This window comes from Echiichthys vipera (genome assembly GCF_963691815.1).
Source record: "Echiichthys vipera genome assembly, chromosome: 19".
Taxonomy (NCBI): domain Eukaryota; kingdom Metazoa; phylum Chordata; class Actinopteri; order Perciformes; family Trachinidae; genus Echiichthys; species Echiichthys vipera.
This window is the reverse complement of record NC_139844.1, coordinates 20,034,320-20,105,958: the sequence shown is the minus strand read 5'-3', so window position 1 is coordinate 20,105,958 and position 71,639 is coordinate 20,034,320. Positions and strand designations below refer to the sequence as shown.

General features: G+C 42.0%; 6 protein-coding genes across 6 annotated transcripts; 5 read left to right on the top strand and 1 right to left on the bottom strand.

The window, feature by feature from the left end:
• Positions 1-1,525: 1,525 nt before the first annotated feature.
• On the top strand, positions 1,526-18,366 carry rnf217 (ring finger protein 217). The gene is made up of 7 exons (XM_083934227.1): positions 1,526-2,563; positions 8,207-8,428; positions 8,719-8,883; positions 9,854-9,951; positions 10,338-10,441; positions 11,818-11,889; positions 13,351-18,366. Exons 1-7 carry the CDS (start codon positions 1,580-1,582, stop codon positions 13,428-13,430), a joined length of 1,725 nt encoding a protein of 574 aa, XP_083790353.1. The 5' UTR covers positions 1,526-1,579; the 3' UTR covers positions 13,431-18,366.
• Positions 18,367-23,851: 5,485 nt separating this feature from the next.
• tpd52l1 (tpd52 like 1) lies at positions 23,852-41,603 on the top strand. Its single transcript, XM_083934191.1, has 6 exons — positions 23,852-23,964; positions 30,594-30,712; positions 30,832-30,980; positions 32,856-32,957; positions 35,873-35,933; positions 38,377-41,603. Exons 1-6 carry the CDS (start codon positions 23,946-23,948, stop codon positions 38,497-38,499), a joined length of 573 nt encoding a protein of 190 aa, XP_083790317.1. The 5' UTR covers positions 23,852-23,945; the 3' UTR covers positions 38,500-41,603.
• A 98-nt stretch (positions 41,604-41,701) lies between these two features.
• Positions 41,702-46,424, bottom strand: hddc2 (HD domain containing 2; the record flags this gene model as incomplete). Its single annotated transcript, XM_083934194.1, has 6 exons — positions 41,702-42,374; positions 43,417-43,555; positions 44,018-44,086; positions 44,253-44,355; positions 44,629-44,750; positions 46,350-46,424. The coding sequence occupies 6 exons, from the start codon at positions 46,422-46,424 to the stop codon at positions 42,268-42,270; spliced, it is 615 nt and encodes a 204-aa protein (XP_083790320.1). The 3' UTR covers positions 41,702-42,267.
• Positions 46,425-47,291: 867 nt separating this feature from the next.
• cenpw (centromere protein W) lies at positions 47,292-49,186 on the top strand. Its single transcript, XM_083934192.1, has 3 exons — positions 47,292-47,430; positions 48,430-48,543; positions 49,104-49,186. Exons 1-3 carry the CDS (start codon positions 47,344-47,346, stop codon positions 49,128-49,130), a joined length of 228 nt encoding a protein of 75 aa, XP_083790318.1. The 5' UTR covers positions 47,292-47,343; the 3' UTR covers positions 49,131-49,186.
• A 4,843-nt stretch (positions 49,187-54,029) lies between these two features.
• Positions 54,030-55,855, top strand: LOC310961715 (R-spondin-3-like; the record flags this gene model as incomplete). The annotated part of the gene is made up of 5 exons (XM_083933926.1): positions 54,030-54,120; positions 54,503-54,694; positions 55,196-55,336; positions 55,426-55,572; positions 55,656-55,855. 5 exons carry the CDS (start codon positions 54,030-54,032, stop codon positions 55,853-55,855), a joined length of 771 nt encoding a protein of 256 aa, XP_083790052.1.
• Positions 55,856-58,783: 2,928 nt separating this feature from the next.
• On the top strand, positions 58,784-62,796 carry LOC310962244 (E3 ubiquitin-protein ligase rnf146-like). The gene is made up of 2 exons (XM_083934635.1): positions 58,784-58,919; positions 59,549-62,796. Exon 2 carries the CDS (start codon positions 59,550-59,552, stop codon positions 60,624-60,626), a length of 1,077 nt encoding a protein of 358 aa, XP_083790761.1. The 5' UTR covers positions 58,784-58,919; position 59,549; the 3' UTR covers positions 60,627-62,796.
• The last annotated feature ends 8,843 nt before the right edge of the window (positions 62,797-71,639 follow it).

The window sequence follows — 71,639 nt, the reverse complement described above, 5'->3', positions numbered from 1 at the left end:
GGGAATTGTTGGGTCTATGTAAATCATAAATAAGTCAGAGAGTGTGGTCTTTACCTACTCCATATGTAAAGTGTCCTGAGATAACTTTTGTTATACAAAAACAGAGAAATAAGCTCAATCGGATCATGTCATTGTGTAATCTGTGTAATCTTGTAATCCCATTTTCTCTTTTCTAATCGTACTTTATTTGTGTTTTGTGTGTAACCGTGCTGCTTTTGTGCTGCCGTCTTGGCCAGGTCACTCTTGGAAGAGGTTTTTTATCTGTATTAGTGTTTTTCTTACCTGGTTAAATAAAGAATATTGATCGATTGATTGTTATGAATTGGCACTGTAATTAAATTGAATTGAAATTGAATTAAGAGTTTGAAGCTCAACACTCTAATTACTGTGGAGATGATAGTGGACTTTAGGAAACACCCCCAGCACTGACCCCCCTCACAATAACAAACAGCCTGGTGTCCAGACTGGACTCAAAGCGGGCTGGGAAAGGCCTCACTCACCCTGGCCACAACCTCTTTGAACTCCTCCCCTCTGGCAGACGTTACAGATCTGCACGACATCAAAACCAGACACAAAAACAGCTTCTTTCCTCTTCTGAACATCTGATCTGTTGTACTGCCTCTTAAATCTACCTCCTGCATTTAGCATTTAGTATGTTCATCCTTTAGATTTGTTTTATATATATGTATGATTGTATATAAGACCCTACTTCATATTGCATTCATGTACAGTATGTTGGATATATCCATAACTTATGTGCCTGTCTATTTTTGACATCTGGACTATATATCTATCAAAGTCAAAGTCAAAGTCAGCTTTATTGTCAATTCTTCACATTCATTTCTCACTATCCCATGCGTAGACTAGACAAGACACAATTAGTAAAGTGGCAAGACACAATGTTAAGTGACACAACATAAATGACTAGCTGCTTTGTTGTCCCATTCATTCATTCATTCATCTTCAACCGCTTGTCCCTGTCGGGGTCGTGGGGGGCTGGAGCCTATGCCAGCTGACATCAGGCGTGAGGCGGGGTCCACCCTGGACAGGGCGCCAGTCTATCACATGGCACATAGAGACGAACAGAGACAGACAATCATTCACACTCACATTCACACCTACGGGCAATTTTAGAGTCTCCAATTATTATTTTATTTTATGTGTACTTAGTGTCTTTATTGTGCATGTATACCTGTCTGAGGGAGTGAACACCTATCAAAGTCAAATCCCATGTATGTTTGCATACTTAAAGCCATTAAAGCTGGTTCTGATTATGTGGCTGTTGTGGTAAAACAGTTATAGTTTCGACTGTAATAGGGAGCTGAAAATATGTATGAATTATAGGAAGATATATTGTATTTGTGTTTTGGTATTTTATTTGTTTTTATTTGCCTTACTTGTGCCATTCTGCCAGGGCTGCAACACCGGGCTTCCCATCAGCCAATCACTGTTCTCCTACGTGCTGATGACGTAACCCGGAAGCGTTGAGCTGCCTGCTTTTGTTTTGTTTTGGTAGTGGGAGTCGGGCAAGAGGTAGACCGGCAGAGAGGGGTCCGTCCGGGAGGTAACCGCTCACTAAATGGGGAGAGCCACGTCGGGGATGGAAGATGACGGACCGATAGCTGCTGACGCCCGTAAAATGCCGAGTTTTATCAGCAGTGTCGAGGAGGGGAGGGTGAAATTGTCCCGCAACCTGTCGACGGAAACTTCCTTCGCGGACGGTAAAGTTGAGCGGTCGCTCCGAGATTTGAGCCGTCGACGCGTCACCAGATCGAACTCGCGGTTCTCCCTGGACGGAGGTGAGCAGGGCGAGGAGGAGGAGGAGGGGGAGGCGGAGGAGAAGAAGGGCAACAACAACAACAACTGCAACGGCGGAGGAGAGAGGAGGAGGAGGGCGAGTGCTGTCGAGATTTTGAGGAGGAACTTCGGGGTTTCTAAGTCTCCCTCTCTGTGTCTGAACGCCAACAGTCGGATGCAGCGCGGCGTCGAACATGAACACCGCGAAGGGAACGTTAATAACGACGTCACTAACGGCCGTGGAGTCGAACGCCGCGAATCTAAAAAGTCGGAGCGGGAAACGGGCGGAGCGGGGACTAAAAACGAGCACACCTCCGGGGACTTGACGGCTCCGGCTCTACAGGGGGTTGACTTTGTAACCGTTACGGGTCAGCGACGTCATAAACGTGACAGTGACGTCACCGGGGTCACTTTAGAAGGGTCTTCCGACACCAAAGAGCACGTGTACTGCACTGTTTACTGCATCGCCAACGACAGCCATCGAGAAGACGTTGAAATCACGGACGATGACGCATCTGACGTGTCAGACATGGACTTGGAGACAGGACGGGACGCGGGTTCGAGTCCCGAACCTGCTCCTTACACACTGGACGACCTGGTGGACCCTTTCGGTGACATGGCTCACTGGCTGTCCGTGGACCAGCTCGGTGCAGAGACTACGAAGCGGAGTTGCCGGGTGTGCCTGGAAGATAAAACCATCGCACCCCTGCCCTGCTGCAGGAAGGCCGTGTGCGATGAGTGTCTGAAACTCTACGTCAGCTCCCAGGTTGGTTGGTTGGTAGGAGGGGAGGTGGGGGGTTTGTTGAGTGCAGCAGGGTGTCACAATCTGGTCAAAATGCTGACCAAGAACCAGGCATTTGCTGGGTCAGTCAGCAGCTGGTTGTGTGTTGTTGAGCAGCAGTAACACACACACACACACACACACACCTTTTAAGTGTTATTTGTGGTTTCTTATCTGCTCCAATGAAATGCCTAGTGGGCATAAACATTCTGGCCCCACATGTTTGTATTAAAGGTCCCATATTATGCATATTTTCAGGTTCATGCTTGTAAATATGGCTTTCTACTTGAACATTTTACATGCTTTAATGTTAAAAAAACCACACTTTTTTTTCTCACACTGTCTGTCTGAATATACCCAAATTCCCCCTCTGTCTGAAACGCTCCGTTTTAGCATCCGTCTCTTTATCCTGCCCTCCCGAAAAAGCCCCGCCTGCTCTGATTGGTCAGCGTTTCCAGGTCTTCCGCTCTCTCAGCGTCTCTGCAGTGCGTTTACATGCAGTTTTAAAACCCGATTATATTCGGTTTAAGGGCATACCCCGGTTTCTCAAACACCACGTAAACAACTCCGCCAGATGGACTGATTCTGCTCTGCATATCCATCTGGGAACGCTTGATTGGAGATCTTTTGGGAAAAGGCGAGAGTACTGGTTGCTTGTTGGATAAACAACATTTCAGTAAAGGATATTTGCTGTTTGTGTAAAGTGAATTTACGGATAAAAGGCACAATTTCAATTTCAAGTGTCTATAAACACTGTGCCCCCGGTAAAATCGGAGTTCTCACACCCCGGTTGACAGACCTAGATAACTCCTTTAGAAACCGGAGTTCTCTGGCATTTTAACACTTTACCAGGATTATTATCGGGTGTCTCGTCTGCGCATGCGGCAGGTTTAGAACTCCCCTCTCCCCACTCTGCGGCAGTGGCTTTTGACCGGGAAATGGAATAAACCAGGAAGCCACGGGACCGAAAACAATGTGAAAAAAAACCAACAGAGCGTTACCTTTAAACCGAGGGAGGACTTCGCCATGGCAAGTGACATCACTACAATGATCAAAAGTCGGCTTCTTGTGTTTTTGACAAAAGTGAACTAGAAGCCGCATTCTGACCAGCTGTATGTTGGCAGGGCGCCACCTACTGTACCGATGGAAAGAGTTACTACGTTGATTCCCATTCAACCCCCTCTCATGTATACGATAATCTGATAGTTCCCTTCACCGGGGCAGGCTCACTTTCGGGTTACTGATGTGCATGTACACGGACCGACTAGGATTACATGACTGTAACAGTACTGTAGGGACACTTTCCAACTATATACAGTATAGTTGTGACATCACAACCGTACTGAAGTCCTGACGGCTCGTTTAGGCACAGTTTCTAAATACGGGTTGTGTGGTTTTCTCTGTGGATTGAGTGTTTTTGTATTTTCGCAATATTTACATAGCACCTCAACCAAAAAATACATGAAATCAAGGACAAAGTTTCAAGGAATAGTAACTTAAATGCCACCAAAGGTTTTCTCATTTTGGGATGGATTTGACAAGAACTTCTATTGTGTGCTATTGTTGGGCTTATTCAGCAGATCTTCCTTCTCTCAGACTCTCCTATTGAAGGAAGATTTCACCATCAGATACACTTCTTATATTCTGTAGGGCATTATTAGTCCAGCTAAAATCCAACACAGCGCAAGTGTGTCTTCTACATTGTTTTCCTTCACTTCCCAAAATATCTTTTGTTGATGCCGTTAAATATGCCTGAGCAGCACCGTAGCATCCTTTAACTTGGCCGTAAATAGGTCACAATAGGGACACAACATATCCTTTAATTCATTCTGTCACAATATATGTTTAGTAAGAGCTCCTGTTAACTCATTCTGGTGACGATTTACACTTAATCAAGCAACTGATAATAGGTGAATCATACATTTATTACTTAAATTCAGTGTAGCTGGCATGGAAATGTGGATTCAGGGTGGATTTGTCTTCATGTGCCATGTTCATGAACCAGTGCCGTCCTCTGATCACAATCACAGTTTGTTGAAACTGTGTTCCTGTTACTAATTGTACGAGCTGGGGAGAAGTTACAATGGTAGGTCCTTGCTACTGTACGCATAATCTGCTTTTAATCTCTTTAGATAAAACTGTTTTTGTAAGTCGAGTAGACCGCTTTTTATCTGCAGTCGTCTAGCTATGATAACAAGGCAATAATCCCACAAACACAGAGACAAGTAGACTCTCTGACAACCACGGTGAGAATGAGATAAGTGTTATGTTAACCGTGTAGGCAGATTTTTTTTACAGTTAATGCACTGCAAACCCTTTTAGCACCCTCAGTGAGTACAGTAAGCAGAATGTCAGAGAGATTCAAGTATGTGCTCGTAGAAAAAACCCTTGGTGGGGTCACAACCTCGCTCCTGGACACTTACACTGGAGATAAAGATTAGAGAACAAATTATAAATACTTGATTTATTCTGAAATGCTTTTATTATTGTTCAGAATTTGGTAGAATATCCGCTGTGGCTATACCACTGCTGTACTAGCATGGTTTTTAAATAACCAAGTAAGATACCTCCCAGTAATTGGTGTTAATCAAGCACCTGGTGATAATTTACTTAATTGGACACCCCCTATTTATCTGGCAGCTCTCCTAGTTACTTGGCAAGATAGCGAGCTGCTCTAAGGTGACTGAAACCCTGCAACCATACAAAAGTGAAGCCAAATTATCCGGGATACCGGCGCCACCATGTTGTTATTTTGCAACCAGTCTGCGCAGTATCGAAGTCCCATCCGTACACCCGCACAACTGATTTTATAGCATCAAATAACTAATTTTTAATAAAACGTGTCAGAAAAATGAACACTGTGACATACATCGACATGATCAGAGCTACCTAAATGTTTAGATCCGCAAACATGAAGGGGATGGGTTCATGACTGCGGTCAGCCACCAGGGAGCGATCGAGTTTCCCAATCTTTCCCAATTTCCCATCTTTATATACAGTCTATGTTACAATTGACTCAGATTGATGGACATTTTACTGGTTATGCAGTAAAAATCTGCATCACATCCGTTTATAATCCTATTTGGCTGCATGTTTTTGTCCCTATCACAAACGTAAGATAAGATAGCCTTTAGAGCACCATGCACCACAAGAGTCCCATGTAAAGAGGCTGAAGGTCCTCGAGGCAGCGGCCGTGGGTTTGACTCCGACCTGCTGCTCTTTGCTGCAAGTCTCCCCTTCTCTCTCACCCCATTTCCTGTCTGTCCAACACAATAAAGGCTTGAAAACTGCCAAAAATATTTAAAAAACTAAATAAAAGTATATACAACAGAAAATAACTTACATATATGGATATATATTTTGAAATCTTGTTAGATACTAGTTATGAATCACAGCTCTAACTTTCAAACAGACTAAATTGTTGTGTACTGTACCGTTAGCGTAATCGTTTTACTGCTTCTATCACGTACATGACTCTATGTTGGCTTATATTTCAGCCCCTTATTTTAAAACACACATTGACACGTGTGTGAGAGAGACGGATAGAGTGGCAGCAGTCATAACCTGTCCAACCAGTCTGGCAGTGGTCATCAAAGTGTTGTGGCAACAATACTAACACATCAGCTGCTGTAGGGGATATTGGGTGTAACTCTGTCAGTGGCTGCTGCTATTTCACTCACACTCCCACAGACACACACACACACACTGACAAAAAGCAATGTGTCTCTCACTGGCTGTGATGCATTGAACGTATGTGGGCAGAAATAAAATATGAAATGAGGAAGCTGAGATGAGGAGAGAAGGAACCAGAGCAGAAGACAAAAAACACTTTTTTGTCCCCTTGCCAAATGGCTATTGGCAAAGAGGTGAATGCTCAATTTACCAGCCACTCAATACACTATCATTGTTTGTTTTGTTTTGCTGGTGAGTGAAGCAAATCTATCAACCACTTGCATATTTTAACAGCATTTGACTGGTAAAATATGCAAAATATGCTGGCTGGGAGGAAACAAAGTCAAAAAAAGAGAAGCATGATACATCTGTTTCCAAGCTCAGATTACATGAGATCTGAACACACCTTTGTTTAGCTTTGGTTTTTTATTAGGGGTGTGACGAGACCCTCAGCTAACGAGACAAGACGATACACCTCATTGAGTTCGAGAACGAGATGAGACAAGGTTTTAACACTATTTTTAACTTTCAAAATGTTCTTGATTTTGATTTCAGCAGAGCGGAGGACCTCACCGTCCAATGCTGTGGCCCTGTCACCATACAAGCTGACTGACAGACATTTAGGGACAGATATTTGTTTGCTCTGCACAGCGTGTTCAGAAGCGTTGTGACAGCCGTCACTCACTCGTCTCACAGAACACATACATTTCCATGTTGTTATCGACCCACGCGTGTTTTCTCCCGCCATAGGCCTATGTGTGTTTTAAACATGTCCGTCTGATAAGTCGTAACGTAGGGCCATTTCAAAATATGATTTCCAAGCCGCATATTTTTATAACGCTGCAGTGCCGTGTTCCCAGTTGTTTGAACAGATCTGAGTTTTTAAAAAACAACAACGTAATTGTCATTTTACCTCTTTCTTATGGATGAAAAAGGGTGTCTAACTGACGAAAGAGGTGGTTGTAATTGTTCACATGTTCGGTCATTCTGTCTGTTTTGTTTCAACGGAGTGTTTGGACCCGGAAATCTTATTTTGAAAGGGTGTTACGTCAGACTTAACAGCCGAATTAACCCTATCTATATGACTGATCAGCTCAGTCTGTGTGTGCGACCTGCAGCTGACCTCACTCGCTGCGCGGAGAAATAATCAGTCAATGAATCAGTTAAACACTTACAACGCTTACATATTGTTTGTGTCTTATCTGTCGCTTTGTTGTCGTCTCCACTTACATACTGATGTCTCAACTTTTCACCTTGACAATAAATATAGTCACATTTTAATATCGCGGGATCTCGTCACACATGTAGATTTTATTGAACCCAGGTGTGAATATAATGATGAAAAATGTCTGTCTTTTGTAACAGAGTATAGTAAGATTATGAGATCCCAAAGTGAGAGCATCAATTCAATCCTCTGTGCACGTGATAAAATGTTTTTGTGTCAAACTGTTTTTTTGACTGCTTTAGAAACATTTCGGACAGATAGGTTTTGCTACATTTGATATTTATTTTTAATGTCTCTCCTGCGGCTCTGTAAATGTCTGCGGTGTTAAGGTTAGGTAGTGTTTGCATCAGTGACCAGGCTGTATAACTCATTTGTGGATAACATCTGCTGAGCACTTGATCTGGACTAACTCATGTATGTTCTTTGATACACATTAACCTCCACCCTCTCCACTGCCTCCTTCAGCCTTCCATTTATCTAACTTTAACTACCTCTATTCTTGGGTCAATTATTAACCGTTTCCCATCGGTGGTGTAAATATCTTCCACGTGTAGATTTAATACTGACAGTCCACTACCATAACAAAGGAACCCATCATAGACAGATCCAAAGTGTCAAGCAGGAGATGTTTAAGATATGTGCAGTATTAACATGTTAATGTTACTTTCACATATATGTTTTGTGTTATTGTGAACCTTAATCTGAAGTCCGAGCTTTGTGCTGTTCCCCAGGTGCGAGTAGCCAAATCTTACATCAGCTGTCCAATCCCAGAGTGCAGTGGCTACCTGGAGGAGGGCGTGGTGATTTCCCATTTAGCCAATGAAGATGTGGCAAAGTACCGTTACTTTCTAGAGCTGAGTCAGTTGGACTCGAGCACCAAACCCTGCCCCCAATGCAGCGAGTTCACCTCTCTGAAGGGCAACAACCCAAACCGCTCCGAGCATAAGTACAAGGTAAGATGACTGTTCCAATACACCAACAAAACATAAGGAAATACCGTGAAATATGGGCCGAGAGTTTTTTTTGTACCAGGCTGTAAACTTGTTTATTTCTGCTGTAAACTTGAAGGCTCTGTGGGATTGACTCACTTTTGGAGCCAACGAGGAACTGTAGTTTCTGGCACTCGGCCATTAGCATCATTTTTCAGCCCCAGAGCTTGCCGCCTGGGAAATAAATGAATTTTCGATCTATACATTTAGAAGTAACATAAACATGGGTCTGCTGTCTTCTGTCCCTTCTTTAGATCCAGTGTAGCAATTGCCAGTTTTTGTGGTGCTTTAAATGCCACGCGCCATGGCACAGTGGGGTCAAATGTCGCGAATACAGGAAAGGAGACAAGCTGCTTCGAAGCTGGGCCAGTGTCATAGAGCACGGACAAAGGAACGCCCAGAAATGTCCAAAGTGCAGGGTAAGGATACAAGTTATTATACTTTTTTTTTTTCGCTGTTGAACAACCTGGCACATGAATGCTGAATGCAGCCACCATGTGAAATGGGTATGGACAGAGGTTTGACTGATAGAGGGTGGAATCGGTGTAGATGAATAAATCAGTGAAGGCTAAGAAGCATGAGAGCAAGAGCAGATGATGGATGGGGAGCTGCAGAGAAGGAGATGGAAGCTCAAATTTAAAGTGCATGTGGAACAGCAGGACAGAGACGCATAGACAGTGAACATGTTGGAAAAAATAATGATGTCTCTGCTGCACAAAACCAAAACTGGGAGACACAGTGGCATCTCTCTTACTGCCACAAAGCAAGCCTGGTCTCGTTACGACCAAGTTATTCAACACAATATCTAATTTGACTGTCAGAGGATGACTAAAGATGGACAGATTAAGCTAATTACCGGGATGTGGGAACTGTTTGCTCGCAGCAGCAAACAATTTCCATCTGTGTTCTTCCAACTGATGTTTCTGAATTTCTGCTGCTGAAGCAGGGAGAGATGATCCTGTTTGACTGTAACGCCAACAAACTGGTGTCATGCTGTGTCGAGCTGTAAGAGAGGCTGAGAGAGGCTGAACTCAATGCCCAGTTTATAGTAAGACTGCTCACTGCTTAGGCAGCCAAATAGCAAAGATACATTCAGTGTACTGCGGCATGCACATTGCAGTGCCGTTCAATAGATGCTGAATGAAATGGTTATAGTTTTCATTTTGAAAATAAGAACTGCTAGTGATGCATCTTTGTGTTGCTAAGACTGGGAAATTGTACCCTTTTAACAATAAACCGAGCTGATCTTGAGTCTCAAGAGAACTTAATGACATATTCAAATTGTGTCCCAAGCTAAAAGAGTAAAAACTTCAGCTAACACATGCAGCTCTTATCAATATAATGTATAGTAACTATCTTCTTCTTCTTTTGCTCCATATGGTTCTACAGATCCATATTCAGCGTACAGAGGGATGTGACCATATGACATGTACGCAGTGTAATACTAACTTCTGTTACCGCTGTGGAGAGCGATACCGACACCTCAGGTTAGACTCTTTTACTTTTTTTCCTCCACCTTTTTCTATGTGATAGGGACGTGACGGTACACAGAAGCCATGGTTTGGTGCAAGCTCCGTACAGCGGGAACCCACAGGCGAGTCTTCCAGCTCCGCCTTTTTCCTTTGCGCTCCCGATATTGTTAATGACTCACATGCCAATCAGCTTGTTGTGCTAACCTCAGCGAATGTCGCCAACGACGTACAGCATCTTTGGTTCCGCGTTACGTGCATCGATCTGCATATCGCGTGTTTCTGCCTGCGGCTGCGTGCGCCAAACCGTGACCCTCGTACCGCGGCGGTTCGGTACGAACGCGCTCACTATGACAGCCCTACTATGTGATGACCTCATTTGATTTTTGACTTCCTGTCGTCAGGTTTTTCGGGGACCATACATCCAACCTCAGCGTGTTTGGCTGCAAGTATCGCTATCTCCCTGATAAACCTCATCTGAGACGACTAATTAGAGGGTCCGTCTGTGGTAAGTTGCTGTGCATTTGGGAGAAAGACAATCCTGAATATGTACCTTCTTTCAAAGGTGATGAACCTTTTTAATCTGGCTCTAGGGATGGCACTGTTTTTTCAGTTGGTCCACCGTTGTGGTCCAGAGGGAAATATCTCTCAACTATAGCGTGTGTTGCCGTGACATTTTACACAGAAGTTCATGGTTCCCAGAGGATGAATCCTGCAGAGTTTAATAATCCTGTGACCTTTCCTCTAGCTCTGTTATCAGGGTAAACTTTTAATTTGTCTCATACTACCGTTTATTATCAAATTCCTGCAAAACGAATGACATTTCCATCAGCTGTACTTTGTGTTTATTGCTAATTAGCAATAAAAATGCTAAACTTAGATGGTGAGCATTGTAAACATTATACCTACTAAACATCAGCATGTTGGCAATGTCGTGTTAGCATGCTGACATTAGCATTTAGCTCTAAGCACTTAGCTATTTCATTGGTATAGCTGCATATTCACATTTTGAAGCTACCCAGTTTGACAGCTCCTGTGTCTTATTGTTAGTAGGCACTCATTTTTCAGTAATAAGCGTGATAGATTCAATGAGTTATTGAGCACAATACTATTTGTTAAACTATGGTTAACCCACATTCCCTTAACCTGCGTTAGTTTCTGTAATCCTACTTTAGTAAGTGACTTCCTGCGTTTCCCAGAATGCCTAAAATAAATCAGCATTACCACGTTGTACTCAGCCATGGATTATAATTGTAGATTAGAGAAAAGAGAGGTAATGGAAAGGGCAGTGTTATGGGTTTTTTTTTTTTACTTGTCACGCATTGAATTAAAACCTTAAATCAAAACGTGTTGTTGCCGCTTTGCCCGGTGACCAACCAGCCACGTCCACATCTGTGACGGACATTGATTAACCCCTCAATAGCAACAGCAATGAACGCTTCCATATTTAACCATGTACATGTATGCGAGAGCCCGGAGGAAAGCTTTATAATGAAGTGTGAACGCACTGCATGTCAGATCATGTTGGTTATAATTATCCATTCACAGTTAACACATTTATGCACCGGCAAGCCTCCAGGAAGCTGAACCCTGATAGATTTGTTTGACTCTGCTCTCCATGACAGCTACAGCTAGTTATACCAGCAGGGTGTCTGTCGGAACAGGGAGCTAATTTGTCCCTTAACAAGAAGCACTTAGCCATTACAGCTCTCGTTGCCCTCTTCATGCCATGGACTGTTAGCCGCGTGGATTTTGCATGTAATAATAAGGGACATCTGAATGTGGATGGAGAATTTCCCCTAAAAATGTGCTCAGCCTTCAGCCTCCTCCACGTCCAAACTGAGTGATTATTGTTCTGCTCCTCTCTCTGTTTCCCCCCTGCAGGCACTAAGGTGCTGATAGCTCCAGTGGTCATTTTGCTGGTCGTGGTGCTCGGAGCTCTCGCACTGGTGATAGGTAACACAATTATACACATGAAAACACACACACACACACTCACACACATGCATCAAACAGGGCGAGGCTCCAGAGAGAGCAGTAAACAGATAACAGCTTAATGGTTTGGCTATATTCCAGATATTTTCTTCCACACGGCAAAGCAGGCTGGCTGTCCATGCAAAAAAAAAACATAAACATGCCAAAAATGTTATAGTAACACGCATGACATTTTCAGCTATATGTCCTCATGTAGAAGAGAAGCAAACTGCCAACCCTGTAGAGCCAGACCATCGCTCTCTGTGCGACTGACTTTTACTGCCTGAAAACACATTTGCTAGTAATATCATCCAGATGCACTCAGTGAGCACTCTGTCAGACAGTATTGTGAACTATCGATGCCTCAGCTGAACTGTAATTAGTGTTAATCTCTTCCTCGTGTCTGTGCGTATGACAGACGATCCGCTGCGGGCTAACATGACTTGATGGCAGATTCACATTTATTTTCATTGTTATTCGAATCAGTGTTGTGCTGCTGCTGCTGCTGCTCTCTTTTTCAGCTCAATTAATTTCACATATGCCAGATCTGTAGGCAGTGTGCTATAAGATGGAATAATCAAATCCATGTTGAAAAGTCATCAGAGCGTAACATGGACAGATAATTCAAGATTTACAGCGTATATTAGAAGTCCCTTATTATGCTCTTTTGGGGGGTCTTCTCGAACATGTTTACATATTTTAATATTTAAAAAACACAATATTGTTCTCATACTGTATATACTGAATATACCTGTATTCCACCTCCGTCTGAAATACTCTGTTTTAGCGTCTTTAAAGGGATACTCTGCCCATTTTAATCCAGGTCTGTGTCATGGCTATGTGGGTATTGACGTGTTTTGTGTCATTCAGTTTATTAAGACCCCCTCCCAAAGAAAGCCTAGTCTGCTCTGATTGGTCAGTATTTCCAGGTTTTCCACATCAACACTCTTGATACGTATCTCTGCACCGTCATTGCAGCCGGGGGAATGGATAGAAATATGTAGGTATAGACCTTCCATTGCTAGGCAACGGCCTGGTCCTTGGTAACTTCCTGTCAGCTGATGTCATGGAACAGAAAATAAATTAGGACTGTTTTGGAATGTTTATGTTTACATCTTTGAAAAGTATATATATACATATATTTTATGTGTGAATACATATATTTTATATATAGTATAGTTGTGACATCACAAAAGTACAGAAGTGCTGACGACTCGTTTAAAGGCACAGTTTCTAAATACTGGCTGTGTGCATTTCTCAATTAAATGAGCTTTTTGATGCATTTTAAAAGTATTTATAAAGCACCATGACCTGGTTTTAATTATATAATTATATTGCAGGCTCACTTTTTATATATTTTTTAATATGGGACCTTTAACAAGAAGTTATTTACCTTTAACACTTTTCTCTTTTCATCTCTACAACCACCTTCTTTGTGTGCAGGTTTGGTAGTTTTCCCGGTCTACTATGTGTGTAAGAGGAGGAAGAAGCAGCGCACACAGGGCTCCGGACGGTGGATATGACTGAAACCTGCCCTTTTTGTGCTTCATCTAGACCACACACACACACACACGCACACACACACAGCTTGAAAGACGTCACCCACATCTCCTCAGGGATGAACACGCCAGCCTGAGTCATCACAAACATCTGAGAGGAACATCACCAAATTAACAAAGGCAATCGGTTGAGACTTTTTAGTTGTAAGGAAGTAGTTAGGCCTGGATAAGAGCACGCCGTCACATCGAGTATGATACTCAGTGGACCATTGCTGCAAAACGCTAATTTAAATGGACTCCTCTTCACACGATGGCTGACAAGTGTTAGAATCCCCTTGAATCTCACAGCAGAGAAGTTTCTCACTGGCCCCCTTTTGTCTCGGACACAATACAGGAAGTCTCAGCAGCGTACATTTGCAAAGTTCATTATTCTGTCACACATTTAACAGCAGCCTATCTATCAGGAGAACAAATCTAAACACACACACAATAGACATGCTGTTTTGTTTACACCTGTACTTGTGGAAGGAGCGAGCTCGGAGCCCGTTGGTTGGCCTGATATTGTGACAAACTATTGTGGATGGAAGGTTTGACAGTGTTGGATACCAGAAATTATGAAAACTTACTGCTGGAAAAGGGGTAGCAGGAGCTCACGGATGAATAGCAGAGAGTTGTGAGGAAATAATATCTACCTCACTGAACTTCTGCAAAAGCTTCTTCAGTCATTTGATGCAAGATGGAAAACTGAGTTCAGGGCCGAAGCACGACTGAACACTCTCGCAATCTCACTCAATTTTCATTGGAGACTGAAAATTCCCATTTGCGATTCGGATCTTTTAGCAGCACGCACGATTAGAAATAATACGAAAGGACTTCATTTGGAGGAATGGAGTGACGATACTTAAAGGAGCTGTACTTGAAAGAATGAAAACAAAGTGGGCTGGGTTTGTCTGCACACGACTCTCACAGACCTTCCGTCTCGTCAAATACGCCCTCTGCACCCTCTGCTCAGGGCGCCATTACTCCACTATACCTTTACCCTTATGAATGCTCTGAATGTTGAGTCCAGCTCCTTTAACTATTCCGTAACCCGATCTCGAGTTTTTGCTAGAAGTTTGGAAGGTCGGGTCCTGTGTCCCCACCCTAAGATTGACACCTAGTTTGAAAGGCCACACCCAGCTTTACAAAGAGATTCTCGTTTGCGAACACATTCAACCCACTGACCCCTAAAGCCTCCTTTGTTTTCTTCTGTGGTTCTCCATAAAGTCCTCCTATCTGTCCCCCGTCTCCCTCACTTTCTTTTGGTCTCTGTCCTGGCTGAACGCTGGCTCAAACACCCTCCCTGCCTAGCAGGTCGTCTCTGCCGTGCCCACATACTGTATGCCAGTATCTGCATCATCAAAAAAAAAAAAAAAAGCTGCTGCGCGGCAAAACAAAACGCTGAATGTGGCAACACAGGCAATTGACCCTGTCCCTTTGTTAGGTTTCTTTGTTATTGTCGTTTAAGCGGTGGCTTGTTGCAGAGGTTTTGGGTGGATGCTGTCAGTGTGTAGTGGAGTCTGCATAAAGAAATAGACTCAGAGGCTCTGTAAGATTGTAGGTATATGCATTAGATAGTTGAAAGCTGCTTAGAAATTAAAATGACTGAACATACTAATGCAAATGGTACCTGTAGATAAACAGAAGACAGTCTTTAAGATTTGAGTTTCTATGTAATCTGGGTGATAGTTTGCTTAAGAGCTGTTAGTTTCATTTCTATCCTCATCAGGCTGCTGTGCACTGAATGTGTAGATGACATTTGGATGTTGATTATTAGGTGATCCGGTTTTAAAGGATGCAGAGTTTGGTTTTGCGTCCGACTTTTTGCAGTGAGAGGACACTTTGGAAAGTGACGTAGTGGCTTTTAACATGCACATACTCAACTCATTCACAATGACACATACTGCAAGAAAGCACACACGCCCAGAGCTGCCAGGAAACAGGAGATTTTCGGGAGCTTTAAAGGTCGTCACCTGGCAGCAGCCAGCTCGCTGTCCTGCACTTATCCCTCTATCCTTTCCTCCCTTCTGTCAGTCCTTAATTTCGAAAATGAGTGCACATCCACTGGAGCTGTTGCTGCCGTTCAGCCACAAAACTGGATACTTTTGAGCCTCTAATGTGTGAGACTAACACAGAGCTACCTGCGGTGCACACTGCGGTCAAGTACAAGTGGTGTCCTCGTCACTGACAGATTTTTGATGTGTTTATCCCACCACTTCATGGAGCGATCTTTTTTTTAATTTAATTTTTTCTAATCGCTGCATAATGAAACGTTTCTGACAACGTTTTAAGGAAAACACACAAAAAGACGGGCTATCTGCAAATCTACAAATGTATCTGCAGAGACGCTGCAGCAAGAGAAAGATGTGGAATGACTAAATGGTAAAACACTGAGGAGAAATGCCTCCACTGGAAACGAACGCACAGTGAAGATCAATGCATTTCAACGTCTGTAGTGGTTACAAGCGGAGTCTATCCTCCCGAGTGTTACAGCACATTTCATCACTGGGTCTTCTCTGAACACAGGATTGAAGACATGAAGGAAAAGCAGGGTTGATGTTCATGCACGTTGGACATCATTAGCTTCTTTTTTTATTTATTTTGATTTTCTACATCTGGGAGTTAACGAATAACGGTCAAATCCAGTGAAACTCTACATACAAGGTTCCTAGTAGACAGCGGCATTATATTGTCACACACTGCGTTTAGTAGATCTTGACTCTGGGTTTGAATTCACTCTCAGGGAGTTTGTTTTCTGTTCACTGTACCCCGGAGCCCTCCATCCACACGAGCTGTGCCAGAGAAGTCGTTGAACAGCGCCATCGAGTATAAAATTCATAATAATATGCTTCGCGACCATATTATAACCAGGAAGAATATACACCGTAGTGTCAAGAGTGTGTAGTGACGAAAGTGCCGTCTGTGCTTCCCAGCGTGACTCGCCTGTTTAACGCTGCCTGGGGGTCAAAAAAAAGGAAATATGTTGTAGTGACAAAGCACTGGGACATCAAATGCGCCAAACAAAACCATTGGAACTATCTATTTAATAATTGTCCACTTGCCCAGCTAGCACTACACTGACATGCTGAATTGCTGCAATTTTGATTTTGTCTGTTTGAATGAAATACGACTGACTGTGTGCAGGAGACTTGTACTTAAAAGTGTCTTCAGCACAGAGAAATTGTTCTAATTTACTGTGGGTACATACATTTTTTTTATTTTTAATATTTCCACCGCATTTTCCAGAAACGTTACCCTGCATTTTACAGTGTACCACCGCTGCCACATTAGTCTATTGATTGGCTCATTACCTTAAAATGAGCAAATTGAATATTTGGTAATGAGTTAATCAGTTACATCATTTAGCAGGTAACAAAACGTAACATTGTTAAAAAAAAAGCATTGGATTATGGGTTTACAGTGAGATTTATCACTGTCAGTTTTGCTGTGATGAATTAGTTCTACCTGGTCAGTTACAGGACTAATGTACAGTACGGGACAATGTGGTTATTATTGGGAGTAAGAATCCTGATGGGTGTTATTATGGATTTGAACCACAAATGGATTTAATTGTCAATAATGACCTGCTCGCTCCACATTGCCCTGCTTATTACACACCTACTTACTGAATAAATCAGGAAAATAATCAGAATATTTTTTTAATAACTTTAAAATGGTCCTCCAGAGTCAATGATCCGAGCTGCATTCATAGCAGCGGTCTGTTATTCCGCAATAAAGAACCGTAGAATATCGTAATTGACCAATCACAGTGGAGTATTCAACAGAGCCGTGTAACAGGGTGGTATTTGTCCCGGTCAGCCCCTGGTATCTGATTTATGTAGTTTTTATACAAGTGTGTTCATTCTGCTTGTGTTCTGATGCCATGTCTGTATGCCATCGTTTCTTGGTTTTGTTGCATTCTTACATAAAACTGACTTCACATGTCTGTAAACACTACGCAAGTGTTCGGGTAAAGCTGAACATGTGAAAAAATGTTGCTCCATATCAATTCATTCAGTGACAGAGTTATTTTGGCCAATGATTTTTTTCTCTCTCGCTGGGGTGTATCGGCTGGCTGATACTCCTGGCCTTTATGTGTTTGTTACAGTCCCAGTGATATCGACGTAAATATATGCAATAGTGCCTTCATAGCCATTATAGATCAGGGATGGCCAACCTGTGGTTCAGGGACTCCAAAGATTACAAATGAGGGTCAAATCTATCACAACCTCACCAAGTTATGCAGTAGGTGTTAGGACAGCTAAAGCAAAGTGTAATCGATCATAATACAGGACCTCTAACGTATAAGAAACGCGTTTGGAGCCGCTCAAACGTAAATCTGTGGATCTGTTGCCCCAACACACAGGGCAATATGCAATACGATCAGGCCCTCGATTAAGAATGTGCTTTAAATGGCTAAAGTTTAAACCAAGCCTCTAAAGGTGTACAAGTCACCGCGATACAGGGTGTCAGCTACATCCCAAATAATCCTAGTTTTGCACAAGTTAAACTGTCACTTTATTTGAGCTCATACAAATCTCACCTCTCTGAGGAGGAAGCAGTAGCACAGTGAGCCCTGTTTAAAACGTCGGACGGCTGATGTGGAAAAGAAGCGATTATTTAAAAAAACAAGAAGATTCATTTTCAACCAATTAAATGTGTAGTTGTGGGCAATATGTCATGGGTTCATTTCAACTCAGGAGGCCTGTGGATATTCATTTTGCTGCAAATGGTGTATCAGTAACATCAGGATGGGTTTCACCATCAGGACACGCAGACGTTTATGTCTCTACGCCACTTTGTGTTCAAGGTTATTTCTATTCAAAGAAACGTCTCGATCACTGCGCTCCTTGTTTGCACTAAGATCCTTCTACCTGCTGCCACCATTTAACATGTCTGCTGATGTTATTGTCGCTCACTTAGCCCGACACGAACGTTGTTTTCATCTGAATATCTGATGAGGAATAAACTAAACTGGGTCAAAAGTCAAAATGTTGTCGGTTTGACTGTTTTCTTAGATATTGGCATTATTACAGTTCATGTTTACAGGTTTGGGGATGTTTTTACATTGATTTATTTAATGTTTGTGAGTCAGCAGCAGTCTACTTAAACAACTGTATAAATGCCTGATCCTGTTACGTCGGCCTCGTTTTGTTTGTGACCACAGTTGTGACTACAGTTTTATGTCAGCAGGGGTCAGAAGTGCACCGCAGGAGGAAAGTCCTTATAACTGATTGTTGGTTGTTGTAGAAGCAATGCAAAATTACATGAATAGTCAGAGTAAGAAAGAATATTACATTATTAATGACAATAACTTGGACGATTACTATTGTTTTTTTGTTTGTTTTTAAAGGAATTGATAAATACATCTTGGTTCCTAGCCTCACCTATGGTCATGAAAGCTGGGTAATGACCGAAAGAACGAGGGCGCAGGTACAAGCGGCCGAAATGGGTTTTCTCTGGAGGGGGGCTGGAGTCTCCCTTAGAGAGAGGGGGAGAAGTTCAGCCATCCGTGAGGAACTCGGAGTAGAGCCGCTGCTCCTTTGCGTTGAAAGGAGCCAGTTGAGGTGGTTCAGGATCATCTAGTAAGGATGCCCCCTGGGCGCCTTCCTAGGGAGGTGTTCCAGGCACGTCCAGCTGGGAGGAGGCCTCGGAAGACCCAGGACCAGGTGGAGAGATTATATCTCCACACTGGCCTGGGAACGCCTCAAGATCCCCCAGTTAGAGCTGGTTAATGTGGCCCGGGAAAGGGAAGTTTGGGGTCCCCTGCTAGAGCTGCTGCCCCCGTACCCGACCCCGGATAAGAGGCTGAAGATGAGATAAATACATAAAGGAAGTAAATATATATAATACAAGTTCCTTTCCGTTAGTGAGTAACTTCACTTGTGCTGCCTGCATACAGCTTTGAGGTACTTGAGTATTTCTACAGTATATTAGGTTAGTTTAGGTTCTTTATTGTCCCCAGGAGGATAATCCATTAAAAAAGACACAACACGTGGACATCATATACACACAGCACTGATAACACTTCATCTCCCTACAAATAACAAATACACCCTCTTCCCACATGTCCCCAGAACAACATATAGACATAAAAACAGCACATGCATGAGCTGCATATTCTTGTTCAGCGTTGTGATCGCTGAGGGAACAAAACTTCTTTTAAAATGGGCTTTCCTCCAGTCTCACACCTTGTATCTGCGGCCAGATGGGAGGACAGTGAAGTGTGGGTTCGTTTGTTCCTGTGAGGCTGAGGGTGGGAGGATTATCTTGGCTGCTGGGTGTGAGATCTGGAGGAGTTTGTTTCTGATGGTGACAGTGAGCAGGAGGAACAGTGTGTTAGGACGGGTTGGATGATGCTTTTTTGTGCTACTTTATAAGCTACACCACTGCATTTAAGAGGGAACTTACTCTTCTGCACATAGATTAAACTTTCACTTTTGGTTTTTTTATGTATGGATGTATGTACAGTGGGTACGGAAAGTATTCAGACCCCCTTAAATTTTTTACTCTTTGTTAAATTGCAGCCATGTGCTAAAATCATTTAAGTTCATTTTTTTTCCTTTTAATGTACACACAGCACCCCATATTGACAGAAAAACACAGAATTGTAGACATTTTTACAGATTTATTAAAAAAGAAAAACTGAAATATCACATGGACATAAGTATTCAGACCCTTTGCTGTGACACTTGTATATTTACCTCAGGTACTGTCCATTTCTTCTGATCATCCATGAGATGGTTCTACACCTTCATTGGAGTCCAGCTGTGTTTAATTCTAATGATTGGACTTGATTAAGGAAGCCACACACCTGTCTATATAAGACCTTACAGCTCACAGTGCATGTCAGAGCAGATGAGAATCATGAGGTCGAAGGAACTGCCTGAAGAGCTCAGAGACAGAATTGTGGCAAGGCACAGATCTGGCCATGGATACAAAAAAATTTCTGCTGCACTTAAAGTTCCCAAGAGCACAGTGGCCTCCATAATCCTTAAATGGAAGACGTATGGGATGACAAGAACTCTTCCAAGAGCTGGCCGTCCAACCAAACTGAGCAATCGGGGGAGAAGAGCCTTGGTGAGAGAGGTAAAGAAGAACCCAAAGATCACAGTGGCTGAACTCCAGAGATGCAGTGAGGAGATGGGAGAAAGTTCAAGAAAGTCAACCATCACTGCAGCCCTCCACCAGTCAGGGCTTTATGGCAGAGTGGCCCGACGGAAGCCTCTCCTCAGAGTAAGACACATGAAAGCCCGCATAGAATTTGCCAAAAAACACATGAAGGACTCCCAGACTATGATAAATAAGATTCTCTGGTCTGATGAGACAAAGATAGAACTTTTTGGCCTTAATTCTAAGCGATATGTGTGGAGAAAACCAGGCACCGCTCATCACCTGCCCAACACCATCCCTACAGTCAAGTGTGGTGGTGGGAGCATCATGCTGTGGGGGTGTTTTGCAGCTGCAGGGACAGGACGACTGGTTGCAATTGAAGGAAAGATGAATGCGGCCAAGTACAGAGATATCCTGGACGAAAACCTTTTCCAGAGTGCTATGGACCTCAGACTGGGCCGACGGTTCACCTTCCAACAAGACAGTGACCCTAAGCACACAGCTAAAATGACGAAGGAGTGGCTTCGGAACAACTCTGACTGTTCTTGAATGGCCCAGCCAGAGCCCTGACTTGAACCCAATTGAGCATCTCTGGAGAGACCTCAAAATGGCTGTCCACCAACGTTCACCATCCAACCTGACAGAACTGGAGAGGATCTGCAAGGAGGAATGGCAGAGGATCCCCAAATCCAGGTGTGAAAAACTAGTTGCATCATTCCCAAGAAGACTCACGGCTGTATTAGCTCAAAAGGGTGCTTCCACTCAATACTGAGCAAAGGGTCTGAATACTTATGTCCATGTGATATTTCAGTTTTTCTTTTTTAATAAATCTGTAAAAATGTCTACAATTCTGTGTTTTTCTGTCAATATGGGGTGCTGTGTGTACATTAATGAGGAAAAAAATGAACTTAAATGATTTTAGCACATGGCTGCAATTTAACAAAGAGTAAAAAATTTAAGGGGGTCTGAATACTTTCCGTACCCACTGTATGTTTTATTTTAATAAGCTTTTGAATCCAGGGACATTTTTGGTGTTAGCGGTGTAAAAACCTCCAAAACATGTCGTGTTTTTTTGTCTATGAAAAACTAAAACAGGGACGCTGCCCTCACCATTAACTAATCCGTTTATTGCACACTATTTCTCCTAAATTGCAAAGGAATTGATTAACAATGAGTTTTTCCCTCTAATCAAAGAAGCTGAGATCAAGAACATCTGTAAAATCAGCTGTGATAAACAGGTGTCAGAAGGTAAGGCCTCCTCCTCCTCCCCCTCCTTACACCATATGAGTTTCAGAAGATGTGGGGAAGAGTTTGAAAGGAAAATGACACCGTCCATGTTGAATGACAACCCGGGGTAAATGGTGTTAGAAGAAAATATGCTTTTAAGGTCGTCATCATCTGCTTTCAAGTTGTCCTGTCTTCCCCAGAGCCTCTACACCGGATATTATATGAAGTCTAAACCTTTTAAAGGAGACTTTTTAACCTTTTGGCACATCCTGCTGCTGTTGGAATATTATTCTAAAGACTGTCTTAAGCATTTAAACCACGCTACCACTGGAGGTAGACGTCTTGTCAGAGCATTCAATTTCTTCCTTAATACCAGGGGTGCCAAACTGAGGCCCGTGGGCCAAATCTGACCCGCGATGTGATTATATTTGGCCCCAAGATCGTATCAAGGTTCTGTGAGTATAAAGCACATACACGTCTACTTTTCTGTTGACAAACAGGAGCATCCATGCTACCAGCCTCTTTAGACAAACTGAATCCACCCCTCCCCAAAAACAACCCAAAGAAAGATGGAGCTTTCAACACAAGTGGGAGGCAGATTATCTGTATGTGAAGGTAAAGAGCTGTTTGTCTCGTCTGCAGAGCCACCGTGGCTGTAACCAAAGAATCAAACAGAAGAAACACCACGACAAGAACAAGGACCTGCACTGGAAAGGTTCAACATTACACATCTGGAGAGAAGGGAAACATGCACATTTGCAGTCTTTTTTCTTTCTTTTTTTTTTTAAAAGTAAATATTGAGTTTGTCCCGCAACTTTGTCCCAGTTTTTAAATTTGTCCCACTGTGAATTGGAGTTTGACACCTCTGCTTTAGACCATTTCGGATCAGTCACAGTGAAAACAGGGGACATTTCTGGGCACTGTCCCCTGAAACCGGGGGACATTTCTAGGCACTGTCCCTTGAAACCGGGGACATTTCTGGGCACTGTCACTTGAACCGGGGGACATTTCTAGGCACTGTCCCCTGAACCCGGGGACATTTCTTGGCACTGTCCCCTGAACCCGGGGACATTTCTGGGCACTGTCCCTTGAACCGGGGGACATTTCTGGGCACTGTCCCTTGAAACCGGGGACATTTCTGGGCACTGTCCCTTAAAACCGGGGACATTTCTGGGCACTGTCCCTTGAAACCGGGGACATTTCTGGGCACTGTCCCCTGAAACCGGGGACATTTCTGGGCACTGTCCCTTGACACCGGGGACATTTCTGGGCACTGTCCCATGAAATCGGGGACATTTCTTGGCACTGTCCCCTGAACCCGGGGACATTTCTGGGCACTGTCCCCAGAACCCGGGGACATTTCTGGGCACTGTTCCCCTGACACCGGGGACATTTCTGGGCACTGTCCCCTGACACCGGGGACATTTCTGGGCACTGTCCCCTGACACCGGGGACATTTCTGGGCACTGTCCCCTGAAACTGGGGACATTTCTGGGCACTGTCCCCTGAAACCGGGGACATTTCTGGGCACTGTCCCTTGACACCGGGGACATTTCTGGGCACTGTCCCATGAAATCGGGGACATTTCTTGGCACTGTCCCCTGAACCCGGGGACATTTCTGGGCACTGTCCCCAGAACCCGGGGACATTTCTGGGCACTGTCCCCTGAACCCGGGGACATTTCTGGGCACTGTCCCCAGAACCCGGGGACATTTCTGGGCACTGTCCCCTGAACCCGGGGACATTTCTGGGCACTGTCCCCTGAACCCGGGGACATTCATGGGCACTGTCCCTTGAAACCGGGGACATTTCTGGGCACTGTCCCTTGAACCCGGGGACACCTGGTCGTCCTAACGCGGTAATTAGACAAACATTATTTATTATTTACCACGCACCGTCTTTGTGTCCATTGACGCTCCTTCCTGTAGGAAAACATGTCCGGTGAGTGAATTAAGCAAATTACAGAAGGACCAGCCCATTGGCTCGCGCCCTTAAGCTCTGCCCAGCCCAGCGCAGCGCGTGACAGCCAAAGGAAACTCCAGTAAACACACACACACACACACACACACACACTGACCTAACGGGCCGGTGCTGCGCGTGCTGCCGTGACTTCGCGTCGTCTCGGGAGGGTTCACCGGGAAGTTCACCTGGCCGTCGCCGATGGAGACCAGACAACAAGGTGAGTCGGCGCCGCTTTTCACGCTCCGTTGTTCCCATAAAAAGTCTAAAAACGGCCGCTGCGCCTCTTGGTGTCGTTCGCGGTTGATCTGATAACGAGGCTGCACCGACTGCACGCGCCAGGGGCTTGACTTTGAGAGCAAAGACAACCGAAATAAATGAAAATACTAGAGTAAAGTCAAAAGGTGGTGGCAATTTTACTGCAAAACGTGGCGTTTTTAATCTGCTGTGTTTAAAAGAAGACATTTGATGCCTCCTGCCTTATCAAAGGGAGCCAGCACTCAGCCTCAGACATGCACAGACAGTTGTGCTGAAGGTTTCTGTTACTGTTTACTCAACACATCATGGAAACTCCAGTCCACATTAAGGCTCAAGCCAGATACTGTTTCAATTCAATTCTATTCAATTTTATTTATAGTGCCAAATCATAACAAAAGTGATCCAAGGACACTTTACAGAGCAGGTAAAGACCACACTCTCTGACTTATTTATGATAAACACAGACCCAACAATTCCCCCGTGGAGTACGGTGGCAACCAAAGCCTTCCCTATAACAGGCAGGAAGGTTTCCTGTCTCAGAGGCTCCCTGCTGCAGTCATTCAGCTATTTTCTGATGTTTGTAGAAGATAAGCACAAGTGACAGTTTCCTATTGATCATCCCTTAAATAGATGTATGTAGTCATCCTGTTATCCACACCTGCATCGCCACTTGTACCATGCAAACACAAAGCCATGAGAACAGTGAGCCAAATGTTCATTTATGTGGCTTTGGAGGGCGTGTAACCCCCCTTCAGGTCGCTGGGTTGTGTGCGGTTTTAGGGCTGACAGTCACAGGCGTGAACTGGGATGCATCTATTTTGATTTTCCCAATTCTTTACATGCATGGTCGACTTCACATGTATTGGTTTGGTACAGGTGGTAATTTAACTCTTTTTTTGATGTATATTGTTTGATTCTGCCGATAGATTACAGAAAATGGGAATTCAAATGTGAAAAATGAGACATGAACTAATTGCGGTGTGCAATGGCCGTAACGTTAGTTCATGCAGGTAGACAACTGCATTCCTTTAGACCTGAGTGCATTTTTAAAAACCTGATAAACAAGATGGTTTGTATTTAAAATGGGAAATATGGGCTCTCAAAAACACCCCAAATGTTCATAATCCATCTATTAAGGAGTATATACAGTGTTGTCGCTGTTTGGCTGTACTGCAGCCAACTTGGCCTCCGGTTAAGCTTCGATTGATTTTGCAGCCATATGACCACCCCCAGGCCTCTGCTTTAGCGTAGCCACATGACCAGTGGGCCAAATGGGAGTCTTGTGACCAAATATATCCCTCCCAGACAAAAGCAAAGGGAGAGAGAAGCCGAGAAGAGAGAGTAAAGAAGGGGAGTGTTAAAATGTATCCAGTATTTTTCACTGACTTCATAGTAAAGCCAGACACCATGAATAGATCCGTTGGTCTAATGAGTGCCGCGTTATCGGAGTGATCCTCACCTGCTTTTATCTGCTCAGTGTTTCTAATGGTGGTACACTGAAATAAGCCTGCAGTGACGGAAAGTTCTTTGGAAACACAGCGGCCTGAAAGATGGTATTTCTTTGAATAAATGTAATGTAAACTTGACACTTGATTGATATTTTGTGGCGCCTCTCATGTTCCTGTTTAGTACTGACATTTTCTCCGTTGAAAGAGTAGTTTACCACACTAAATGCAGAAGTTGAACCAGAAAAAAAGTCATTGTTAGTGAAACAACACTGGCCTTATGCCGGTCTGCTTCCCCCTGTAGTGCTGGATATGGTGTAATAAGAACTCATCAGCATCTTTAATGTGAACTTGAATTGCTCAATAATCTTGGAAATTCTTCCTTAGTTGCAAAAAATCTTGTTGTTATCGCCGTATGGCACCGATTTTCTCCTCACAATGCTTTTTAAATAGCATTAAATCCATTATATCATGTTTAAACGGCTCCAAAAAGTACAGAGCTGTGCCACCAAGAGTCAAAAGTCTCACTTCCTGTTCCTGTGAAAATGCAGACTGAGATAAGCTGCCTGCAATGAAACAGACCTCACTGTTATCGAGTTACTGACAGGACGGGGATGGACACTGGAGAAACACCAAATCCCTCAAGAGGGGTGACGTGTGTGTGTGTGTGTGTGTGTGTGTGTTTGTGCATGTGTATATAACCAGTTTTCTTGTCTCCTCTCGCCCTGCTGCCTTGCTCGGCTGCAGAGTTGTACTCTGATGTTCTGAGTGAAGCAGTGGTGGACTGGGGCAGCGTTGGTCCTGGAGAGGAATGGGTTAACTCAGCCACACATGAGGGAGAGCAGGGTAAGACTCAACTCTCCCACAATAAAAAAACTATCTACCCTAAGGCTGTTTTAGTACCCTAAAACTGAAACGAAAATGAAAATAAGCCTAGAAAAAATATCTTTAGTGAACTGAAACTAACTTAAACTAAACTTAAACATTTGGTAGTTGCCTGGTTTGCCTGGATCAGAAGGGTTGGTATTACGCATGATTGTCACAATCCAGACACAGTGTGTATACCAACAAATGTAAAGAGATAGACATCGAAATAAGATGCAACAACATGAGATTTTTTGGGCCACCTAGAATTCAATTATAATTTCGTAGCTGTGGGATCTTTTCTCAGTAACAACTGATTCATTGATTACTTTTCCAGGAGCTGAGACTTCTCAGTAACCCAACATCCAGTTTTTTGTCAGTTACCCAAACCATCATTAAAGATGACTTATCACTCACAAAATTACATGGATCAAGCACTCTCTGTTTTACCTGAAATACTGAAAATGTATTCAACTGTAACTTTGCTCAGGTTTGAATCAGGGCGTGTTTGACCCCTCTGGTGAGGAATCGGTTAAAAGGAGCTCATACGGTGACGACTTGGCTCCACTGGCCCAAAATGGGGAAAACCTGACAGAATGGGGTAAAACGTCACCATCAGGAGACGATCTGTGGGGTCAGGCGTCAATGTCCTACTCTGACTTGGTCATGTCCACAACTTGGGATATGCAACTGGACAGCACAGGTGACCAGGGATGTAGACTAGAGCCTGTAGAATAGACAACCTCTCACTGTGGGAACTTGTAGCCACCTGTAGCTGCCACTGAGGACACGCAGGTCAAGACTTTTAGGGTTTATGTAGTAATTTGGGGGATTTAGCACCCGTGAGGAACTATATCCTACAGTTTGACACACTGTGGGGATATTATACACAGATTCATGACTCAATATATTTTAACTCTGACTGCTTTTAGTCCAAACAATTAAAAAAAAGGATTTAGCATTTCACCTTCAGGATTTTAGTCAGCGGCAGTGTGGACCAGGCTTTTAACTGACATGTAGACCATGTTGGGCATAAATCAAACAAAAAATTAAAATACATAAGCGGTCAGCTGAATAAATAAAAATTGAGAAACCCAAAAAATGGCGGCAAGAGACTTTATTTTTCGTGACTGTTAACAGTTACTGATAGGTGTGGTGTGTGGACTTGAACTCACGACCTCCGTATCTATCTAAAGTCCTGGAATCATAGATCGCCCTTAAAACGATCTAAAATATCTCGTTTATGCAGCCTCCACTTCAGCAGAGAGCTAGGATCTGAGCTGATTTTGTATCCAGAGCTGCTTCTCAATACCAAGTATTCCAAGTGTTCGGACTTGGCAAGTTCGACTCGGGAGTCCACACTCCGGAGGATGGGAGGACGCAGTACGACCGTTAATGTGCAATGCATTCTGGGATGCCTGGCTGTCAGAAGTCCACACAAGTGTCCTCCGATGCATCCTCGTCCGGGCCTTGGAGCAATACTTGGGCTGTGACTGATGATATTTCACAAGTCCACGAGAACACAAGTACAGACAAGAACGCAGATTGAGAAACAGCTTCACACCAAAATAGGCGTTGCAGCCAAAAAACGCTAATCTTATTAATTTTAATGTGGATAGTAGTAGTTTATTTAGTAATAGTAGTAGTAGTAGTTTATTTAAAAGGGGACAGTGCAAGTTCATAAAACACATGATTACACATGGTTAAAAAAACAGCCAGAATTAGCCAGATGGCTAGTTTAGTGCACTCGGGCTGCACTGTGGGGACTGCATGGGGACGGCAAAAAGTTGAAACAGAATCAACTGAAATCAACGTTCGGGGGCCAATCACATAACGTGCCGGTGAGCGAACAAAATAAAACAGAGTAAGGAACGCAACCGAGATGCGAATAGGCCGGATGACTCTCCTGCACCGCCACACAGGTCTGCTCTTAACACGGCAACGCCCAGTTTGGTGTGAATGCAGCATAACTGATTTTATGCAGTGAACCATGACTGGGATCATTAACTTGTATCAGCATTCTTCACATTCCTGAGAGTTGGAAATGCTACAGCAGTGTAGCAACGAGACTTTCAAACCAACTACCATCTATTCTTTTCTGTCATTTTTATTTGACCTGAAGCATCAAAGTGCGTTAGTGATTTCTAGAAAACGGCACTTCACCATTCAAGGCGTTGATAATACACTGTGCTTCTTGTTCCGTAGCGACAAAACTGTGACTCTCACAAACATGCATCTTCACTTGATAGAAACTCTGAAAATTTGAAAGTTTGAAATGATCCTTTAAGTTTAGTAGCCTAAACAGTGCGTTAGCTAAAAAGAAACCTGTGTTAGCGAAAAGGAAACCGTAACTAAAGAAACCTGTGTTAGCTAAAAAGATAACATCTTACCTAAAGAAACCTTTTAGCAGGTAAAAAGAAACCTGGGTTAGCGAAAATAAACCTTAGCTAAAGAAAAATGCGTTCTTACCGTTCTTACCTTAAGAAACCTTTTAGCAGCTAAAAGGAAAGCTAGCTAAAATAAACCTTATCTTGAATACCAGTATTCTAAATTCCTCCAATTACTGACCTTTTATTACAGAAAATATTCAAATGTTTTTTCTGGCATTTTTAAGTATGGCTGTGTGCACATGAAAAAAGACTTGATTTGAGGCCATGCTCTTTAACAGACGTGAAAAGCGTCCACTTAGCCACAGGGGGTATTCAAATCTGAGTGTCCTGCTGCTGTGTGGAAAGACAGAAATAGCTCCCAGTCCCTACAATAGAAATGCTGTAAACTACACTTGTGTGAAATGTGCACGTGTTCGCTGCATGTGGTGCTGAGGCCGTTTTCATTTTGAACTATTGAACTGTTCGGTTTGTAACTATAGTCTCGTCTAGTTTTGAGTAGTCTTAACTAACCATACTGTCCACACCTGTCTTATAATGCTGCCACATCAAGAGAGAGGACACCTCACAGCAGGTACAGTAATCTTACTCCATTTTCTCAGGTTGTGTGTACGCGGTGGTCCTGTTTCAGGGCGCTGGTCCCTGTCTGTCCTGATTTGCCTTCCACAACAATACAGGGCTAATCAGACTGAGCCGTTTAGTGTTCAAATCTCTCGCTCTTGACATTATTCAGTCATTAATGCAGAATATTGTAAGTTATAAAGAGAAAAAAACACTATTCTGAAACTAATGATGGGCTCATTGATCATCACATGATGCTGTTCAGTTCACAGTGGGAATCAGCTGACTTGAACGCAAAGTTTAATTTAGATTTTTTTCCTTCTTCTTGGAAGTGTATGTAGTGGTTTAACTTAGAGCAGCATCTAAGGGGTATGTGTGTAATTGTGTGCATGAGACTGTTTCCAGATGTAATTACAGTGTGAAAGTAGTATAATATGGTGTTTCTCTGATAGGCAGGGAGAGAATATCTTCTAAAGACTGCTTTCTAAATCTGTGAAAGGTGTTTTCCACGATTGTTCCGAGGAATATTCTTTATATATCGTTTGAATAGGTTGATATATGGTTTCATAAACTGTCGTTTCATTGGGGTCGGGTGACAAGGCGAAATTAGATTTGTTTCGATTCCACTTAAATCCAATATTGCAACTTTTAAAGTCAGTCTGTCGCCAGAAACAGCGTCTTGTTTGTTTGTGTGCGTGTCTGCAAAATAATCCACCAGTTAATCCAGATTAGAGCTATACAGCACAGATGCACCGATTACATAACAGTCAGACAGAGACGCTCGGAGACAGACAGACAGACAGACGTGTGGACTCAGACATAGAGGCTGTCAGACACTTAGCCACACACAGACAAAACAAAAACGGCAATAAGGCAGATACATTTTTAGAAATATCTTGAGTAGAAGAAACAAAACAGTCGACGGTCAGAAGAGTTTCCTCCAGAATTCCTCAGAGGATTTGAAGTAGATAGTTGAACTCTTCATTTACACCAATGACATTATGTTAATTTGGCAAATGCTGAATTATGGTACAAGGACTCATGACAAATGGATGCATTTGATTCCAATGAATATATTACTGGAAATGTAGAACTTTTTCTTTTACTGCGCCTATCCCATTAGCTCAGGTTAGCCCCGGCTGACACTTAACCCACTTAGCTCCGGGCTGAGGTTAACGCTGGGCTAAGAGAATGCAGTGTGAAAAGGTTGTCTTTTTTAAAAATGAAATGAGTATTTTCATTCACAGACATGTCTCCCCTCTGTTTGTGTGTTCCTCACTGTTTTTCAGGTTTTAACAAACATCTCACTGGGTGTGTGTACGTGTGTCATTAAGGTTTTCTCGACTCTGAGCCGTTGAGAGAGGCCGATGAAGACATGGAGTCAGAAGTCAACTTAAACAACTCCATCTTGACGGAGGAGGAGAGAGAGGAGATTCAGCAAGAGTTAGCTAAAGTACGTCGGCACATTCCCAAGCACACAACGCAGAAAGAACAAAAAGGGGTGTTGATATGAAGCCAGTAAAAGGGACCAGTGGCTGATAAATAGCTCTTTGTCTTTTTGTGCTTGTCCAGCTGGAGGAGGAGATCAGTACGTTGAGGCAGGTTTTGTCGTCCAAAGAGAAGCAGCACGCGGAGCTCAAACAGAAACTGGGCATGACTTCTTTGAGCGATCTCAGAAACAACTTCAGTAAAGGCTGGCACGACATGCAGACCTCCACAGCGTAAGTTAACAGCCTGTGTGTGTGTGTGTGTGAGACAGCTGAAAGACGAACAAAGAATTTGAGGGTTGGATTGAGTTTGACGTTAAGGGGAGAAAGTGTGTGTGTGTGTGTGTGTGTGTGTGTGTGTGTGTGTGTGTGTGTGTGTGTGTGTGTGTGTGTGTGTGTGTGTGTGTGTGTGTGTGTGTGTGTGTGTGTGTGTGTGTGTGTGTGTGTGTGTGTGTGTGTGTGTGTGTGTGTGTGTGTGTGTGTGTGTGTGTGTGTGTGTGTGTGTGTGTGTGTGTGTGTGTGTGTGTGTGTCCAGAACGCATTACACAATGGTTTTTCTGTTTGCTGTCAACATCGATGGCCTTTACAGAACTCGCACACAAACACAAGTGTAAACACACACACAAAGAGCAGGTAGTTCTGTTGTTTTTTACAGCCGGTAAAACCGAGTGTCTGGTGTAGACACATATCAGAAACCCGGTTAAAAAGACATAATGCTCCCAGCTGCACAGCATGTGTGTTTGTTATCTTTGTTGTGCTCACTATAACAGAGATCCTGAACCTGATTAAAAACACAGTGCTAAAGGCTATTGTCGACCTACGACACGATGAGCTGAACATGTCTTGATGGTTTTTACTGTAACTCAGCGGTGAAAAAGATCTGCAATGTTCCTCCAAATCCGGATAGGACTTGCTTGAATAAATACATGTTTTGCCTTTAGTCTCTAGAGAAATCATTTCCTCATTAGACCATCAGCTAGGGGCTCTTACCCAGACACCAAGAGACAGAGAAGAGCTAGAGGATAATCTCCAGAGGCCTCCCTTCTTATCCAGTTACACTTCAACCTGAAGATCACTTTACACACGCAGTTGCCGTACTCATGTATAATGAACCAGTGTGACCACAGGAGTGAAAGATCCTCCAGAAGCTGGGTAATGCAGATGTGTGGAAGTTGCAAACCATGATGCAAACGTAAACAAAAAGATTACCCCAATACCAAACTTAGTTCAATTTTATGCTGTCACAACATTCTAATTTAAAAGCTTTCATATTGTAAAAAGTGACATTTCTATGTCTTTTTTTATTATAAACCAGGTCAAGGTGCTATATAAATGCTGTGAATGTATCAAAAAACGTGATCCACAGAGAAATGCACACAGCCGTGATGTCACAACTAATAGGCAGTGTTGCTACAGTACAGTGCTGTTACAGTCATTTTCCAGCTGCAATGACGGTGCAGAGAGCAGATATGGAAGACCCTTTAATGCTGACCAATCAGAGCAGACTGGGCCTTTTCAGGACAGACTCTTAAATGGAGCGTTTCAGACAGAGGGTGAAAGTAGGTATATTCAGACGGACAGGAACAAAATAATGTGTTTCTTGAACGTTGAAGCATGTAAACCAAAATACAAGTATGAACCAGGAAAGATGCACAGTAATAGACATTTAAAGAGTGATCAGGAGCAATAAGGTGATGCTGAGCAGTAGTTTGCACAGATAAACTTGTTGAGACTAACAGTAAATCTGTGGCTTCGTTGGGCAGCTCGATGCCAGTGTATGCTGTAAGTGTGATGAAGTGTGTCCTGAAGGAAAAAAGGTTCAACGACCAGACTGTTAAAAATCAAACCACCCGATGCAATACAGATAATTAAGACGATGACAAAGCATTTTGGTCTTATTTTATTGCCCACGGTCAGGATAATACCAATATAGAAATTGGCTTAATGGCCAAAATGCACTTTAATTCCATTATCACCTTTGTTTTTTATTATGTTTGTGAGCTTATATTTTTGTATTTGTCCCCATCGTATGCATCTGTATACATATATATGAATACCGTATTAAGTTCAGTGCCTGTGTGTTTGACATGCACCTTCATTGTGTCTCAGCTATAAGAAGACATCAGAGACACTGTCCTCGGCAGGACAGAAGACCTCAGCAGCCTTCAACACACTGGGCAGCGCCATCACCAGGAAGTTCGGGGATATGAGGTACAGAATTATGTCATATCTTCATTATTTAGGAAAAAATGTCCGCGTTGACTGGTAACATATCATGCAAATAGTGTGGGCACAAGTCGGGTGGTTGCTCTGTTGACAATTGCACTCAGCTAGACAAATTGCCCTCCATGTCCACATGGCATGAGTCCCAGTGTCGTTCACACATCAGGTGAAGTTGTAAATGTGTCTGTTGCTCATCATAAAACTCCATCATCAGGACGCACAGTATGCATGCATAGCCATCATAATAACCCCATCCTACCCATTCACCACGGATGCATTTCCACTTTTATCCAATTCTCGGACGCATTTTTTATTCGCGCCCTCCATCCCCGTGTCTCAGAGAGCAGAGTTTTGACTCTTTGCTCCACCCGGCTCGGGGGAAATTGAGATTATGTAAACCCGCATTAATCTGCTTTCTGTGGGAGCTGAAGTGCCAGAGGCAAAGTCTGTCCTCCTCAGTCCCTCTTCTCTTCTCTTGTTCTGTGCCGTTGCCTCTCTGTCTCTCTGTGCTCTGCTTCAGACACAGTAACTGTGCGACCCAGTTTGCACTGTTCAGTGTGAAACGAACAGAGCATTTGTGTGTATGACAAGAGAAACCAACAGAATGTGGCTCTGTGTGACTTCATATGTGCAGGAGGAAGCACAAGAAAAGCTCAGGGAACAAAGCTGATGTTAGGGACAGCAACATGTCAACACACAGTACAAGTTGGTCGATTTAAGCAGAAAAAGAGTTCAATGTATCTCACGACAGTTACTGTATAGTCAATTTAAATATAACTCAAATCCAAGCTAAGAAAATCAATAAACTGCAGAATTAAAGGTGCATATGTATACATTAGGTGTATATATTTAAGTAGCACTTGGAGACAGCTTCATTTGTTCATTCATAAAAAAGACAGAAACCGAAACTAGTTTTAAAACAACCATATTTGGTTGTGGAGACTGTAATGTGTTGACATCTTCTTTACTGCAGGAAAAATGGGTTATTGTTAGTTCTGTATACACTGCAGCTTATTATGTTTTTGGAATATAACGTGCAGAAAGGAAACAATGCATTATCTTTGGTTATTCCAGCATGGCTGGTCTAGAGTTACTGTTCCCCCGGAGGTACGTCCCTGTGGTTTATGGCTCATAGTGTGCATAGGTTTTGGTTTGTTGGCACACAGTAAGCATGTTTGTATTTTTTTTGTTGTTGCTGTGGATGTGTTTGAAGTGTGTTATTGCATGTCATATTGTCATACCAAATATTTAACCATCTTTAAACTGTCTATTTAGATATTTGCAATTGATTTTCTGCTCTTTGGACAGTGTTTTATATGCTGTATGTGTGATCACATAGATATTAGGTTTGTGTACAAAATGTTTGGTAATCATCGAAACATTGATTTAGGGTTTGTCTGTGTGTGGATAAGAGTGTATTTTTTGTGTGTTTCTGATGTATAGCTTTAGCAGAGCTGTAATTTTGTCAGCACATCTGCGTACAAGTGAGCTTTAGTGTTGTTACACTACTTCCTCAGGTGTGCAGTAATGCCACGTTTACTTCCCCAAACAAGTATGAGTTGGAAGTTTACCTTTCATTTTTTTTGTATTCATAACATAAATGTTCTACCAAAGTGAAAGCATGTGACTGTGAAATATACAAGGTCTGTTGAAGTACCTTAAATCATGTTTTCCATCTTCCTCCATGCTTCCCAAGGTCCAACTCTATAGGGTAAGAGTCGCACACAGGCTGATTATGTCACATTAGTTGTTCCTCACTAAGGAGTCTTAACTCAATAGATCTCAGTCAGATCGACAGATAGCACTAACAGGTTGGTACAGTGTGAACTGGAAACAGTCAGCTGAGTCTGGACTGTAGTACTCGGCTCAGAATCACATCAAATTGGTTTTGGTCTCTGACAAAAGCAAAAAGGAAATTGTCTCAATGAATCATGTGAACATGTTGTTATGAACTCTCCCAGTGCAGGAAAGTGCTATAACTAAGCCAACACAGACTAAGACTGATGTAAATCCATGCAGGCTTTTTAAGTCCCCTTATAATAACATACCATAGATGTCATATCATTTTGTACGTGTCGAGGTTGGAGCTGTTACCTTACCTGCTGTATTTCTCTGCCTTTTTCTCTCTAATGCATCCTGACCAATGAGCACAGTGTCAAAAGGAAAACAATGATTTATCTTGCTAGCTCTGGCTTTGTGTGTTTATTTGTTTGTGTGCGTGTGTGTCTAACCTGTGCTAATCATTAACTCCTCTCTCACCACGCTCTCTGGGGACAGCTACTCTATCAGACACTCTATGAGCATGCCCACCATGAGGTAACCACTGCCTGCTGGCTTTTGTGTGTGTGAGAGAGACGAAATGTATGTTTTTTTTTTTTTGTAGCCTTGTTCAAACACCTGGTACAGTGATACTGTATGTGTGGGTTTTATTTATAGAGGGAAACTGTTTGGATACTGATACTAACCTGGGGGGAAAATAGAACACCAGACATGTCTCCATATTGCATTTACAGCTGCATACACCCCAAACTAAGGCTGTCAAAAGGAACAATACTTCAATGCTCTATCAATACCATGTGTTTTAACTGATACAATATCCACGTTCAATAGTGTTGAAAGTACTGAAGCCATAACAAAGTTCAGTGACTTTTCCTGAACCAGCACTGTGCAGGATGTTAATAAAAAAAAAATATATATAGAAAATATATCCCAGAGTTTGAATCCAAAAATAACCAGGTTCTAAACTATAGTTATATTACAATCATTTGCAGATATGTGACTTTATATGTGACTTTACCCATATTATTGTTGTTTCAGACAAATGTTCAGCAAATCGTTACGTGAAGTTTTTCAAAAGATACTAACGTTGTATGTCTTTCTTTCTTTCTTTCTTTTCCTAACAGAAACTCTCCCAGCTTCAGATCGTTTGAGGAGAAAGTTGAGACTACAGTGTCCACCATCAAGGTACATTTGATCTTTCTTATTAAAGGTCCCATATTCTAAAAAAAGTGAGATTACTATGTCTTCTTTGATTATAAAGAAGGTTGAGATGCTGTATAAATATACTGTGAAAGTATCAAAATGCACACAGCCCATATTCAGAAACTGTGTCTTTAAACGTGCTGTCACGACTTCTGCCGGTTGTGATGTCACAACTTTACTAATAATAGGTAGAAAACGCTGCTACAGTGCTGTAACAGTTGTTCCCCGGCTGCAAAGACGGTGCAGAGACACAAAAAGGTGTGGAGCACCTGGGAACGCTGAGTTTGGCTTTTTCAGGAGGGGGGCTTAAAGAAACAGGTGCTAAAAATGGAGTGTTTCAGACTGAGGGTGAATACAGTAATAATCAGACAGATAATAGAATAAGAAAAATACAATAATGTGTATTTTGAACATTAAAGCATCTAAACGTGTTATAGTAGAAACTCAAAATACAAGTATGAACCTGAAATGAGCATGATTTGAGATCTTAGATTTTAAAGTATGTCAAAACTACTTTACAGCTACAGTGTGATTAATATTAATATAGATTAATATTTTGTTTAACATGGTTTTTCCGCAAAGTACAAAAAAAAATCAAAGAAAACGGCTGGAAGTACATCTACTCTCAGTAATCTGCAACCGAGTGATAGTTTCTGCGTCCTTAACTGGGCGTCAGTTAGACCCAGACTCATATGAGGACTCTGTTGTGCATTAAAATCAGCGACTAGAAGACGTATGAGAATGTAAGGGCGCACTCACACTGTCCATCCGTACCGTGCCCAAGCACGTTTCACAGCTAAAGTCTAGTTCATTTGACCAGTGTGAGTACGGTTGCCGGCCACGTGGGCTTTTGTAAAGCACGTTTGCACATGTACGAGCACGACGCCTACGGCGGTTGTGACGTCATGTTATGTGCGCCTGTTGGGACATAGAAAAAAGAAGGACGGACCATGCGCGGACATTTAAAACAATGTCGGTGAAAGGTTCACGTTGGTGTGATGCGGAGGTGGAGTGTTTACTGCAGATTTGGTCGATGAAAATATTCAAAAACAGTCGACAAGACGCACAAAAACTCTGGGGTCTATGGAAAAATTTGTAAACAAAGCCACGCATCGGGATGACGTCACTCAATGCGTGTGACGTGTTACGGCGTGATGACGTATAGGCAGCAAGAAGCATCCGCCGAGGGGGGAGAGGGAGGGGGGGGCAAGTACCCTAAAGCACCAGGCACGGTACGGATGGACAGTGTGAGTGCGCCCTAAGTGTAGTTAGAACCTTTTATCATTAGTTTCTGTTGTTTGTTAGCTTGTAAATGTCAGTGGCTGACAGTTATGATAGCAGTGTGTTTTCTCTCTGGACTGACAGTCCGCTCTGTACTGGAGGTTTCAGCTTTCTTTGCCGGTGTCGTGTCGATGTTGGTCCCCTGTCGAATACTGTTTCCCATTTCAGGTAGTGATTGGTTTACGGATTAGTGATGTTCCAACTACAGCTTGCCCGGGATACATTTGAAGTGCACAGACATCTCCTCCTTCAGTAGAGGAATGCGAAAACACCTCTCTAGTGACAAAATTTGCTCAGATACAAGTCCGTAGAGTCAATGTCGGACATTTTAGAGGACAGAAAGGAAGAAAAACATGTTTTAGTGAAGGGGGACTTTAAGCTTTATTAAGTGATGCTAGAGGAAAACACAGTATTTACACTTATTTCAAGGAATTCCAATTGTATCAAGAGTGTATAGTATTAAAGAAACAAGCTCATTTAATATACTGTCACTGCATTTCATCTAACTGACTATTTGTGACAGTGACACTAATTAACAACACGTAAACTATGCGTTGTTATCTATAGTAGAAGGCTGTGAAAGGCGCAGGTCAGGTCGATGCCTCTGAACGTTAGAAAATGCCAGTGAAGAGAGAACTGAACACTATAATCTGGGTGTAATTGCCAGCTTAGACTCTTGACTCCTGCAGCAAGCCTGTTATTTATATTCTCACTGATCCCGATGAACGGTCTTAGCAGTAACAGACTTTCATCCTTTGTCTGTAGCTACAGTAAAGACCACCGTGTGATTTATTTAAAACGCCGCAGACTTCTCTCCTACTTTGTGACATTTTGATTTACCATCATTTCAAGGATGACAGGATCCTTTTTTATTAAAAAAACTAAACACTTCTTACGTTCAAGGATACAAACAGTTGTGAACAATGTTAAAACCAAAGCCGTTTAAATGTGTTCCTGAAAGTTTACATTTCAGCTTCAGATGAAACATCCCTCTTCCTCCTCTTATGCGCTCACTGGCATCTGTGTCAGTGGATGTCTTTGTAAAAGTCTGCCACCCTGAGCCTTTTCTGCAGCACAGCAGTGACAGAGTAAAGAGGGAGAAAGGTGCTATTTCATAATGCTGCATTTTTCTGAATTTTCACAGACAAAGGTCGGCAGCACAGATACAGGAGGCAGCTTTGAAGAAGTCCTCTCCTCCGCGGCAAACGCCAGCTCTCAGGACACGCCCACTAACAACCTGACGAACAGCTCCGAGAGGCCGTGTTAGAGCCGCGTCGGCACCGCGGGGCGGGGACTTACACCAGGAACTACTGTATGTATGCGGAATACATCGACTCAATGCTCTGACTGAAATGTTACACAATGCTTTTATTTGATCACACATGTTAAGATGAGTTCCCATGTTTGCAACCAAATTTCCTGCAACCCTAAATGTTTAGACTTGATAGAAAATTGACAATTTCTTGTTTGGACCAAATTTACCTTATATATTCTAAAGCTGCAGTTTTCATTTTCACTTATTTATTGGTGCAAAAATACACAAGATTAAAATAACGCAGAAATGACACACGTACATACGTAAATGCACAGGTGGGACAAAAGAAACCCCCGAGGGCTTGTAAGAGATGCCGACCTTAACGTTATTAAAACCTCGACAAAAACACACCATAGAAGCAAGACACAGATAGATTCAACTTCTCTAAGGAATCTAAAAGAAGGAAGAAGATGTTGTCAGAAGTTGTCTACCTTTATTTTGAAAGAGCAAGACAGCTGACGTCAAAGCACACCTACCTAGTAGAGGACACAAAGTGAGCCTCCCAGATTGTTTCAAACTTAACTGAGTTTAAAGGAAGAATCTGTTGAAAAACCTCGACCCCTTCGGGAAATGTACCAAGAGATCAGAGCGTGTTTGGTGAAGGACTCTTTCGCAGTGTGGTGGATTTAAACAATGAGATGAGATAACAAGTGTCACCTGCCCTCCGGCGGCCTCCAAACCATGTTGAACCGCAGATGCTTATCAGAGAAGGTTGACGGGGAGACACAGTTAAGCTTTGGTTAAAAACGAAGAAGAAGATGAGCAGATTACAAGTCAGCTCCAGAAGGCAGATAAGCCATCAAAACATTTTTTTCCATGTAACAACTATTAGTGAAGAAATCTGGAGAGACGCTAACAGCTGGGCGTGGCTAACACTGATTAGCTCAGTGCAGCACGGTGAAGGGCATTAAAACAGCTTTTTTAACCACTAATACTGCTCAAAATAACACCAAACCTCTGCAGTAGCATGAGAAGAGTACTAACACATTAACTGAAGCCTCAGTGGGCTCCTTCCTTATGGATTGACTTTGGTAAATGATTTAAATGAACTTTACTAAGAGGAGCTGCTACCAGGGCCAGTTGGTCAGTCTTTCAAAACACAATTTAAATAAACTCTGGGTTCACTAACTACGTTGTTGGTGCTTCATTTAATGTGTAAGGACTCTTCTCATGCTACTGCAGAGGTTTGGTGTTATTTGGAGCAGTATTAGTGGTTAAGAAATTCAAATTCAAATTAAAAAAAAACTTTATTTGTCCCTGGGGGGCAATTCAGGGCACACAGAGCAGCAAATAACGACAGTGCAACTATACAAAAAACATTTTAACCTATCAACAAGAATAAAGTTTAATAGAAGAATAAGTGTCAGGATGTTAGTGTGTTAGTACAGGTTAGAATCCAGTCACAAAAAGCCGTTTGAATGCCTTCACCGTGCTGCCCCGAGCTAATCACTGTTAGCCATGTCCGGCTGTTAGCGACTGTCTGGATTTCTTCGTCAATAGTTGATCAATAAAGAAAAAACTGTCGCGATGGCTTAAAGAAAAAGACCATGGGATGATTTTGCGCGGGTATTACACTTTAAGGTTCAATTGGTAACTTTTGTAAAAATGTGTTTTTGTCATGTTTGGTGAAACTGTCACTATATCCTGATAGCACTTCATGAGACAGATTATCCGTGAAAATTTCATGTCCCTCTGCCTCCACCTGGTGCTCCCAACGGCACCTGCAAGACTCGAAAGCAACCGCCCGACCGAAAGCAACCAATCAGAGCTGAGGAGTCTTTAACGCAGCTTCAATCACTGCTCGAGAACTCAGATCAAGCTATCAGCAAATGTGCCAAAAACATTATTTTTGTAAAAGTTATCAACTACAGCTTTTTAACTTGTGTGTCTTCTCATCACGAGTGGCAAAACTGTCAATTCACAGCTGGGATTCCTCAGACTCAAAATGAGAGGTTACTGATTCCTTCTTTGTTTTACTAACAGAGGAAGTGCAAAGAGTCGCGTCGTTCCAGTGTCACAACCCTACTTCACTACAACTTTAATACCAAAAAATATGTTTTATGTTACATTTTCAACTACCTTTGTACTTTTTACTAAAACATTTGAAATAAAATGTACATAAAACCCAAGTGGACGTGATCAATCCAGAAGTCCCGGGTGAAACTCAGTTTTGTAAACTTGTATAAACTATTTTACACTAAGACAGAAGATTATTTTTTTTTAAACAGCACCTAAAAAGATCTTTCGGGGTCTGACTTTGCAAATGCAGCCATTCGTGCTACTTAAAATCACAGCTGACTGTGTGCACAGTTTCAGTTTGGGGGTCAGGCCTATTTTGAATGCTGGATCATACGTTCATTTACACTGTAGGAACAAAAACTAATCTATAGGAAGACATGAAAAGCTGTATTTGACATCTGTAGTGAAACATTGATTGCAGGGCTGATGGGCAAAATCCAATTTATCACTTTGGACAATTATTACAGGTAATTAATGACAAAACAAGTGTGCACGCTGTGGATATTTATTTGGAAAAATGTAACTGTCTTTAATCTTGTGTTGACCTGCTTTTACTCAGACTAGCGGTGGGCTCACACAGGTATAAAACATGACATACTAACCCTTTAAATGGTGAAGATTACATAAAAGCAGAACTTTTTTGTATGCCTTTTGTAATCGCTCTACAGTATAACAGGAATAAAACAACGTCACACTTCTGCTTGCTGTTGCTTCGCAGATTTTTAACTCTTTCTGGTACATGAATTTGTTTAATGCTGGAAGAAACATCCCCTTTTACCGCTTATGTGAGAGGTTTGGTGCCACAAAACATTCAATCTCATGTATTTTTGGGTAAAAACTTATTTTTTTTCTTCCTTATAAACTTTTCAAACATGGCCTCTATATAACTTTGCCATCAATATATAACTGTTACGTGTTTCTCACATTGTCTTCCGTGTGTTTTAAGATTTCATTGTCTTTGCCGTGCTTTGAGAAGGTCTGTCCATGGAATGAATTTAATAAAAATAAAAAATAAAAGATCTCGTGTCGCAAGGAAATGCCTTGCATATTCTGTCATTGGAAAATGAATAATAGAATAGATTTTCAGCTGTATGTTGTGTTGAAAACCAAACTTAACACCAGATAAAAGTCTTTACTAAAACATAACACATAAGAAACCGTGTTTCACATCTTCATCTATATTCATACAATGAATTACACACCAAACTACATAACTGCTTTCAAGGTCTATGTATTGATATTAAAGATTGTTTTAACCAAAGCAAACATCATAAATGACTAATGATTTAAAATAAACTGAACTGAAACTGAACCTGATGAACAAACTCCGATAAAACAACTATATGTACAGAAGACAATGTAATAATGTACAAACTGAAGCTCTGCAACATCCTGACATCCACGTACGACCACTTTCATCATTTGTCTGCAACCATGACTTGACCGGTGCCCTTCTAGTTAGAAATCGTGACACTGTACTTTCCAGGACACACAGAAGATATCCACGTACCACCATCCTCACTTCTACTGCAGCAAATGCCTCAAAATTGAGACGCAGAAGACCGTTTCACTGTTTCTGCGACACGTTGGTGCTCCTCAGACACTTTTAGCGAAGGTCCCTCCGCTAAGGAGGTGTTTGCGTGTGTTACAGTCAGGAGGTGTGCATGTAGTATGTGGCTGCGAAGGTGACGCATCAGTCGTCTACAAGTTCCCAGAATTCTTTGCTTCATCACTTTTCCTTATATGGCATCCTCTCTCTTCATTCAAAGAGCTGAGGAGCTGCAGCACGTCTGGGTGGTGGAAACGCCCTGAGAGAGAAACAAAAACACAATTAGAACCAATTCAAATAATGGCAACTTTCTTCAACATTTGCAAGACACATTTTATTTGCTTGTTCAGTCTGTTGCCAAACAATTTTAAAAAAGTCTGTACATTACATCTCATCTCATCTCATCTCATCTCATCTCATCTTCAGCCTCTTATCCGGGGTCGGGCCTTGGGGGCAGCAGCTTTAGCAGGGGACCCCAAACTTCCCTTTCCCGGGCCACATTAACCAGCTCTAACTGGGGGATCCCGAGGCGTTCCCAGGCCAGTGTGGAGATCTAATCTCTCCACCTAGTCCTGGGTCTTCCCCGAGGCCTCCTCCCAGCTGGACGTGCCTGGAACACCTCCCTAGGGAAGCGCCCATGGGGCATCCTTACTAGATGCCCAAACCACCGCAACTTGTCAAAATTTGTTTAAATGACTAAAATGACAAAACACTGAATCTACTATTGTTTGGAAATTGTCATTTATGGTCAAAGGGCTTTTTATTCCGAGTTAGAGCCACAGTTATGGAGTATACAGTGTTTTACAAATCAAGTTACTTTCAAATATATTAAGTAAACTTGCTTAGTGCATACATTGTAAGTATTTATGTATAACACTGGATATGTAATAAATAATTGAATTAATAAAACTGTTTTGAAGCTGGGGGACGGGAAAATATCCTGAGAAAAACTCTGAATTCCCGAGATTAAAGTTGTAAATTTACAAAAAAAGAATGTCTTGAATATTCTGAGATATTAAAGTCATAAATGTGAGGGGGGAAAAAAACAGAAATACCATTTTAATTTCAGAGAATATCAGGTCAAACTGTTTCACCAACCTGGCCTCTGGACTATATATATATCTTTCATGGAATATACCGTAAACTAAAGTGACCCAGCTTCATCATTTCTATAAATATTTTTTTTTAAACAACAATGGCCCTTATTTGCCGCCGTAAAAAACTGTGAGCAACTTCAGCAACGAGATCCAGTGAAGAAGAAGAGAGCCAGATATGAAATAGAGAAGAAGAAGAAAACCTACCGTTGGTGGAGTCAAAGAACTCCTGCAGTCTGCCCGGCGTCCCCTCCAGCTCCTCGTACTCGTGAGCCTGCAGGATCATCTCCAGCAGGTCAAACTGTTTCACCAACCTGGCCTCTGGGCTGCTCTGGCTTTCATATTCCTGGAGATCAAACACATTTTTTTCTACCTAAATCAATTCTGCTATACGTATAATTATCAGAGACACGACAGCCTGCTATTAGAGAAGTTCAATTATCATTCATGAGCTAGAAGTTCAGCCATCTGTGAGGAACTCGGAGTAGAGCCGCTGCTCCTTTGCGTTGAAAGGAGCCAGTTGAGGTGGTTCAGGATCATCTGGTAAGGATGAACCCTGGGCGCCTCCCTAGGGAGGTGTTCCAGGCACGTCCAGCTGGGAGGAGGCCTCGGGGAAGACCCAGGACCAGGTGGAGAGATTAGATCTCCACACTGGCCTGGGAACGCCTCGGGATCCCCCAGTCAGAGCTGGTTAATGTGGCCCGGGAAAGGGAAGATCGGGTTCCCCTGCTGGAGCTGCTGCCCCCGCGACCTGACCCCGGATAAGAGGCTGAAGATGAGATGAGCTATAAACACACCACGGACGTACCTCCCAGAGTCCATAAATCTCCTGTTTGAGTCCCTCCGGCAGAAGGGCTGATAGATGTCTCATGGCCTCCTGAGAGAAAGGTGAGGAGGAGAAATATTACAAAAGCCAAACACAGTGACGGCTTCATTGTTTTACATAAAACATCATCGTTCACTTAAAAATGCCATGGAAGCCTCAACAGACTGTATCGTGTTCAGATGGACACGGTGATGTGAGCGATACAATGGTCACTTGCCTCCTCTCGCCGGTGTTTCTCCGCTTTACTGATGTTGTCTGACGGAGCGATATCTCCCACAATGCACTCTGCCATATCGTGAACCAGAGCCAGCTTTATACATCTACAGAGAATGAGGGGAAAAAAAGGAAGATGAGCATGATTAAGTTGGGATTTTAAGTATCGTAAACGTTTCTGCATCTAAATATTTGGACTGCATGAGCAATGAATGTTAATGCTTTTTGAATTATATGAAATGGCTCCATTTGTTTGGATCGTTTGGGAGAAGACCAGGGGATGAGTTTGTGTTCTGTGTTCACACTCAGTGGAAAATGATTAATAATTAAAATGAAAAGGTGCTTCCAGGATCTGGGTGCAAGCTGTGTGAATGACGTACCTGTTCTTGTCCACCGTGGGGTCTGTGATGGTCAGGGACATCATGGCCATGCGGTACATGTGGTCCGATACGCTCTCTGGCTTCTTCACGTTCCTGTACACCCAGCCGGTCCGCGGGACCCTCTGCAGGTGATGATGCCAAAAACAACACCGTTCAATCAGTGGCACAAAAGTAACAAGAGGAAAAACCTAAAATATATGTCTGAGGACTTATTTCACCCAGGAGAAGTTTGTGTTGTAACTATTTTTTTTGATTAGTCATATAAAAAAATGAATTATTTTGACACACATTTTATAATATAAGACATTTTAAAGAAAAAAATCACTGTTTGTAGCTTCTAGATAATGAATTTAATGAGGTGTTTCACTGTTGGACGACAAAACAAGACATTTTAAATCGCCGCCATGTGTGAAATCATTGTTTTGGGTTTTTTTTACATACAAGGACAAAGTTAAGACAATTAACAATTAATTAATAATGTATTTTGACTTAGACTCAGACTTTACTCTTTATCGATCCCTTTGGGGTGATGACTCGCGCAATGAAATTGAATTTCCAGCAGCTTACAGAAACACAAGGGAGGTATAAATAATACAGCATAAGATAAACGATAAACTCTCAGCTAAATAAATATAGAAAGTAAAACAATAAACTCGTAGATAAATATAGAAGGTAAACAATAGATAATAAACAATAAACGTAGTTAAATATATATAAAGTCGAGATAAAAGTACAGGTAAAATAAAAGTCACAGAAAATGAAATCAGATAAGTTAAATGTAGACGTATAGGATCAAACATGTATGACTGTAAATGGCAGGAATGAGCAGTAAGATAAAAGTATTTCACTTAAGAGGTGGATTAAGTTATTGCACAAAAAAGAAGATAAGTGTCTATAAGGTGTGTAAGAGCAGATTATTGAGTCACAGTGAGTGGCTCCCTCTCCTTCCCTTCTGTCCTCTTTATTTCACACTCCTTTATGTTACAGTAGGAAAGTTTCCACCCGTTTGGACTCTGCAGCAGCAATTATTATGTGTTTATAGCACTCTTCTATTGTTACTTTTCTTATTTGATTGTTTTTTTCTTATTGATTGAGTTTCTGATGTTTTTACCCTGTTTATTAAGCATCAACCTTCCAGAGGGACTAAACATGAAAATGATGTTCTGGCTGCAATCTCGCATATTTACATGTGTACATGTATGTGTCATAGGTTTAAAAATAACTCCCTAACTTTTGTAAACAATCAATGATTGTGCTGCCCTCCTCTAGAGAAGGAGCATGATCAAATAAATATATTACTCATTTTCCCCATCACCTAAGACTTTAAGCATTTATGTATGTGTGTGTGTGTGTGTGTGTGTGTGTGTGTGTGTGTCTGTGTGTGCAGGGAGAAAAGCATGATGAGCTGCATTCACAAAGAAAAACAGTAGCAGGAGTTTCTGTGTGTGTGTGCGTGTGCGTGTGCGTGTGTGTGTGTGCGTGTGTGTGTGTGTACGTGTGTGCGTGCGTGCGTGTGTGTGTGGGCTGGGAGAAAAGCATGATGAGCTGCATTCCCACAGAAAAAACAGTAGCAGGAGTTTCTGTGTGTGTGTGTGTGTGTGTGTGTGTGTGTGTGTGTGTGTGTGTGTGTGTGTGTGTGTGTGTGTGTGTGTGTGTGTGTGTGTGTGTGTGTGTGTGTGTAGCAGCAGTAGCAGTAGCAGGAGTTTGAGGAGAAGTCTTACTTTGAGCTGTCCAATAAGTTTCATGAACTGCAGCATACTGCTCATGCCGGCTGCTGTCTCCGTGGGGGCCGCCATTACTGCACACGTACCCGGAAGTGATGCAGTTGCCCAGAGTTACCGCTGGAGAGCAGCATAATCAGTTAAGTGACAAGAAATACTGCACTTATTTTAATTATTATTTTTATTATTATTAAGGTGTTTAAACACTTGAACCGAGAAACTATTTTACTTGATATTGTTTGGTCATCGCAATAAGCACTATTTTTTTTTTTAATATGTTGCTTAGGAGCTGTAGATGGCAGTCATGGCAACAAGTGAGCACCTGCAAATGTATACAGATGGGTCAAAAGATCATGAGAGTGGGAAAAGTAGAATAGATTAGAATGACTTGAATGATCCCAGACTGGGAAATTATTTTGTAACAGCAGTAGTGGGTCAGCAAATAAAAACTTTGTACATAACCTAAATAGAATCCAATATATACATAGTGTATATATACAGTGCACTATGCACAGTGTGCTATAAACAAACAATAAACAATAATAATATATACAACAAAATATGCAAAATATACTATAACAATGATTATATATACAAAACAACAACAAAAACAGTAGAGAGGGAATGTTAGGATGCAGCGTCTGTATCTGGGCAACAGCGGAGTGGATGACGTCACAGGCCAGCGCCGCATCAGCTGAAGGAGGAACGTACACACCGATAATGATGGAAGACGTGAATTCCCGGGGCAAATAACAAGGCCTCATCCCCACAGTCAACAGTTCAATGTTCACAAAACAGGAACTGTACAAAATAATTTGGTGTAGTTCTTAATAACAAAAGCAGGGGGCGGCAGTAAGGCAGAGCTGCGTCTAGTCCGCCTAACTAACGAAGAAGAAGACGTAGAAGAAGAAGTTTATCCGGAAGTAGGAGAAGCGGGAGATTGAAAGACGTAAACAAACAGTTTGGTTGAGTTTCACACCGAACTTTTGTCACAATGCTGAAGAAGGCGCCCAAATTGAAAAGTATCATCAAAACCAAAGGGAAGAGGAGCTTTAATTTGAAGCCGACGTCGGAGGCGATGGTGAGTTCATGTTTAATGTTTCTGCTTGTGCCTGACGATAACCGCGGTTCCGACACAGTATGGGTTTAATTTGAGTGATTTCCAGGTCTGGATAAGTAAGGAAACAGTTTGTGTTGTTTCCAGACTATTATCTCACTTTCTTAAATGAAACATATTAATATATACAAATCAAAACAAGCTTACTAACGCAACACAGCCGACCTGTAGATGATGCGAAACTAATCCAGCTGGCTGAAAAATGGTGTCCGGTTACCATGGTTATCTGCATTTTATTTATGATTTATTTTTTATTAGTTATCATTTAATTTATTTACAGTATGTTTTCTCCATCTGGCTTCTGTTTTCTTTTGTAATTCAGAATCAGAAACACTTGAATAATCCCAAGGGGCTAATTTTTTGCGTGGAAAACTTCAGCTTTACAAACAAATTTAACAACAGTACTATACAGACAACATATATTTGTTAAAACAGTATATATCAGCATATCATATTTACATACAAAATTGCTGTAATAATGTTTAAAGTGCAGTAAAAATGCAAAAAACAGATTGAGAAATTATAAATATCTACTGTTACTGTCAATAGTTTTCGCAGGTACACGGTTTTAATTGCACACAGCCTGTTATATCTTTCTTTGCGCTTGTTGTGTGAGATAGTTGGGCTTTCTGGGTCAAAGCCACAACTTTTTCCATGATAGAAACATTTTTAATTGCACTTACCGCAGTGCAGGTAAAAATGTCTTGTCATTTCTTGGCATCACAATGGCATACATAGTCAGAATTTAACATTACATGTTCAAAGTTGGATTTTCAAACCATTTATTTTCACAATAAGCATCTAACAATTGGTATTCAGATGTTTAATATTGACTGAAAAACCCCCCAAGAAGTCTGGAAAAGCCTGGAAGTTAAAAAATGTGAAAAGTGTAGGAACTCTGGATAACTAGCACGACGAACATGTGAGCTGAATAAACAAGCTCATGTCTTCACATTGTCTCAGGTTGAACTCCTGACGCTGCTGTTCCTGAGCAGCCTGGCTGCGGAGGCCAAGGCCAAAGCTTTTGAAGAGAAATCTGCAACTATCCGAGCTCATCACCTCAGTGCAGTTTCCAAGGTTAGTAAAAAAAAAAAAAAAAACAGGCTCAGATCTTACTTGGATTAACATCAGTCTCTCAGATGCCAGTGAATAAAGGCTTTATTTCGAACATGTAAATAAAAAGTGCAATAAAAGCTATGGGAACAAAACTTAACATGTCAGAAAAGGAATAGGAAGAAGTAAAAGCCTTTTTAATCCTACCCTTTTCCATTACTATATAATATAAATCATAATGAATGGCTTCACATCAGTTTTTAACATATTTTGTCCAAGAAAACTCGAGCGTGTTGAAAGCTGCCCTGCCGCCTGCTGTTGGTTGTATTGTCTTTTTAATGTGTTGCGTTGTGAATCACAATGAAATTAAGCACGCAGGCTTTACTGTGTTTTTATCTTTGGTGCTTTTTGTAACGACTGCAGTGTAGCGCTGTGTGTGTTTAAGTCATCTATAACATCAGTCAGTCCTCTAATATCATATCTAGAATTAATGTGAGTGAGTTGTAGTGCTCCTTACTAAAAAAAGATCTTATTTCTTGAACAGGAGGTTCACTTACAGAGGTTTGTTTTTTCTGTCTTTATAGAAAATGCTGAAAAAAGCAAGGGGGTGAAGACTGCCAAGCATCCTCCTTTTTCTGAACATTATCATGAATGACAGCAGCAAGATTTTTGCTTCTTTGTGGATCATTTGTTTTCTTCTGAAATGTCTTTTTTTGGTGTTTTTTTATTCTATCCCTTGTGTTCCTGACATATTTTATTCTTTATTAAATTCTTGTGAATCTTATGATGGCTCATATGGTAGACCCTGTAGTCCCGAATCTGGCAATGGTAAACATAACAGCTTTCTTATGTTGTAATAAAATAATAATATGGTATTACTAGGGGTGTAACAGATCACAGTAGTCACAGTTCGGTTTAGTTTAGCTTAGTTTAGTTTATTAGGATCCCCATTAGCCTGCAGCAAATGCTGACCCTATTCTTCCTGGGGTGTGACACATGCATACAATTATAATAATGCTTCGTTATAACAAAAATAAAATCAAAATGAATTCAAATTAAATTAAAACACAAAAAACATTACTGTAAATCAAAACACAGACAGTACAGTTATTTTCCCGATGCAAATGATATAAATGGCCCGGAATCAGAATTTTGTTATAATTCACATTACATATTGTGATTAAATCCTACCATATCAATACCAACACTCAATATCACATAATTATGCTATATATCACATTAATACAAATATCACATAATCATACTATATATTACATCAATATCTGAAAATCTATTCCATATTAATATCAATATTATTCAATCATACCATATACTATATTAATATCAATATCACGTCATCATAATCTATCCCATATTGAGATCAGGGTTTGATACGACAGTTTTTTTCAATACAGTAAACAATTAGAAATGCCAGAGAAACTTACCTTGATCTTTTTAATTTAATTTGATCTTTTTTGACTCTGACCAATGAAGGAGCTCCACCTGACCCGTCTTCTGAGCAGCATATAAAACAAAAACACCTTATTTTTTTATTGATTTTAATACTGATAAACAAATACAAACAAAAGAGACAGTTGTGTTTACACTAAATTTTCAAGTTTTAAACTTATTTTTTGGTGCAGGTGATGTTCAGGGCATCGAGTCTCCTTTTTTTCTGAGTCTCTACAGAGACGGCTGCCTCTGTGGTGCCTGTGGCTCGGCCGTAAAGAATAAAGACAAGAATAACGTGTTATCATATGATTTGATTTAAAAAACTTCCAGTAAAATAAAGGGACCAGGTATGCAAATACAACATATAATCATGTGAACACTGCTGCTGCCATCAGGTCAACCACACACATCAGGTGTTACAAATACACAATAAAGCAAACTTTAGTGTAGGCAAGACTAATTTGTTGAGTCCATTGAGCTTTGATCTGGAAGTTGTGGACAGCTCAGATTGTGTTAGTGCTTCCAGATCTCCCGTCTTGCTCGCCTATCATCCGTCATGGTCAGTGTTTTAAGCTGCTCGCTTCAAGGCTTCTTCTCTGAGCGTGGGACTCCGCCTCCTCCCAAATTCCTCACTTCTTCACGCTACATAGATTATCTGCGCGCTGAGATGCTATCCTGCTCCTACCTTTTATCACCGCAGGGTTCCTCACAGCCAGACTTTGGGATTCTTAGGTGTGTGAGTGGTGAAAAGGTCAACGTAATATAGTTGAAATTGCACAATCGTATCGTAATCTGTTGGATTTTTAGTGGAGATGATGTGTTCGTGTTCTCCTCCAGCACAACCATGACTGCAGGTGGTGACCTCAAAGCAGGGTTTGTAGGGTGTAGTAGAGTTCTCTGTTTAAGCACCGATCTCAGTTCAAGATGTATCTTTTGGCCAGTGTAAAAACACTACATCAAGGGATTTAATAAAACAAAATGTAAGGTACAACTCCAGTGCATGTATTTGAATTGCAGCTCATGTGAACATGATTTCAGGTGTTTTCAATCTGTCACCAACTGCATTATTGACTTGGCTCTGTCACTCCTTTGCTTGCCGTCTTCCATGTTTATCATTTGCCTTTTCCCCTTCTTTCCTTTTTGGCAGCTAAGACATTCTTGGCCTCCAAAGGTTATTTTCTTCAAGAATCTGATCTGGCACCCCGGCGAGCGTAGCCGGCGTGTCATGTTTATGTTCCCGGTCAGGTTGAGGAGGTGTTACTGGGCTTGTGGAGCCCAACCCTTGTGACTTTTAAACTCCTGGCACCTGCCCTGCTGTTCTCTCCTTGATTTTGATATTCTCATGACAGAGCCCTCTAACATGTACATACATTTTCTCATTCTTTCCCAGTTCGCTGCTGGCAGGTGTTCCTTAAGTCAAACTTCCTTTCTACTACTCTCCTGTTGATAATGTGCGTTGCGAGTGTAATCTTATCTATAAATTTAGATTAAAGATTGACGGCTGATATTGCTCTGCAGCAGCTGGCTGCACATCCAGGGGATCCTCTGAGGTCTCATTCTATCGTCCTCCTCTCAAGGTTTGCTCTTGTTCTTGGGGGATTTGAGAAACACGCTCTTCTTCCTCTGTTAAAATAAAGAAGTAGCCGCGCTCCGCCTGTGTCTTCGTGTCTGAGCACCTGTTGACAATTTCAGCCAGCCAGCGTAGCCCTGTCCAGCTCTTCTGTCTGGCAGGGTATAACTTTTAGCTCTGTCTCTTAAATAAATCATCTCCCAGTGTAAAATCCCACCGCAAAGCTCCTTCTGATTCCTCCTTGACATTTTTCCAGACATGCTCAAGAAAGCGAGGCAGTCCGCTTTGGCTGAGACGTTATTATGATAACTTGCTGTGCCCCTCTTAATACGAAGCACATGGTTACACAGGTTTCGAGTGTGTCCTTGTTTCTGTACGTGTCTTTGCCCTGAAGAGGCGAGAGAGTTATTTTAGTCTACCAACAATGTGACAAACGTTTCGAAATAAGCAAAAGCAGCATACTCAAGATTCTGATTCTATAGGGTTTGACAGGCTCTGAAAGGATTATGGACCAAAGCAGAACATGACAAATCGCAGAGGGGAAACTAATTCCAGGAAGGGGAATACTGGAGAGTTCAAATCTGTTTTAAGAACCACAGCGTTCCCAAAACAGGCGATAATACACACCAGGACGCCAAACAACAAATCCTCCGGAGCTTACAGCTTTTATCGCCTTCCAGGGTTTTTGTGGGAATCGCAGATCCTCTCTGACACCTCCAGCTCTCTGGTTTTCTTTTCTTGTTGGGAGGTAGTCCAATCACCCTGTATTTGTGGTTATCCAGCCTTCGTGGAGAGTGAAGAGCCGAATCATGGCTTTAGTTGAGCTAAATCTAAAAAGTGTGGGCACATGATAATTGCCGGTTTTAACCAATTTTATTTTTTTGTGTTTCTATTCCATCATTGTGACTTCATCCTCCGCCCCCCTGTGAGAAGACTTTGAAAAAGCTGGTGTTGATCTCGAGATGACATGCTTCAAAAACACAGTCATGCTTTATTGTTAAATGGAACCAAATGAGGGGATATTTATTTTGGTCACACACTCGCCCTGTTTGGCATTAGGGCTGAGAAGAGAGTGTTTGATTTAAAGATGAATTCATAAGGTATTTGTATACGTGACGTGCTATACTCTCCTCTAAACAAGCTCCACTGTGGTGCAAGATTGATGGCACATTGTGTACGCAACAAAAGTAGTTAACTTAATAATGTAGATACAAATGGTATTGATCTGCTCAAAGAATAATATAGTGATCAAAGGTTTTATTGGTCAAAATATCAATGGACTCTTTTATGAGAATTATAACCTACAGCTTATTTATAATATTGTCAAAAGTATTTAAAGATCCCCACCAGGTATGTTTGAAGAAACATTAGATTTTGTCTGTTTTGTTTTGAATGTTACAAAAAACAGTGTGTGTCCAGCACACACAAACATATAAACTCTCTGACACTCTGACACACTGGCACGCACGCGCTCCCTGAAGAGGAATGAGGATAAAAGGAGTCTGGAGACCCTGGCTCGCTGAATTGTTTGTTAAAGTTGAACTCTCACAAATGTTTTGAACCATGGATACAGCTTCAGAGACGATTACTTTTGTCTGATATCATTTTTTTTCTCATTTCGTTAAAAATCTTTAAAACAATCAATACTTTATAATTGTGCAAATAATGTTCATTTTGATAAGTTTAATTAATGGACACAAAATATGTTGTACTTCGTTGAAAGTCAAATCTCAGTACCTGCAATGTTTCTCCATCACACTTGCATAAATTGCTTATTGGACCACCACCGGCTTCCAGTGGTGTCGTCTCAAAGTCATGCCCGTACGAACACGTCTTATTTGAAGTGAGCGCGGATAAACTGTCCTCCTCCAGCAGCTGAACGTGAAATTATTAGTATGGCGGCAAACTCTGCAAAGTAAAGGTCGAACATCTGACAGAAGTAACAATAAGCAAAACTATTTTTTGAGTGGAACAGGACTTTTAAAAGAAATACAATTGTAAGCTTTTGTTGGCTAAAAAAAAAGTGTATGATTATGTCACCCACGTTTCACCGCGTTGGAAATATAGTGTTATTATTCCAATTTTGTGAAGCGACACTGATGTGCTGATAGATCAGGAGGAGCGTCGGGAAGGACGGGGTAACAGGAGGCAGGGAGTGTGTGTGGGAAACAGCAGGGACAAGCCCACAGCAGCTTCCCCAAACTTACATTAGCTCTGGGTTGCGACTATCATATGATGGTTTCTCTGTTTGCATTCTTCCTGGCATTCTGCCGGCTTGAGTGATCTCATGGAATGCACATGGGATTTTTCTCCAAGAAGACATTTAGCCGAACTCTGCACTCGACTTTCTCTCTCTCACCCGGACTGGAGTCTACGTGGGTCCACTTGAATGCGTTTTATGGAGATTTTCTGTGACATGTACATCATGTGTTCTGGGATGTGATGCGAGGCGTCTTCGCTGAGTGGATCGATGCCGTACTGAGGGAAAATGCGGATGTCATCGTTAATTTGGATTCTGCACTTGATGAATCTTACAGAAGGCCTTGGTAAAACAAAACGTAAGTATTCATGCATTACTTGTCATACTCACCTCTCTGGTACTGTTGTCAGACATGGCTCCTGGGAACGCTGCCTTATCTTTCCAGTTTGAGATAATAAACGGTAGACAGACACTACATATGGAGATAAGTGTGCTTTCAGGGAACAATGTGGTCATAGGTTTCCCATTGGTACTTGCACAGTGTGGATTTGGAAGCTTGGTTCTGTGTATTGACGTGCTCGTACAAAACTAAAATTGCCTGTAAAGCCTTTTATTGCAAAGAGCAAAAGCACTTGATTATTCTGTTTTATTCGCTTAAGCACAGGGTGGATATAAAACTTTGGCATCAAACACTATTAGGCACCCCCTCCACACACACACACACACACACACACACACATCTCATATCACTTTATCCGCAGGTAGCTCCTCCACGAGCAGACTCTGTCCAGCAGGTTGTGCGACATGCTCTGCCCTGAATGGCTGTCTCTCCTGCAAACCTCGCCTCTTCTTCCACTTGGAGCTGGATGGGATGCGGCAGAGAGGCACCTGTCTGTCCTCCTGTCCCCGGGGGCACTATGGCAGGCGCTCTCCACACATCAGCACCTGTCCCAGTAAGTCTGAACACATGGAGGAGTGATGGAAAAATGTCAGAGTCAACTCTAATTAATCTGATTCAGAGTTTGAAATACCCCACTGTGTAAACTGCAGACTGATAAAAGGTCTCATATGGTGCTCATTTTCAGGTTCATATTTGTATTTTGGGTTTCTACTAGAACATGAAACATCTGTCTGAATAAGCCTGGTTACTCCCCCTGTCTAAAATGCACTGTTTAGCGCCTGTCTCTTTAAGTCCCCCTTCTGAAAAAGCCTAGTCTGCTCTGATTGGTCAGCCAGGGGATGACTGTAACGTTACTGTAGCTAAACACACAGTTTCTGGGGGGTTTTGATAGGTTTACAGTGTTTATATAGCACCTCAACCTACTGTTATAATGATACAAAATAAACATGGAAATCTAACTTTGGTTCCTTTTTAAAGTCAATGTTGAGAGAATAAAACAAACCACAGTGTGGTCGCTCTGCACTGACCAGAGTTCATTTCCACTGGCCTGCAGGGTGCAAGGAAGACTGCGCTTCGTGTTTCAGTGAAAATTTCTGCACACATTGTCACGCGGGTCACTTCCTGTTCAGGGGCAAGTGCGAAAACAGCTGTCCAAACGGGCTGATGGCAAACACAATACTGCGAGAATGCACAGGTGAGGCACTACCAGGCATGTTACCAATGAAGGCTGTGTGCACACTTGTGTGTCTTACCATGTCAAATGTGTGTCCCACTCTGTCTCAGAATGCTCTACGGGCTGTGAGGTCTGTGTGACGCGGAACATGTGTGTGAGGTGTAGAGCAGACCTGTACTTTGTCCAGGGTCAGTGCCATCTCACCTGCCCGAAGGGATTTGAGCCCGATGTGCAGCTCATGCAATGTGTCCCCCAAGGTAAGAGAGATTCCCTTATACGCTGTTCGTTTTTGTCTCTTGTTACTTGTGAGTATCTTTCTCATCATCATCTCTCTCCTCAGTGCACTGTGAGGTTGGGGGGTGGACAGGTTGGGGTCCATGTGTTCGGAAAAGGAGCACGCGGGCCTACAGGAGGGGACAGGAAACGCGCACCCGGCAAGTTCTGCGGTCTCCCAGTGTCTACGGTGAACCTTGCCCGCAAGTGTCAGAGATCAGGAAGTGTGTCGTCAAAAAGAGAGCAAAGAGTTTAAGTCGGTTGTAATAACTGGAAAGAAAGTCCTTTTATAGACTATTTGTTGTCATTGCACATTTTACATTGGCTGGTTCAACTTGTTCAAATTTGAAAACTGTTGTTAAATCTAAAGACGTATTCCTCTAAAATAAAGCTGACTTTGAACTATGCAATCTGAAAGAAATCAATAAAAGGGATGGATGGATACAATGATTTATACAATTCTTGTGTGCTTATGAACGCTACACCTTTGCTGCATCACTTGGGCTTATCTGGACTTTGGCTGAATCATAAGAAGAGCAGTCCTCTGCTAAATTAATGCCGCTTGGGACACAAAAAGGCATACCTCCATGTTGACCAAACCTTCATAATGCGTGAAGTGAAGACATTTTAACAATTCAAGTCATAGTTTTTCTGTGAGGAATTGATTCGAAGCAAAGCATGTTTCCCATCGATCCTTCCATCCATCCATCCATCCATCCATCCAACCTTCCATCCGTCCGTCCGTCCGTCCGTCCGTTATATGATTCCAATAGCTGATGTTAAGACCAACATAGTGATGCATCATACTTGGTGTTTATAATGCGTTACTGGTGAGAAAAATGCAATTTTATTGATAATTTAAGTATATCCCCCAATGCATCATGGGATTTTCAAGTTTTTTTTCCTGCAGTATCTCTGTCACAGAAGGTCGTACAGAGTAGGAAGTTGATCCTTTGAATATGTTTTGTACGGGCTTCCCAACGGTGAACACCTGACCCACCAACACAGTTATCACAAATATGAGAACGAAAGGTTACATTTACTAGAAATTACTCATTCGTATTAAAAACAGATTTTCAGAGTTAAATTTAATTAGTATTTCAAAGTTAATCTGCAGTGACTATAAATCATTTAAATTGTATTTGTAATTATGTAATAATATCTATTCTTCCTATTCAGTGAATGTATTACATGAATAAAATGTGTAAATATTCAAATGTTTACTTAAAATATTCTAGTTCCTATTGAATTTTAATTGCACTATGTATGAATTACTTAGATTAATGTCATACATTTTACTATACCAAAGAGTCAGGGGTTTTTAGGTGTGGTATTAATCATATTTAGACATTCGGCTCGTGTTTTTAATGAAAAGATGTTGTTGAGAGGTGTAATCTCCATTAAATTAACTTTCTGACCTGTCCACATAAGCTGCTGTCTACCTGTTGCCATGGAAACCAGGGCAGCGACTTTGATTAATGGAGACAGTGACTCAATGACTCAACAGTTGCTGAAAAAAGGGAGGCAGGACGAATCTAACTTGACATTTCCAATGGATCCCTGATTGGCCCTTTGTAGTTTTACTTGGACTTTATATTGTATCAGTCTGATGTAAACATTAAAGTCAGCATCTTCAGTAAAGCCTCGTGTCGTTCACAGTAAAAATAGGTTTTTTCGATACAACCTTTGGATTTTGAGCGTATTGTTCATGATGCCCAGAGTGCCACAAATGCTACCACATCCTCTGTCTGGACCATGGGTGTCAAACTGATCCAGTAAAGGGCCGTGTGGCTGCAGGTTTTCATTCCAACCAATCAAAAACACACCTGGTCCAACAAATCAACTGTGTGAAGGCAGTTCAGGTGATTGAGTAAGTCGAGTCAGGTGTGTTCTTGCTTGGTTGGAATGAAAACCTGCAGCCACACGGCCCTTTACTGGATCAGTTTGACACCCATGGTCTGGACAGATTTCTTAACTGTTGGTCTGTTACAGGTGGTGTCCAGTCCTGCTCCTGCATGTTTTAGGTTTCTCCCTGATGTAACACACCTGAGTCTAATCATCTCACAACATTAGACTCAGGTGTGTTACATCAGGGAGAAACCTAAAACATGCAGGACAGGAGCAGGATTGGACACCTCTGGTCTATGATATACTACTACAGCCTGTTTAACTACTACTATATCCAACTTCTGCTTTCATGTGCACCAGGTATCAGAACAGGTAAAAGTCCAGCTCACAGTTAAAGTTTCTTGCGTGAATTTGTTTGTAACATTTAGGATTGCTTTGTTCTATTTAACTGTCACAGTGAGCCATGCTAGTGTGACATTTAAATCATTTATTTATTTTAATAAGAACATCAGTGATTTATTATTTAATAAACCATTGATGTAATACAAACCGTAGACTTTTATACAGTTTGATAAATACCACAAAAAAAAACAGGTATGATTGAGTTAATACAATGTCACCTAAGTTTTTTTTCAAAATGTTAAGGTTCAGACACCTTCTCTAAAGCTTGATGGGATTGATATAATGGATAGACAATATACAAACAAGCATGTAAGGAAAGTATTAAAGACACGTAATAAAATTTCACCAAGAGGAAAGTTTATTTGGTCTAAATTGCCTCTTTCAATTCTGTATTTTAAACCAAATCAGAGAGATTCACATTAAAAGTCTGCATTGTATTTACCCTCGTAACAAAATAATTTCTAGGTTTGCTGATGTGGATGAGATGTGCACTTTCTGTGGAGAGGAGCCAGAAACATTTCTACATTTATTTTGTATTTGCCGGTTGTCATCTGTTTTTTAGGAGGGGCGTGGAAAACATTGTCTACAACAAAACTAAACAATACAGAATAAATTAGACCCAAAGATATTACTTCAAAACAAAAACATGACAAGGAAAAATAAGATAAAAGGAAAATTCAAGTTTTCCTAACTTTAATGTCTTCACAGAAGAGTTTAATGTTTATATAAAAACCTGGTCACTGAAACACACTATTATACTGTATAAGAAGTGCCTTATCTATATATTTATTTTGATATATTTCCTTAACTTTATTTATATACTGTATAATTCTACATGCATTATTCATTAATGCTGATTGCTTGAACACTGATTGTCTGTACTTTTACAAATGTGAAATAAAGATTTGATTGAAAGAAGAAAAAAAAAACAGTACCTAAGGCCGACACAGGAGCACTGGAGTCGGATGGGTTTGTCCGGACGCAGTCATTACTCGGCGTACGTGACTTAATAACCAAATCTATACACATGCAGCTTTATCCATTTCTCCATTTACGCTTATAGAGGAACCGCAGTGTTCAGGTGAGTGTTTTAATGGAGAACTTAAACAGCCAGGAAGCACTCACGGCTAGCATGCTAACATGCTAACTACCTATGTTACAGCCGCTTCCAGGCTAACGTTAGCCTACCGTTAGCTAGGTGGATGTTAGCTTGACATTAACTTTACGGTGTCTCGGTTAAAACGTTTTTTTCCCATTACACATAGGAGCCTCTAACGTCAGTGCTTGGTATGTAGGTTTTTTTATTTATTTAATGCAACTAACTAAATAGAGAGTTAGCTACAGTAGCTTAGCAGTTGTGTGGCTAACGTTAGCTCTGTCAGACAACAGAAAAGAGGCCTTTGGTGTAACGATAATGAAGTCGTGCAAATTCAGGAATGCTGGCAAGTCCCTTATGTCATATTTAAATTAACTAAACGTGTGTGTGTGTGTGTGTGTGTGTGTGTGTGTGTGTGTGTGTGTGTGTGTGTGTGTGTGTGTGTGTGTGTGTGTGTGTGTGTGTGTGTGTGTGTGTGTGTGTGTGATAATTAGCAACCACATGAAATTCCTTGCATATTTAAATGTAAGAATATAACATGTTTACAGTTCTGTAACATAATGCAAGTGTTGCCAGGCAGATGTGTTGTGATAGAGCTGTGTTTCTCTTCCTAGTATGGCAGGCTGTGGAGAAGTGGACTGTTCACTGAGCGCTCTGGCTCCCTCCAAGCTGATCGAGCAAGTAGGAGATAGTCGTGCTACGAACCCCTCCAGTTCCTCCACCACCCCGGAGTGTGCCATCTGCCTGCAAAGCTGCATCCACCCTGTACGCCTCCCATGCCTCCACGTCTTCTGCTTCCTGTGTGTGAAAGGTGCTTCCTGGCAGAGCAAGCGCTGTGCTCTCTGCCGGCAAGAAGTCCCAGAGGACTTCCTCGAGCGGCCGGTCCTCCTCTCTCCTGAAGAACTGAAAGCAGCAGCTGCAGGGGTGAGCCAAAGTGGAGTGACTGGGGGCGGTTCCCGTGGAGACTATGCATGGTACTATGAGGGGCGCAACGGCTGGTGGCAGTATGATGAGAGGACCAGCCATGAGCTGGAGGAGGCCTTCGCCAAGGGCAGGAAGAGCACAGAGATGCTCATTGCTGGGTTTCTTTATGTCGCTGACCTGGAGAACATGGTGCAATATCGCCGGAATGAACATGGCCGCAGACGCAAGATAAAGCGGGACATTGTAGATATCCCCAAGAAGGGTGTTGCAGGACTGAGGTTAGACCCTGAACCTGCCTCCTCTCCTGCTGCACCAGTTGTCACCCCAGCTGCAACAGTACGCGTCAGCTCGGCTGATGGATCGGACACTGATGGCCAATCACAGTCTTCCTCCTTTGGGATTATGGCATCTCTTCCTCCTGTTAGACCTCCGACACTCCTGGGGCGCCATCTTACCTGTCCCCTTCCTCCCTCACCCTCAAGCGTGGAGGAGTCTTTCTCCCAGCTTCTAATCAGCCATCCAGAGGGTGAAGAGGTGGAAGGAAATGATGAGCCACAGACGTATGAGTATGCATCTGGCAGCAGTGAAAGTGAGGAGGAGAGGGAGTGCGAGGGTGGGAGAGTTGAATCGGTGCCACAGAGAAATAGGCAAAGACCTCTAAGAGAGAGCCAGCCCGCCCGGATGCCTCCAAGGGGCGGGCCCTCCAGCTCAGCGCTCAGTCTCCGCTCACGTAGTCCCGACGGACAGTGCACTGTGACAGAAGTGTGATTGTGACTGGACACAACAGTTTCTGTTCTACAGAGGACAGTGCTGAAATTTTTATCAGGTCTGCAAAAACCAGTATGCATCTTTAAAGGTCCCATGAAAATGACATTTTATTGTATCATTTGTGTCACTTGGTGTATTTTTCCCCATCATTTGTGTTCCAAATGTGATCCTTCTTATTTTTATATCAAAATATTCTTCAGTTATTCAAATCTCTCCATCCAATTGAATGTAATCTTAGTTTTGTGTGGGAACCGAAAAACCTTCTTCTTAACCCGACGGTCTAGAAAAGTAACTAGCAGTAGCATCAATGACTTGAGTCACAGCCGCGTACTTGGATGTTAGTTTGCAAAAACATCGACCGCTCTCTCCACGGTAAAACTGTAATCAGCACCTGGGATAAACTCACGCTCCTCTTTATTCTCCTCCTAACTGTCATGCAGAAATGCTGAAACAGTTACAACTAGGGCTGCAAAATGTCTGGAATATTCAAACTTTCCATGGGAATTAAGGGGAAATAACAGGACTGAAATGGAAATATAAATATACCTTTTATCATACAATAAGCAGAAATAATCTCGTAATTTGTCTAATACATAGTGTGACGTGCCATATGGTGAGTCAGCAAGTTAACTAATGGGGAAAGGTGCATCAAGGCAACAGTGTGCCTGTGTTTCAAAGTTAGGGTTAAAAGTGTAAAACTGATTTATAAACGACATGTTTTACAATAAATAACTCCTCAATTAAGCTACACCCAACATGGTAATGGTTAGCCCCTGACAAACTAGAAGAAGTTAAGTTATAAACAGCATAGTTAGGCCACTGTCTGCTGGTTCTTTTAAATGCAACAAAGATATAAAATATGTTCACTCCAATAATATAGTTCATATCATCCTTGGACTCAGACAGTGCAGTAGTGTGGTATGCACATGTGATGGGAGAATGCCCTGTGCGTGCAGCGGACTGTCATTTTACTGAGTTACTATTTAATTTTAAGTTGTTGGCAAATGATCTGCACACGTGATGGAAGAATGCTGTTGAATGCAGAGCACGATTACAGATCAGTTGAGCGGGCGTACTTATATTTAAAACAATAAGACCTAGTATTGCCTATTTTGTGTATTTCCCCTCAAAATAAACTCAATTAAACCTTCAGAAATTTGCATACAACTTGCAGCCCTAGTTACAACACTAAAGCCATTTCAAGGGACCTTTAACACGTGAATTAACGCCTTTTGTTGAAGACTTCGAAAGCCAAACGTTTCAGTCAGCAATATACTGTATACAATGGTAGTTATGCATCGCTCGCAGCAACAGGTAGTTATGTAGTGAAGCATAACGGTCCTGTTTTCAGACCCAAAAAAGTGACAAACTGGCAACTTCTTGGTTGAGGTCACTGCCTCTACATGAGTTTGTGACATGGCAATATTACCCTTTTAAATCTAGACTACATTCTCATTGTTCCTTAATCTCTTGAGCTCGTTAACGTGGCTGATTTGGAATAACGGTGTGAAAATCAAGCGTACATGTAGCAGCTTTAGCACCAATTACAGAGGATTAAAACCGCTCACATTTTGTGAATTTGTTGATTAGTTTTATTGAAGTTAAGACGTTTTCATCAAGATCTAATTAATAATAAAGTGGAATAGGTGTGCGTGTATACGGTATGTTTAAGCATATGAAGGGAGGAAAGACTGTATTTCCCTCCTACTGTATGAAAGCCTTGTTTTTAATAGTGACTTGTGTCCGTGTTGTTGTGAATGGTGTGTGCTGAAAAGCTACTGGCAGAACCACTGGAAAGTCTTAGGTTATATATGTAGAGACGCATTTGGATTTCTATTTCTTGTCATAGTCCTCTGGATAGAGCTACTATCGGAGCACTGCGCTGATATTTACTTGGATGACTTCGAGCTGTCCTTGCACCCTCTGCGTTTTTCCCTTTTTGCCTCAGCTGCTATTTTTTTAACTGCTGTTAGTGTCTTTCCTTCTGAATTACCCAAAACGAAACGTCTGTGTTGTGTTGCCCCTGTGGTGTTTTGTGAAGTTATTAAATATCTATAATTTAAAATCATATGTTGGTTGATTTATACTTGTGTTTTCAAGGAGGAATACATAACGGAAAGTGTCCGATCCATATAATACACCTGTTCGAAATGTGTGTCCTGATTTTAGTCTACATGCAGTGCATTTGATTGTCCACAGGATGGAGCTGTTGCACAAATTAAGCAGCTTTACCCCACCTGTTGCGCAAGAGCTTTTCACAGGCCCCAGACAGGTTGGGGGGTTGAAAAACTGCCAATAAGATCAATACTCTCCCTACATAAAACCATAGTTATTTTTGTTTTTTTCAGCTTCATGCCTTGGTCTTAGGTCTTGTCTAATACTTTCAGTCGCGGCTGTGGTGCTGACTAAAGTATGGGCTTCTGAATGTACAGGTTTGTTTCATGTTTGCACGGTTGAGCTGCAGCATTTGCCAAGTGAAGGAAGCCACAGGCTCAGTGTGTGCAGATGAACTGTGACTTGAATTAGAAACAGGTCTTAATGAGCCAGAGTTGGACCAGTGCCTTTTCAGAGCTTGTGTTTAACAGTGTAACTTGTTCTGTGTAACTTCTATGGTAAGGGTTGTGAAATATTCACTGGATAAAGGTGTTTCTGCTTTTGTACCGAATAATATTTAGGCTACATCTGCAGCCTTAATGTTTCACTAGATTGGTAAATTAGCAGTCACCAACATAATAATAAATAAATGGGATTCATTGAAAATGTCCACATAAGCTTACATGGCATCACAAGTTTAAAGGCTGCATGTTGTAAAAAGTGAGTTTTTAATGTGTTTCGTTTTTTATTATCAGCAGGTTGAAGTGCTTTCAAGTATCAAACTACTCAATCCAAACACAGCCCCTATTCAGAAACGGTGCAAGCTAGCTATAAGCTTGAGAGAACAAATAGGTCTTTAACTTTAAACGTTTAAAGGACAGCACTGTGGTATACATCTTTAATCACCAGGCAGTTTGTTCCAGAGTGGGCCCAACATAAGCAAGTGCACCTCCACCAGGTTTACTACTGATCATGGGTACAGTTAGGTGGAAATATTATGACATATGATTGATGAGAGAAGCTCAGCAGGATGTGATCGTGTTGGGTCAGCAGGTTGTCAGTAGTAGAGAAAATAATTTGGTTATCATATATTATCTTCTAGTTGTAGGGTTGTCTTGAAATTGCCATTACTTTATTTAAGCTCTTAAGTGTATGTTTCAAAGAATTTGAGGTTAACCAGCAGCTTGGTTTTCCTCCTTACTTTCAGCCTTTCTGCAGGCTCTTTTAAGCGTTTTTATTCTTACATTATACTGTTATTATATTATATTCCTACCATTTCATCAAGGAGCTTTGGTATTGCCGATACATTTTTTGATTGTGTGGGTGCAAAGCTGCTAATAGTTTGACCGAGAAAACATGGCATCACATGAAACCAGGGCGGGGGGGTGCAATTTCAACATATTGACTTAAAAACATTTGTCGCATTTTTATAGATAAATCACCTATTTATGGTTCTGACTGCGTTGTCATGCTTATGGAGTCAGTGGGTTGCTTTCACTGTGACACACAGATGTTTCTTGAGTGTCTTTGCGCTGCAGCACGGACTGACGGGCTGGAATGAGTCCCCACCCAGAGCTCATGGAGAAGGTCACATCTTTACCCCCCGAATACGTAGAAACTCCAGTGGAGCGCGCGTAGGTGGTTGATAAATGCTCAGAAAAATTCAGTGATATGTCTGACTGACAGTTTGCCGTGGTGATTCAATGTGCCAGCAAAGGATGCTGATAATTTTGAAATGACTTAGCGCACTTAATCATTAAAACATTACACATTGATTAAACACTCAGAACATCATATGTGTAATATTGTTTCCAATCTAGAGGTCAGCAGGACTTGCGTGCTGTACTGTATTCAGGTACATCAAGAATATGTCATATTTACATAAGGCATAACTGTCTGGCGTGCTATAAGACACTGACAGATTTATAGGTCATGGAAACAGACTGTATTTAGATTGAACATGTATGCAGGGGCAGCATCTGTCAAGGACAATTACATTGCGTCTCAGTAGGGCCATTCATAGTTACCCAGCCGAACATACACACAGACAGACGGACAGATGAGCAGACAGGCAGGAGACAACACTACTTTATGTTTTCAGACACATGCTTGCCCTTTAACTCTCTCCTATGTGCAATCATATCCTGGACAAATACCTTGTGCAGCCTTCCTCTTCACACTACAGAAGAAAATACACGCATTGTCTCCAATCGCTCCACAAATAGTTCCGTCGTACCCACGTCTTTCGCCACAGAGAGGCCCAGAGTCAAGCATTGTTGTTGTGTTGAATATTAACGACCTTGTTTTTATGAACAAGGTCGACCGGTTGACTGTTCATAAATTGTACGTGTTGTTAATTGTGTCAGAAAACTGCAGAAATTTAAAAAAAAAGTGAATTCATATTGATAGATGTTCTCCATGTAACATATAGTATTTGGCTGTGCATGTCTGTACATTTATGCACAGTATGTCATTAGTGTTTCTAAGCCTAATGCAGAGATTCTCAGACAGGGTATCTCACTCCTGCAGGAGCCAGCAATGACCTCACTACTGTAACCATCATCGACCTAACACCATTAAAGCCTATCGAGTGACACGCCTCACTAAAGCCCGGTGCTACTGAACCATTTATAACAGCAAGGCGTCACGTCATTACTATGATGACATCTAAAATCATAAAGTTTATATTATGGCTATTATCCATTTCTAAATACAGTATCACATAACTGCGCAGCCCATCAGCGGTTTGTATTTGGTTCGTTTCTGCTATCTAAAGAAGACTGTGACAGGTGAGATATAAACATGGAATATACTGGGCCACTTTACTACGTACACTGAGCTAGAAGTATGAAGTGTTTCATGCGTACGCAGAAGGACAAGATGACCTACTTTTATTAGCACACTCATGCCATTAAATATAATCAGGTTTGGCTAACCTGATGTTACGAGTCACATGCTGCAACTATAGACGCTTTCTCACATAAACTCTGGACTCCAGAATGTATCGTATGTGTTCTCACTTAATGTGAATACTCAATTTGTTATAGGCGAGGAATGGCACCTGGGTAGAGCGTGCAAGAGGGAGGACGTGACATGGTTTACACTGCGGTGACAGAGTTCATTCTTAATTTGGTCAGAAACAAATAAGTCTCTTAATAAGGCCCTTACTGACATACTGTACGTATAATCCTGAATCTCATCATCTCGCCAGTAAGAAATTTGCATTTTTGTCTAAACTACCCTTCTTCTTCTTCACCATTGGAGGTTTGTATTAACGAGAAACGTCATCAACAAGCCCATTGCTCGCCCTGAATACACTGGGCAATGAGTGGCTGTAAGCACACATGGGCTCAGTCTGAGATTAAACAGATATAGGAGGTATCGCAGGATAAGGACCGTTTGATGCCCAGTCCGACTGACTCAGACGTTTCTGTTCTTGGTGGGGCGCTGTGACTTCCTGGAGTCTCTACTGGTTGCCTGTCAACCTCATAGAGGAGACTACAATAGTTAAACATAGACCAATAGACTATAAAACACTGTGGTATGTATTTGATGGTCAAAGACACACATCCTTCTGTATTTTATGCTCTTTCATTGGCTGGACAAGAATGAGGCAGACCAGATACAAATGATATGATAATGATAATGATAGTGAAGAGAAGAGGTCGATTGAAGCTGGAGTCAGTGGGTTGCATTCACTGTGGCAGACTGAAGGAGTAACTTAAGTAGATGTTTCTTGAGTGTCTTTGCTTGTCTTTGCTCTGAACTCAGTGGAATGACCCGGGAGTATCTAAGTGGCCATAATAAGAGCTGGTCAAAACCAATGCTTCCTTTTTTATCTTCTTTAGCATAGGGTATGTCACTGACCAATCTGTACCGGAAATGACATTTGTGCTATGCATGTGCAAAGATGTCAGGCATGGACCTTGAATGGTTAGGGTCAGGATAGCCCACAGGTCAGGAGATAGCTTAAAAACAAATCAGCTCTCTGTTACGGACAGGGTACACTGGATCATTGATACGTCCTGCAATTCCTTGCTACAGCAACATTTAAAGTGATGCACCATTCGGCCTTTCACAAAAACAAACAATATACCCACTTTACATGAATTTGACAATTATTTTCATACAATCGTTCTAATTGGGATACGTGTTGATAAATAGGAATGGACAGGAGGGTGACCGTGAGCAACCACTCACAATGTGACAACCATTTGTTTCATATGTGTGGCTGGCAGGCTATATTCCCCTCTTTATTTCAATTCCAACCTTGGTAATGAAGTCATCATTTTCACCGCTTTGGTCATGTTTTCATAACCTACATGAAAATGCAATGAACGGGGCAAAGTATCTAAAATGCTCTTTTAGTAGTCCATCTCCGGAACATTGCAGTTCCAACACATTACACATCTACACTTGAGTTGCCAGTTCATGTGGTAAACTTAGCTAAAAACTCTAATACAACAGCCCTGCAATAAATCCTACCTTAATAATGGTTAGTTTTTTAATAAAAAATGATGTTGTAGGCAGATGTGTACTCAAATTATAGCATAAATTCCAGAACAACCCTTGACTCATAAGATATGGATCAATATTGAGATGGAGGGACAACATGTTGGAGGCATACTTGACTGCGACATCAAAATAACTCATTTTGTTGTTTTCCACTATCTATAGATGTACCATTCACTTGCTGTTATGTTTATTCTATTTTTTTAAGGAATAGTTTGACATTTTGGGGAATACGTTTGATTACTTTCTTCTTTTTTAGAATTGATGATAAGAACAATTTGTCAGTATAATAATTGTGAAGCTAGCGCCAGCAGCCGACTAGCTTAGCGCAGCATATAGACTGAAAACAGGGGGAAACGGCGAGCCTGGCTCTGTTGAAAGTTTTAAATAATCTGTCTACTGGCACCTGTACATTTTAACATTGTCACATTAGCATGCTGACATATGATACTAGTGTCCGTACAGCCTCAAAGACCTGCTAGCATAGCTGTAGACATATAGTCTTCATGTTCAATGCACGTTATTCCTCTGAGCTAAAAGTATGTGCGTGTATGCATTTGTGTGAACATGTCTGCGCGGGCCACAGGCCAGACAGCGTGCCATACAGTCGCAAAATTGGTCATTTGTCACACGATAAATAGACCACTATAGTCATCTCTGCCGGGCAACACCAGCTAATCCCACGAGAGCGCCCCGCTCTTGTTTTGAAAGGCGAGCCTCATGGCTTGTCTTTCAAAGAAGAGATATTCGGGCCCCATTCTATTTTAATGGAGAGGTCCGAAATTCTCAAGAATCCCTTTAGGGTCCTCCCGGCTGTCCTTGATGGTCCCACCTCTTGTACTGGTGCACTCATCATCTGTCATTTGAGATGTCCATTTGAATGGACGGACACAGGAACACTGACAGTTCGGACACGTGGACGAAGATAGAGCGAGCACGACTATGACATGCGGTCCAACAGATGGGGCGTTTTGTACTTTGTTGATAAAGTGGGTGAAAATGGAAGTGTAGAGTGGTCGGACTTAAATTACACCTATGGTTTAACAGGGTTGACCCCTACATTCGTAATTTAAGCCATCAACACTCCCAGTAGATGACCAATACCTTGTTGTGCTCGTTATTAATACAGGTGTTCAAGGGTGATCGACTCAGCAACTATTGCAGCCATGTGAATTTGACCGAAGGCTTTCAATGATCTTATTTAATGATCTTTAAAATCACGGTCATTATTCAATATCTTATATCAGTGAGCGCTACAAATAGAGGGCACTCCTTGTGTCGGAGTCACACTAAATTGTTATTTGATGTCAGGTCTCCATCAAAGTTCTGGCCTAAGCCTCTGGAAGAACACCAAAAGGATGACAGGCTGCACAACAGGTGTCCCTCTTCATAGTTGGTTTACGAAACCATGCACTCACATGTCCGGTGCAGGTGGATGCCAATAAGGGAACGTCCTTTTAAAGTCGAAGAAAAATGCAAACACCGTAGAACTTGAAAGCACCTTAGCACGCATGCTGTTCGAGACATGCAATCACCTCCGGACTGTTAAGTTTTAACAAGAGAAAACATTTTTGTATAATGTAAAGAGAAGGATTGGAGAACCCTGTAAAACAGCTCAGTTTCGGGTCGTCTGATCCTCTTTAGGTTTAACCTCTGGAACAGGGTGGTCCTGTCACTCTTCCGTCCACATTTTTGCGAGACACACACATACAAGTGGCAGTTAACAATCTATTTCGAGTCTGCGGCAGTAGCAACTGACACATGCTGAGGATTTCAGTGTAGACCCCCAAGCCCAGCTCCAATGAATGAGAGGCTTGTCAGGACAGTGATGCAGCACAAGGGGGCAGAGGTCACAGGACAGGGGACAGGTGGACGTAGGCGAGAGGAGGCAGGAAGGAGTGTGAGATTCACACATGCCCCAGACTACCAAGAAGACATTATGTCAGCCACCAGGGGCTTACTCAGACAGATGTAACGCTCATAATCACGCATGTATGGAAAATATATCACGCTCGTCTCGATGAATAGAGGCTTTGAAATCTACTTAGCAACTGGTGTAGACAGCCTGTCTCTGTCAGTGCACTTTGAATTGCCAGGGCTTAAATAACAGGGCACATAAAACATCATGCCCTTTCCATGTCATTTCATCACAGTCATTATCAGAAGGTCTTTTTTTTTATATCAAAAGTTAAGCAGGTGTGTGTGTGTGTGTGTGTGTGTGTGTGTGTGTGTGTGTGTGTGTGTGTGTGTGTGTGTGTGTGTGTGTGTGTGTGTGTGTGTGTGTGTGTGTGTGTGTGTGTGTGTGTGTGTGTGTGTGTGTGTGTGTGTGTGTGTGTGTGTGTGTGTGTGTGTGTGTGTGTGTGTGTGGCAAAATGTACTCCTGGAGGCACCTACTGTAGCAGTTTTTATATTCCTGTCTGGGGCCAAGTTTTCTCACTATGAACAGCCAACCTGTGCGTTTGTAGTTGAGATAAAAATGAAGGCAAACTACGTTGGGTGTGGTACAAGCGAGGACAGGTTAAATTAGGATTATAGACTCTACATCTCTCTCTGGGGTTGAAGGGGTCGGCTACAATCCTTCCTTCCTGCCTGCCTCCAAGTCTTATTGAAGAGGTTGAGACAGGTCTCTGAACTATGGGCTACGGCACATGTGCAATGTCAGTGGAGCTGTGCTGTTGGAGGGTTACTGCAGACGGCACGAGTAATGAAGGGACGGTTTCTGCTCAGGTGCTCACTGGTTGCACCCAGACTGACAAAACATTTTGGGAATGCTTAAGTGGATGCCAGATATAAGGATACCTTTATTAAATACACAACCCCAAGTCTCTAGTCTGCAGCTCCTGAAATGCTCAATAGCTGGCAACTATCGGAGAACATGGGGGTGATTGATTTGTTTCACCAAGGCGTCTGAAGTCCCAAAAAGTTGAGATGCTGTGGATGCAATGATTGAAAACCCCATATGTAATTGAAAATGGCACAAATTGTTCAAACAGAAAAAATTGTTACTGAAAACGATTTCCTGATTTAGAATTTGATGTCAGCAACGCATTTAAAAAACAGTTCGGACAGGGTCATGTTTTCCACTCTCTTCTTTTAACAACACTTGGCTCTCTGGGAACCATCACCTTAAGTTTGGGGTCCCCTGCTAGAACTGCTGGCCCCGCAACCCGACCCCAGATGAGCTGTTGAAGATGATTGAGTGATGAGTAAGTGGGCATTTGGGAGCTGAGGAGACCACGCTGTCATTTTGAAAGTGATACATTTTCCCGCAGTCTTGCTTGATGTCGGATTTCAGCTGCTCAACAGTTCAGCGTCTCCTTTGTCATAATTTATATTTCATAATGCACAAAAAGTGTGTGCGTGTGCGTGTGCGTGTGCGTGTGCGTGTGTGTGTCGGGACTGCAGGCGGTGGCACACTCGCCATGCTGTTTTTAATGCAGGTTGTGATTTGACATTGTCTTGCTGAGATAAGAGAGGCCTTCCCTGAAAAAGAAATTGTCTGCTTGGCAGCATATGTTGATACGAAACCTGTACAGATCATTCAGCATTAACGGTGCCTTCACAAATGTGCAGGTTACCGATTCCATCAGCACTAATGCACCCCCATACCATCATAGATGCTGGCTTTTGAACTGTGCACTAATAAAAAGCCAACTCTCCTTTCTAACCCAAAGGACGGGGCGTTCATAATTTCCAAAAATAATTTCTAACTTTGACTTGTTAGACCAAAGGGCAGTTTTCCACTTCACCTCATCTTAAATGAACTTGTGCTCAGAGAAGACAGCAGTGTTTCTGGATCTGGTTTATATACGGTTTCCTCTTTGCATGGTGGAGTTTGAACTTGCATTTGTGGATCCAGTGACAAATTGTGTTCACAGACAAGGGTTTATATAAGTGTTCCTGAGACCATGCAGTGATGTCCTCTACACAATCTGTTTTTAATGCAGTGTTGTCCGAGGGCCCGAAGATCACTAACATCCAATATTAGTTTTCAGTCTTGTCCCTTGCGTACAGAGATATTTTTTTTTGATATGGTGTACTTTAGACAAGGAAATCCCCAAATTATTTTTTTGATTTTACCTTGAGAAATATATTTTTTAAATTGTTGCACTATTTGCCAGCGCAGTCTTTCAGAGTTGTGAACCTCTCTCCATCTTCACTTCAGAACGACTTAATCTCTCTGGGATGCTCTTTTAATACCTAATCATGATACTAACCTGTTGCCGGTTGACATCATTCAGCAGTCTTCTGTTGCCACCGTAAATGCTAAGTTGCCTTTGGTGACATCATGAGACACAAATATATGTGGGTGTCCTAAAATGTCTGGGCTGGTCGCACGCACGCGCATGCACACACACACACACACACACACACACACACACACACACACACACACACACACACACA

Coding starts and splice junctions, on each gene's coding strand:
- rnf217 (XM_083934227.1), top strand. CDS start 1,580: ATGGGGAGAGCCACGTCGGGGATGGAAGATGACGGACCGATAGCTGCT. Junction 8,429..8,718: donor GCTCCGAGCATAAGTACAAG/GTAAGATGACTG, acceptor TCCCTTCTTTAG/ATCCAGTGTAGCAATTGCCA. Junction 11,890..13,350: donor AGCTCTCGCACTGGTGATAG/GTAACACAATTA, acceptor CTTTGTGTGCAG/GTTTGGTAGTTTTCCCGGTC.
- tpd52l1 (XM_083934191.1), top strand. Junction 30,713..30,831: donor TTCAGCAAGAGTTAGCTAAA/GTACGTCGGCAC, acceptor GTGCTTGTCCAG/CTGGAGGAGGAGATCAGTAC. Junction 32,958..35,872: donor AGGAAGTTCGGGGATATGAG/GTACAGAATTAT, acceptor TTTTCCTAACAG/AAACTCTCCCAGCTTCAGAT.
- cenpw (XM_083934192.1), top strand. CDS start 47,344: ATGCTGAAGAAGGCGCCCAAATTGAAAAGTATCATCAAAACCAAAGGG. Junction 47,431..48,429: donor AGCCGACGTCGGAGGCGATG/GTGAGTTCATGT, acceptor ACATTGTCTCAG/GTTGAACTCCTGACGCTGCT. Junction 48,544..49,103: donor ACCTCAGTGCAGTTTCCAAG/GTTAGTAAAAAA, acceptor CTGTCTTTATAG/AAAATGCTGAAAAAAGCAAG.
- LOC310962244 (XM_083934635.1), top strand. CDS start 59,550: ATGGCAGGCTGTGGAGAAGTGGACTGTTCACTGAGCGCTCTGGCTCCC.